Source organism: Elephas maximus, chromosome 6, assembly GCF_024166365.1.
Source record: "Elephas maximus indicus isolate mEleMax1 chromosome 6, mEleMax1 primary haplotype, whole genome shotgun sequence".
NCBI classification, from domain to species: domain Eukaryota; kingdom Metazoa; phylum Chordata; class Mammalia; order Proboscidea; family Elephantidae; genus Elephas; species Elephas maximus.
Genome location: NC_064824.1, coordinates 88529187 through 88586222, shown reverse-complemented (window position 1 = coordinate 88586222; position 57036 = coordinate 88529187). Strand labels below are relative to the sequence as shown.

The following is a 57036-nucleotide window of genomic DNA, read 5'->3' as shown; positions in this document are numbered from 1 at the left end:
CATTCCCCTGAATTCTGTGACCGCAAGCTGTAGGTTTCCCTCCTCCTCTCTGGCCACTTCCATTTGTACACTCCACTTAAGTTTTAGTTTTCCTTGAGTTTTGTTCTAGGCTTTCTGTGTCTTCTAGCTCTGTTTTTTTCTATGAATGCTCTCATCTACTCCCTTGACTCCCATCACAGAATATTTGAAGATGCCCTGAAATCCCTCTCTCTGGGGTAGCTTCTCTAAACTGAAGATCCATATGGTCAGATATCCAGTGGGATGTTTCACAGGTACCCCAAGCTCACTAAATCCACATCAAGGCTTCATTATTTCCTACCCCTCCCCAACTCACTCTTCCTTCTGAGTTCCCAAACTGCCATCCACCCAGTAGTGCAAGACCTTTATAGTCTATGCTCCGTTTACCTTTATTCCCATACACATCACCTCATATACATGAGAAAGCTGGACAATGAATAAGGAAGACCAAAGAAGAATTGATGCCTTTGAATCATTGTCTTAGGCTGGTTTCTCTAGAGAAGGAAAACCAGTAAAGTATATAAATATATACAGAAAGAGAGAGATTTATATCAAGGAAAATCTTACGAACTTGTGAAGGCCGTAACATCACAAGTTGATGGGTCAGGATAGAGGCTTCTCCTGATTCGCATAGCTGCAGGGGCTGCTGAACCCAAGATCAGTGGGTCAAAGAGCAGGGCTTTTACTCTCAGGCTGCAAAGATGATCGAATCCCAAGGTCAGTAGACAAGACTGCAGGTAAGCTGCTAGTCAAAGTCCCAAGAATCGGAGGTCAGATGAACAGGAAACAGCTGCAGGATTCAGCTGGAACAAAAGCCCCCAGCCCTGCCAGAATCTCTGCTTATATTCAGTGCAGGCCACATCCCCAAGGAAACTCCCTTTCAGCTGAAAGGGGTGATCACATTTCATATCTCAGCAGGGAAGTGATCACAACATTATACAACTGATGAAACACTGAAAATCATGGCCCAGCCAAGCTGACATGCTATCTTAACCATCACAATTATGGTGTTGACAAAGAATATTGAATATACCATGGACTGCCAATAGAACAAACAAGCCTGTCTTGGAAGAAGTACAGCCAGAATGCACTTAGAAGCAAGGATGGTGAGACTCTGTCTCACATACTTTAAACATGTTATCAGGAGAGATCAGTCCTTAGAGAAGGACATCATGCTTGGTAAAGAAGAGGGTCAGGGAAAAAGAGCAAGACCCTCAATGATACAGATTGACACAGTGGCTGCAACTGTGGGCTCAAGCAACAATTGTGAGGATGGTGCAGGACTGGACAGTGTTTCATTCTGTTATGCATAGGGTCTCTATGAGTCAGAACCAACTTGATGGCACCTAACAACATAACAACAAGCAGCTTAAAACAACACAAAGTTATTACCTTACAGTTTTGGATGTCAAAAATCCATAACAGTTTTACTAAGCTAAAATCAAGGGTTGCATATCTTCTGGAGACTCTAAAGGAGGATCCATTTCCTTCCCTTTTCCAGCTTCTAGAGGCTGCCCACATTCCTTGGCTCATGTCCCCTTTCTCCATCTTCAAAGCACAGCACTCCAACCTCTGCTTCAGTCATCACATTGCTTTCTCTGACTGATCCTTCTGCCCCCTTGTTATAAGAACCCTTGTGATTATTTTTCTGGGATATTCCAGAAAAATCTCTTCATCTCAAGAACCTAATCACATCCGGAAAAGTTCTTTTGCTATATAAGGTAATATATTCAGAGGTTTTTATGGATTAGGACATGGGCATCTTTAGGAAGGCATTATTCTGCCTACTGCACCCAGTCAAAAGCCAAGCCCTCTTGAGTCCACCTTTTGAAATATCTCTGGTATTTGCCTCCTTTTCATCCCTGTGCTATCCTAATCCGTGCAGCTGTTATCTCTCCTCTCCCTTATGACAATCGTTTCTCTGGCTTTTGCCTTAGTGTGTTTCCCCATTCAGTCAATTTTCCATATTGTAACCAAAGTAATCTTTAAAAACATCTGACCATTTAATTTCTTTGCGGTCCCACAGGATTGTACAACACCAGCAGACACCATTCAAATTGTATTTCTTTGCACAACTCCAAAGTGGCACTATTCATTGTATTGTACCTCATGGATGTGCTACCAGCTGATCTTGCGCAATTGGTTATAATCTATCCATGGCCCCCTTTGCTGTAACAAAGAGATTAAAAAATCCAGTAGCTACATAAGACTGGAAATTTCTTTATTTCTCATATAACAGTCCAAAAATAGATAGTCCAAGACTGATGAGGCTCCACCATCCATATAACACACGGATTCCATTTGTGGTCTAGGGTGGCTGCTGAACTCTCACCATATCCCAGAACATGGAATAGGGAGAGGACAAGTTCAGTCCTTTAAAGACAAGGCCCAGAATTGGCACACGTCACATCCATTCACATCCTGATGGCTGAAACTTAATCACATGGCCACACCTGAGTGCAAAGGAGGGAAACATAATCTTTAGCTCAGCAGCTGTATATCCAGTTAAATTTCATTACTACAAAAGGAAGAGAGAATGGACTTTGACAGTTGTGATTGTCAAGGTTGTGTGTCAACTTGGCTGGGCCATGATTCTCAGTGGTTTGGCAGTTATAATGTAGTCTGGCAGTCATATAATGACGTTATCACTTCCTTGATGAGATCTGATATAATGTGATCATGTCCACGATGAGATCTGCTGTGAGTGGCAAATCGGTTGAAAGAGGGTTTCCTTGGGGCTGTGGCCTGCATTCAATATAGGTGAATTTTCTGGCAAGGCTCACAGACTTTGCTCACTGTGGATCCTACAGCTGGCTCCTGTTCATCTGACCTCTGGCTCTTGGGACTTGAGCTAGCAGCTTACCTGTCGATCTTGGGATTTTTTGGCCTCCACAGCTTGTAAGCAAAAGGTCTACTGCCTGACCTGCCAATCTTGAGTTCAGCAGCCCCTGTAGTTATGTGAGTCAGGAGAAGCCCCCAGCCTGACCCACAGACTTGGGACTTTCCAGCCTCTAAAATTGCGTGAGCCATTTCCTTGATGTAAATCTATCTACCTATCTATGCACTTCACTGCTTTTGCTTCCCTAGAGAACCTAGTCTAAAACAGGAGTCAACTAGCAGTCTTCCACAGTGGGAAAAACAAAGCACTGTGCAAGAGAAAAATGGAAGAACATTATTTAGATTGGAGGATAGGGAAGGCCTCTTGGAGGCAGTAACATTAAACTGAGAACTGAAGCATAAGTAGGAGATGGCTAAGCAAAGAATCCTGAAAAGACCCTTCCCCACAGAAGGAACAGCCTTGAAGTGGGAAAAAGCTAGACTCTTATAACTAGAGCACAATGAGTGGTGAGCTAAGAAGAAATGTCAAAAGATGAGGTTGAAGAAGTAGGCAGGAGCCAAGTCAGGCGGAGACCTGTGGGTCATATCGAGCCTGTTTCATTTTAACCTAAACTCATTGAAATGCATTGAAAGATGCATTAACATATCTGATTTGTGCTTTTAAAAGATCGCTGTGGCTGCAGTGTAGAGAATGACATAGGGAGGGCAAAAGTGGAAGTGAGGCTCAGTTAGAAGGTAACCAGCAGTGAGGAGAAATATGAACAGTGGCTTGGACCAGAGTGGTAGCAGTGGGGATGGAGAGAAGTAGACGGATTTGAGAGGTACTTTTTTGGATGTGTATCAGCACAACATGGTGATATACTGGGTGTGGGAGGCGAGGGAAAGGGATGTGTTAAGAATGACTCACCAGTTTCTGGCTCTAGCAACTGGGTGGATGGTGATAACCTTCACAGAAAGGAAGACTGTGGGAGGAGCAGGTGTGGATGGAAGAAAGCAGGAGTTCACATTTGGCACAATAAGTTTGAGCTGTTTGTGAGACTTGCAGGTGGAGCTGTGAAGTTGGCATTTATAAATTTTAGTCCAAAGCTCAAAAGAAAGGGATGGACTTTGCAGTCATCAGCATTGAGGTGCTATTTACAAAAGAGGATCACCTATGGAGAGAATACATTGAGATAGCCCTGGAAACACCCAACATTTAAAAGATAGTATAGGAGGAGGAATTGAGAAGAATCAGTCATAAAATTAGGGGAAAACTCAAGGGTGTGGTGTCCCTGGAGCCTAGAGGAGAGTTTTTCATGCAGGAGGAAGTGGTTAACACTCTACTCCTCCTCTCTTTGCCTAACTCCTTTCCCTCCTTCAGATCCCAGATAAAACGCGATATCCTTCAGGGAGCCTTCCCTGACCCCCTAACTAGGTTTGTTGCCCTTCGGTTGTTCCATGTAACATGTGCCTTCTCTATCAAACACTATTGTTATGACTTGTTTGGTTTCCAGGATAGATCATGAGCTCCTTGAAAGGCAAGGAACATTTTTGTCTTGCTCAACATTGTAGTAGCTAGCATACAGGGTAGTCTGCTGTAACAGCCAATGCACAGTAGTTTAAATGAGATAAAATTACGTTTCTTCCCCATGTAAAAGTTAAACAAATAGATGGCTCAGTGGTTTTGGGGACCAGGAGACTTGTGCACTTTTGATTTTGTTGCACCATCATTTTCAACATAAGACTTCCATCTCGCAATCCAACATAGCTGCTCCAACTCTTACTGTTATGTTCACATTCCAGCCATTAGGAAAGAAAAAGGGGCGGGGGGGGGGTTTAAGGCAAATTCCTTCTTTTTAAGGACATGACCAGAAGTTGTACATATTATGTTTAAATTCTAGTGGCAGAACTTGGCAGCATGGTCACATCTAGCTGCAAGGAAGACTGAGAAATATAGCCTTTAACTGAGTAGCTATGTGACAGATAAAAATTCCAGTACTATGAAAGAAAGGGATAGCAGATACTGGATACAACTAGCAGCCCTGACATACCACTCAAACTGTATCAAGAGTTTGGTTGTTGGAATATGCTGTTATGAGCATGGAGAAAAATGTGGAAGGAAAAGACCAAGTTTTTGACTATGATTACCTCAGGTGGGAGGAAGTGGAAGGGGGCTGGAGTGAAAGTTGATAAATATTTGTTGAATAAATGGATGAAAGTAAGTGGATGAATTTAATGGTGACAACAGTAATGAAGTTGTTTTCTTTTAGCTCCTCCTGTCATCCTCCTTTCCTCAGCATTGGCTTCAGGGAGAAGGTGGGACTTATGTTGGACCTTAAAAGGTAGAAGGAAAGAAGGCTTACTTATTAAAAATCTTTTATTCTGACAGCTTTTGGTAAATTCTTTTCAGTTTTCCAGGTGTATGATCATATTAACCTACAAATAGTGATTTGTAGGTTACTTTTCAATATTTGTATATATTTCTTTTTTAAAAAAATTTTACTTACATTGACAAAACAATCATAAATGTTTGTGGGGATCAATAGCTGACCCTCTTTTCTTATTAATTTCTTTCCTGTAAGTCCCTCTAGTGCTTTACCATTGAGTATGAGGATGGGTGTTGCTTTGAGGTAGATGTCTTGTTCATCCAGTGCTGCTGTAGCAGAAATACCACAAGTAGATAGCTTCAACAAACAGAAGTTTATTTTCTCACAGTCTAGGAGGCTAGAAGTCTGAATTCAGGATGCCAGCTCCAGGGGAAGGCTTTCTCTGTCTGTTAGCTCTGGGGGAAGGTCCTTGTTATCAATCTTTCCTGGTCAAGGAGCTTCTCAGTGAGGGGACCCCAGATCCAAAGGAAGTGCTATTCTCCTGGCTCGGTAGTATGAGATCCCCTTGTCTCTCTGCTCTTTCCTCGTTTTTATGTCTCAAAAGAGATTGATTTAAGAAGCAACCTAATCTTGTAGACTGAGTCCTGCTTCATTAGCATAACTGCCTCTAATCCTGTCTCATTAACATCATAGAGGTAGGATTTACAACATATAGGAAAATCACATCAGATGACAAAATGGTGGACCATCACACAATACTGGGAGTCATGGCCTAGCCAAGTTGACACACATTTTGGGGTGACACAATTCAATCCATAGCAGTAGATATTCTTATTATGTTAATAAAGTACCCTTCTATTTGTAGTTTAAGAAGAGTTGTTAAATTAATATTTTTAATATAATTTACTTCCTGCCTAAGATTCCATTCCCAATCCAGTTCTGCATCAGATGGCATTTATTGTCTTCTATTTATGGCCATCTTAAATGACAATAAATTTATTGTATGTAGTACAAAGAATTAAGCCCTGGAGATATAAGGAAATATAAAATTGGGTTCCTTCCATCAAGAGTCTTGCAGTTTAGTTGCAGAGACAGGCTATAAATAGATCATTTATAATAGAAAGTGGCATAAACTATGAACTGTATACAGATTAACTGTTCAGAAATATCACTTTCATCATGTTCCTATCCTCCTAAGAAAAACTCAGTAGATCTTTAGGGCCTAAAGCATAGAGTCCAAAAGCCTTAACCATCTTCAATCACACACCAAGTCCTGCCACTTTTATTTCTTTAGTGTATCTCTAATACGTTTTCTCTCATCCATCCCTAGCCATACTACTGTAACTCAGGTTCGAATGCAACAGTCTCTATAATGGCTTCCATGTCTCCAATCTTGCGTGCCTATCTAGTTCAAACCACAGCACTTAAAATATATCTCAGTTAATGTGTGTGTTTTTTTAATATACTTATTTTTTAGTTGTTAAACTTTTTATTGGAGCTTAAAAACATACAGAAAAAGCACTGAACAGGTGAATGAACAAATTGTGGTGTATTCATACAATGGAATACTACTCAGCAATAAAAATGAACAAACTACTGACACTGAGTGAATATACAAACATACATGCATGAATATCAAAATAATTACCCTGAAAAAAAGAAGCCAGACCCCTCCCCCCAAAACAGTACAGTATAATTCCATTTACAAATTTCCGGAAAATACAAACGACTCTGTAGGAACATAAAACAGATGAGTGATTGCCTAGGGATAGGAAGGGAAAAGAGGGAAGGAAAATTGTAAGAGGGGTTGAGGGAATTTTGCGGGGAGGCAGGTGCTAGAAATGTTCATTACCTTGATTGTGGCGATGGTTTCCGGGGTGATTTTAAAAAACTTATCAGATTGTACACTTTAAAAGTGTGTACTTTATAGTATCTCAATTACAACTCAATAAAACCTGGGGTGGAGAGGGATGGGCTGTGGCTCATGCTGTATGTTAGCAAAACACCCCTGCTTTCCCTGTCACTTGTCATGGCTTGAATTGTGCTCCCCAAAAATGTGTGTATCAGTTTGGCTGGGCCATGATTCCCAGTGTTGTGTGATTGTCCACCATTTTGTCTCTGATGTGATAAGGGGATGGGCAGCAGTTGTGTTAGTGAGGCAAGACTCAGTCTATGGGATTGGATTGTGTTTTGAGCCAGTTTCTTTTGGGATATAAAAGAGATTGCCTTTTCTTGTCTTTTTATAAGTGAGGTCATACAATATTTGTCCTTTTGTGATTGGTTAATTTCACTCAGCATAATGTCTTCAAGCTCCATCCATACTGTAGCATTTCTCCTACTGGCTGAGTAATATTCCATTGTATGTATGTACCACGTTTTATCTATTCATCTGCTGATGGGGAATAACCTTTTGGCTATAGTGAATAGTGTTGCAGTAAACATTGATATAAAAGTCTTGTTTTGAGTCTCTGCTTTCAAGTCTTTCAGGTACGTAGATAGAAATGGAATTGCTGGGTGATATGGTAGCTCCATTTTTAGTTTTTCCACACTGTTTCACATGATGGCGGTACCATTTTGCCTTCCCACCAGGAATGGATAAGGGTTCCAATTTCCCCACATTCTCACCAACATTTGTTATTATTATTATTTTTTATCTTAACCATCCTCCAAAAACTAAACCCATTGCCATCAAGCCCATTCCGACTCAGAGCAACCCTATAGGATAGAGTAGAACTGCCCGATAGGGTTTCCAAGGAGTGGCTAATGGATTCAAACTTCCAACCTTTTGGTTAGCAGCCAAGCTCTTAACCACTGCACCACCAGGACAGTCACCCTAGTGGGAATTAAATGGTATCCTATTGTGGTTTTGATTTGTATTTCTCTAATGGTTTATGATGCTAAGTATCTTTTCATGTGTTTGGTGACCATTTCAATGTTCTCTTTGGTGAAATGTCTATTCAAGTCCTTTGCTCATTTTATGGTTGGGTTGTTTATCTTTTTATTTTTAAGTCGTTGAAGTTTTATATATATTTTGGTTGTTAGATTCTTGTCGGATATTTGATTTCCAAAGATATTCTCCCAGTCAGTAGCTTATCTATTCACTTTTTTGGTAATGTCTTTTGACTAACAAATGTTTATAATATTTTTGAGGTCCCATTTATTCATTTTGTCTTTTGCTGTTTGTGCTTTTGTTATTGTGGTTGCTAATATTATGTGTCAACTTGGCTAGGCCATGATTCTCAGTATGATGTAATTATCCTCCACTTGTGATATAATGTTATCACCTTCTTGGTGTGTTCTGATGTGATCAGCTAATCAGTTGTAAGGGGAGTTTCCCTGGGGAAGTGGCCTGCACCCAATAAATACAGGGACATTATGGCAAAGCTCACTTACTTGCTCTGGATCCTGTTTCTGGCTTGTCATCATCTGACCTCCGGTTCTTGGAACTTGAGCCAGTGGCTTGTTCTCTGATCTGACAGCTTTGAAATTTGACGGCTTCCACAGCCCTGTGAGCCAGCAGCCTCTCTGACCAGCTGATTCTGGCTTCATCAGCCTCTGCAAACACGAGTCAGGAAAAGCCTCCAGCCAACGCCTGACCCACAGACCTTAGGTCTTGCCAGTCCTTGAGATAAATCTCTCTCTATATATATACATGCACTTTACTAGTTTTGCTTCTCTAGAGAACGCAGCCTGACACAGTTATCATATTAGATAATCCATTGTTGAAAGCTAGGCCTGATAGTGTTGTCTTTGCTTATTCTTCTAAGAATTTCATAGTTTTAGCTTGCGCATTTAGGCCCTTAATCCATTTTGAATTTTTTTTTTTTTTTGGTATGGTGTGAGACATGGATCCTGTTTCTTGTGCATGTGGAAGTCCAGTTTTCCCAGCACCATTTATTGAAGAGACTCTCCTTTCCCTATCGAATGGACTTAGCACCCTTGTCAAAAATCAGTTGACCATAGATGTGTGGGTTTATTTATGGACTCTCAGTTCTATTCCATTGGTCTATGTTTCTGTTGTTATACCGGTTCAAGGCTGTTTTGATTACTGTAGCTGTGTAGTATATTTTAAAGTAAGGAAGTATGAGCCATCCTACTTTGTTCTCTTTCAACATTGTTTTAGCTATTAAGTTCCTCTTGCCATTCCATATAAAGTTGAGAATTGGTTTCTCCATTTCTGTAAAGAAGACTCTTGGAATTTTGATCAGGATTGTGTTCAATCTATAGATTGCTTTGAAGTATTGACAATCTTAACAATATTAAGTCCTCCAATCCATGAATGCAGAACATCTTCCCATTTATTTACATCTTCTCCAATCTCTTTCAGCAGTGTTTTATAGTTTTCATTGTATAAGTCCTTTACATCCCTGATTAGATTTATTCCTAGGCATTTTTATTTTCTTAGAAGGTGCTATTGTACATCTAGGGCCTTAAAAGCCCATGGGCGGCTGTCTAAGATACTCCACTGGTCTTAACCCTTCAGGAGAATGGAGAAAACTGAAGATACAAGGGAAAGATTAGTCCAAAGGACTAATGAACCACAACTACCACAGCCTCCACCAGACTGAGTCCAGAACAACTAGATGGTACCCGGCTATCATCACTGACTGCTCTGATAGTGATCACAAGAGAGGGTCCCAGACAGAGCTGGAGAAAAATGTAGAATAAAATTTTAACTCACAAAAAAAGACCAGACTTACTGGCCTGACAGAAACTGGAGAAGCCCTAAATGTATGGCCCCTGGACAACTTTTTAACTCAGTAATGATGTCATTCCTGAGGTTCACCCTTCAACCAAAGATTAGACAGGCCCATAAAACAAAAACAGACTAAAGGAGCATACCAGCCCAGTGGCAAGGACTAGAAGGAAGGAGGGGGCAGGAAAGCTGGTAATAGGGAACCCAGGTTTGAGAAGGGAGATTGTTGACATGTCATGGGGTTGTTAACCAATGTCATAAAACAATATGTTTACTAACTGTTAAATAAGAAACTAGTTTGCTCTGTAAACCTTCATTTAAAGTACAATTTAAAAAAAGGAAGAAGATGCTATTATAAATGAAATTGTTCCCCTAACTTCTCTTTTAAAATTTTCATTGCTGGTGTATAGAAACTCAACTGATTTTTGTTTGTTGATCTTGTACCTTGCATGAAATTACTGTTTATTTTTATAATAGACTCTCATTATTAAAGGTAATCTGTGCATGTAAAAAAGCCAGAAAAATAGACCTTCTTAAACTCATCCTCAAAACTCCACTGAAGTATCCTTCCAGAAGTTCTAGCCAATGCAATAAGAAAATAAAATATGGGCTATACATGTCGGAAAGCAAGAGACAAAACTGTAGTCTTTTTACACCTAGAAAATTCAGGAGAATCAAACCAAGGAATTATTAGAATTAATAATGGGGTTTATTAATATGGAAGATATAAAACTCATATACAGAAATATTTTCCAAATATGAAAAACAAAACTAAACACCATAGAAGGGGGGTGGGTGGGGGAGATACCATTTAGGATAAGAAGAAAAATCCTCACTATCCTAGTTACTTCCTCTGAACATTTTCCAGTTCTTCTGTGTCCTTCTCGAAGTATCGTCTAGAGAATCAACTAAAATGCATTCATCATGGTCATGTCTTTCTGGAGACATAATTATGTCATCATTTCCTATTGATTTAATGTAATGCTGTAGTTGCTAGTTCATTCAGCAAATCAACTGAAAACAATACTCTGCATGCCAAAAGCCGCAGCCTGATCCATTGTACCATTTGCTTGTCTGGGCATATACTATTGAGTTAATTTACACAAAAAAATTCTTAATACTAGACATTTTTCTGTATGATGACAGACTCATTTAATTCAGGAGGAGCTGTGTAGGTGAAACAGTGTAATCGTGAATTTAAATTAAAAAAATTGCTCACTCATTCACTTATAAAAATACTCAGAATTCGATACTTTTACTGAATAGTATTGTAAAGTATTTTCCAAAATAGAAATATGAAACAATTAAAATGTTTTATATTAGTTAAAATCAAATAGTGCTTATTATTAAAAACTTCTGACTGTTCTCTATGGGACCGTGAGCCCCAAGGGCCCTGAGTCGCCTCATCAGGGGCTCAATATTACTGACACTTTCTAGGTCTCAGAGTCTCATACAAAATAAATGAACTGGGAGTTGGTTCTCTTTAAAGTCTTTTTAGCTAATTTTTTTTTTTTCAATTCTCTATCATCTGTATGTGTCAAGGAATTATCAGGGTTTTCATTAAAAAAAATTACGAAGTAAATAATGTTTCCCTATAAACCCAAAAGCTCTGTGGGATAAACATACATTTTTGCATTGCTATCATTGAAAATTTGATTGTAATATTACTACTCTTCCATTTATCTTATATTAAAGGTTACTGTGACATGGCACAGAGACAATGTAAAAGGAACCATAATTCTGTCTGTCTTCACCTAGCTGGATTGAAAGTTGACTCTACTAAATTTAAAATTAGTAAAATAAAATACCAATGAAGTTTACATCTGTAATACCAGTTCATCGTTTTTATCACTGATAATAAATAAGAAACGAAATGTCAATAATTGAGCAATTATTTAGTTAATATTTATTAGGCACTCACTGTTCTGGTACAACCCTCAGTGAAATAGAGTGGTGGTATGGAGCACAGAAAGAGGGGGCCATGAAATTAAGGAGCTTGCAGTCTCAGCAGAGAAATAAATGTAATTAAAGCATATTTCAGGAATGTATGTTATTTGGGGAAAAGTATATATCTGTTTTCAACCAATCTCCCTTAAAACTTTCTTCCATAATATCACATAGAATTCTCACTTGATGGTAACTATATATGGAAGACTAGCAACAGTGACTTAGCATTCATATTAAAAATTTGGGGACATATCATTCATTCAATCAATATTTAAGTGCCTACTTTGTGACTCACACTGTTCTAGGTGCTGGAAATACAGCAACATATAAAATAGATAAGGTCCCTACTCTCATCAACTTTATATTCTAGAGGAATAACATTAAAATTTAGGATATATATAACATGTAGCCCAAAGATTAATTTTTCTCTTAAAGAAATACTGTATCAAATTTTATTTTTGCTGTTTTTTTTGCTTGTTGTAGAAAAAAAAGGAACAATACAGAAGAATAATACAGAAATGCAGATTCTTTTGTAATCATTGACATCATTACTGTAAATAATTAATATATATATTTACAGGCTTTAAAAATATTTTTTAAATTAAAAAACTGAATCATTCTTCTGTAAACTGCTTTTTTTATTAAATTTTTTTTTACTGTGTCTTAGGTGAAAGTTTATAGTACAAATTAGTTTTTTATTCAAAAATTTTACACACAAATTGTTTTGTGACATGAGTTACAATCCCTGCAATGTGTCAGCACTCTCCCTCTTTCCCTATAAACTGCTTTTTTCATTTAGCAACATATTATACCATGAGTATCTTTCATATCAATACTTCTAGATCTAACTCTTCCTTTTTATTGGCTGTATAATGTCTTAGTTATCTAATACTGCTATAACAGAAATACCACAAGTGGATGGCTTTAACAAAGAGAAATTTTTTCTCTCACAGTTCAGGAGGCTAGAAGTCCAAATTCAGTGCACTGGCTTCAGGGGAAGGCCATTGTCATCAATCTTCCCCTGTTCTAGGAGCTTCTCAGCACAGGGACCTCAGGTCCAAAGGATGTGCTATTCTCACTCGTTTCTTGGTGGCATGAGGTCCCCATGTCTCTCTGCTCGCTTCCCTCTTTATATCTCAAAAGAGATTGACTTAAGACAAAACCTAATCTTGTAGATTGAGTCCTGCCTCATTAACATCATAGAGGCAGGATTTACAGCACATAAGAAAATCACATAAGATAACAAAATGGTGGACGATCACAGAATACTGAGAATCATGGCCTAGCCAAGTTGGTAAATAACTTTGGAGGACATAATTCAATCCGTAACATATAATATACCATTACATATAGATACAATTTATTGTAACCTTTTTTCTTTTAATGATCATTGAAGTTATTTCCAATTTTTTCCTTATGATTAGTGCTTTAATGTCTTATTTAAGAAATCTTGGTCTACCCCAAGATATTTTCAAATTCACATTGTGGGGTCTAGATTCAGAAAGAGAGAGTGAGAGAGTGCCTCAGCTCTCATTTGTCTCACTGGACTGGGGAGACGGAAACTGAAGTTTAGGAACTTCAGGGCAGGCAGAATCTGAGGGCTCAAGATCCAAGAGAAAAGAGCAACATAGAACAGTGAGCCCAGCCCTCTGCATGAAATTTCCATTCACAACACTTTCAATGCCAATGCTATATATGCTCAATATATGACACAATGGCTGCAACACCAGCCTCAAACATAGCAAAGATTGTGAGGAAGGAGCAGGACCAGGCAACGTTTTGTTGTTATATGTAAGGTTGCTATGTGTTGGAACCAACTTGATGGCACCTAACAATAACATATGCTCCAGGTAATTGGCTGAGAAATGCAGCAGAAAGCAGCAAGCTGCTGTTGTTAGGTGCCATCAAGTCAATCCCAACTCATAGCAACTCTGTGTACAACAGAATGAAACACTGCCTGGTCCCATGCCATCCTCACAATCATCGTTATGCTTGAGTCCATTTTCGCAACCACTATGTCAATCCATCTTGTTGACGGTCTTTCTCTTTTCCATTGACCCTCTTCTTTACCAAGCATGACGTCCTTCTTCAGGGATTGGTCCCTCCTGATAAAATGACCAAAGTACTTGATACAAAACCTCACCACCCTCACTTCCATGGAGCACTCTGGCTGTACTTCTTTCAAGACAGGTTTGTTTGTTCTTTGGGCAGTATAGTCAATTTTCTTTGCCAACACCATAATTCCAAGGCCTCGATTCTTATTCTGTCTTCCTTATTCGTTGTCTAGCTTTCATGCATATGAGACGATTGAAACACCATGGATTGGGTCAGGTGCACCTTAGTCTTTAAAGTGACATCTTTGCTTTTTAACACTTTAAAGAGGTCTATTGTAGCAGATTTGCATAAAGCAATGTGTAGTTTGATTTCTTGATTGATGCTTCCATGGCTGCTGATTGTAGATCCAAGTAAAATGAAGTCCTTGACAACTTCAATAATTTCTCTGTTTATCATGATGTAGCCTGTTGATACAGTTGTGAGGACTTTTGTTTTCATTATGTTGAGGTGTAATCCGTACTGAATGCTGCGGTTCTTTGATTTTCATCAGTAACTGCTTCAAGTCCTCTTCACTTTGAACAAGCAAGCTTGTGTCATCTGCACAGTGAAGGTTGTTAATGAGTCTTCCTCTAATCCAGCTGACTCCTTGTGGATCTCTGAAGTTGGATGGCTCAAGGTGGGGTGAGGGTCTTTATACCCAGCTTCAGGAAAGAGATATGATCTTGAGCCAGGCAGCTTCTTTAGTGGAGGCATTTCCCAAAGAGAATCAAGAGCTAAGGGTTGTGTGCTGGTAGCCCTATACAGCATCTAGGTGAAGAAGAACTTCATTACTGAAGGGGGATCTTGATGAAGCATCCCAGCATCCCATTACTTCTGCTTGTCTTTGAATCATATAAATGGTATCATACAGTATGTGCTCTTTTATGCGCTGCTTGTTTCATTCAATAGTATGTGAGATTTATCCATATTCTTTTATTTTAGATTTCAGTCTTGGAAAATCTGTGGGGCAGTTCTACCCTCTCCTATAGTGTCGCTATGAGTCAGAATCCACTTGATGGCAAGAGAAGTGATGTTGAGCCCCTGTCATATAGTTATTGGTCATTTGGATATCCTTTTTTGTTAAGAGCCATTTGGCCATTTTTAAATTGGGCTTTCTCTCTTTTTTCTTATTGATTTCTTAGAGTTCTTTATATCTTCTGGATACAAATCCTTTGTTGGATATATATTACAAATATTTTCTCCCACTCCGTGGCTCTCATTTTCATTCACTTATGCATAAAAGGAGGAAGAAAGACCTGGAAGTCTACTTCTGAAAAGAGTTAGCGAGTGAAAACCTTATGAATAGCAGCTGAACATTGTCTGATATAGTGTGGGAAGATGAGTCCCTCAGGTTGTAAGGAACTCAAAAAACAACTGGGGAAGAACTGCTTCCTCAAAGTAGAGTTGACTTTAATGACGTGGATAGAGTCAAGCTTTCGTGATCTTCATTTGCTGAGGTGGCACAACTCAACACAAGGAGAAACAGCTGCAAATATCCATTCATAATCAGAACATGAAATGTATGAAATATGAATCTAGGAAAATTGGAAATTGTCAAAAATGAAAGGGAACGCATAAACACTGATAACCTAGGCATTAGCAAGCTGAAATGGACTGGTATCAGCCATTTTGAATCAGACAATCATATGATCTACTATGCTGAGAATGACAATTTGAAGAGGAATGGTATTGTATTCATTGTCAAAAAGAACATTTCAAGATCTATCCTGAAGTACAATGCTGTCAGTGGTAGGATAATATCCATACACCTACAAGGAAGACCAGTTAATACGACTATTATTCAAATTTACACACCAACTACTATGGCCAAAGATGAAGAATTGAAGATTTTTACCAACTTCCACAGTCTGAAATTGATGAAACATGGATTCAGGATGGATTGATAATCACTGGTGATTGGAACATGAAAGTTGGACACAAAGAAGGACAATTGGTATTTGGGAAATGTGGCCTTGGTGGTAGAAACAGTGTCAGAGATTGCATGCTAGGATTTTGCGAGACCAACAACTTCTTCACTGCAAATACCTTTTTTCAACAACATAAACAGCAACTTTACTTCTGGACCTCACCAGATGGAATACTTACGAATCAAATTGACTACATCCATGGAAAGGGATGATAGAAAAGCTCAATATCATCAGTCAGAACAAGGCCAGGGGCCAACTGCAGAACAGACCATCAATTGCTCATATGCAAGTTCAGGTTAAAAGTGAAGAAAATCAGAACAATTCCACAAGAGCCAAAGTACAACCTTGAGTATATCCCACGTGAATTTAGAGACCATCTCAAGAATAGATTTGACACGTTGAACACAAATAACCAAAGACCAGATGAATTGTGGAATGACATCATACACGAAAAAAGCAAGAGGTAATTAAAAAGACAGGAAAAAAAGAAAAGACCAAAATGGATGTCAGAAGAGACTCCGAAACTTGCTCTTGAATGTCAACTAGCTAAGCAAATGGAAGAAACGATGAAGTAAAAGAGCCGAACAGAAGATTTCAAAGAGCTGCTTGAGAAGACAAAGAAAAGTATTATAATGAAATGTGCAAAGATCTGGAGTTAGAAAACCAAAAGGGAAGAACAGCTAGGCATTTCTCAAGCTGAAAGAACTGAAGAAAAAAATCAAGCCTCGAGTTGCAATATTGAAGGATTCTATAGGGAAAATATTAAATGACACAGAAAGCATCAAAAGAAGATGGAAGGAATATACAGTCACTATTTTTATACTATTTCAGGAGGTAGCATATGATCAGGGACTGATGGTACTGAAGGAAGAGGTCCAAGCTGCACCGAAGGCAATGGGGAAAAACAAGGTTCCAAGAACTGACAGAATACCAATTAAGTTGTTTCAACAAATGGATGCAGCTCTGGAATGCTCACTCTTCTATGTCAAGAAATTTGGAAGACAGCTACCTGGCCAACTGACTGGAAGAGATCCATATTTATGCCTATTTCTAAGAAAGGTGATACAACCGAATGCGGAAATTATCAAACGGTATCATTAATATCACATACAAGTAAAATTTTGCTGAAGATCATTCAAAAGTGGCTGTAGTGGTGCATCAACAGGGAGCTGCTAGAAATTCAAGCTGGATTCAGAAGAGGATGTGGAACCAGGGCTATCATCGCTAATGACAGTTGGGTCGTGGCTGAAAGCAGAGAATACCGGAAAGATGTTTACCTGAGTTTTGTTGACTATGAAAAGGCATACAACTGTGTGGATCATAACAAATTATGGATAACATTGTGATGAATGACAATTCCAGAACATGTAATTGTACTCATGTGTAACCTGTACATAGATCAAGAGGCAGTTGTTTGAACAAAGTAAGGGGATACCGCCTGGTTTAAGGAAACCCTGGTGGCATAGTGGTTAAGTGCTAAAGCTGTTAACCAAGAGGTCAGCAGTTCGAATCTGCCAGGCGCTCCTTGGAAGCTCTATGGGGCAGTTCTACTCTGTCCTATAGCATCACTACGAGTTGGAATCGATGCAACGGCAGTGAGTATGGTTTTGGTTTTTTGAGGCCTGGTTTAAAGTCAGGAAAGGTGTGTGTCAGGGTTATATGCTTTCACCATACCTATTCAATCTGTATGCTGAGCAAATAATCTGAGAAGCTGGGCTATATGAAGAAGAATGCTGCATCAGGATTGGTGGAAGACTCATTAACAACCTCTGTTATACAGACAACACAACTTTATTTGCTGAAAGTGAAGAGAACTTGAAGCATTTACTGAGGAAGATCAAAGACCACACCCTCCCATATGGATTACACCTCAACATGAAGTAAACAAAAATCCTCACAACTGGAACAATAAGCAACATCATGATAAATGGAGAAAATATTGAAGTTGTCAAGGATTTTATTTTACTTGGATCCACAATCTATACCCATGGAAGCAGCAGTCAAGAAATCAAAAGATGCATTGCATTGGGCAAATCTGCTCCAAAAGACCTCTTAAAAGTGTTAAAAAGCAAAGATATCACCTTGAAGACTAAGGTGTGCCTGATCCAAGCCATGGTGTTTTCAATCACCTCATGCGCGTGCAGAAGCTGGGCGATGTATGAGGAAGGCCGAAAAAGGACTAACACTTTTGAATTACAGTGTTGGTGAAGAATATTGAATATACCATAGACTGCCAAAAGAACAAACAAATCTGTCTTGGAAGAAGCACAACCAGAATGCTCCTTAGAAACAAGGATGGCAAGACTACATCTCACATACTTTGGACATGTTATTAGGAGGGACCAGTCCCTGGAGAAGGCCATCATGCTTGGTAAAGTAGTGGGTCAGCCAAAAAGAAGACCCTCAATGAGATGGATTGACACAGTGTCTGCAACAGTGAACTCAAGCATAACAATGATCATGAGGATAGCGCAGGACCAGGCAGTGTTCTGTTCTGTTGTACATAGTGTCGCTATGAGTCAGAACTGACTCCATGGCACATAACAACAATGCAAAAAAGAACAACTCTAGGGAAATTGACTAAAACGTTAAAAGTAATTGTTTGGATGTTGAGTTTTCCTCCTTTTTTTACTTCTCTATTTTTTATATTTTCTAGTTGTTTAAGGAGTATTTAAGGGTAAGAAAATTTTAAAAACGATGAAAGGATAAAGTCGTTTAAGGAGGATGGTTTCTTTTTAAATGATGATGCCATTGAAAAGTAACCTTTTGGAAGAGGTTAACCAAGGCAAGATCTTTGCCACAATTTGCCGCTCATGTTGCAGTACTTGAGCAAATCTGCTAGAGACACCTGGTGGACAACGTTGATAAGTTTACAGCAAATATTTGAATGTCCTGAAAGTACTTGAGATGTTACAGTATGAAGGCATAAAGTTTATTTACCAGGTGAGAAATATATGTAATGTAAAACACACTCTGGTTCCCTAATCATCTCAGTTTTTAAACAACTAAGAACTTTCTATTTTCAGTTGGGGTAAACCTAGCTTACCAGAGGGCTGTGTTTGGGCCTGGCTAGCAAATACAACAAAAATTCAGATAAAACAAGAGACAGTGAGGTTAGAAGTAGAAATGGTACTAATTCAGGGCTAGCTACATAATCTGCAGGAACCAGTACAAAATAGATATGTGGGGCCCCTTGTTCAAAAAGAAGGAAAAATTACCATTAAAAATTAGTGATACTAAAATAAAGCTTTTTTCCTCTCTTTTATTGTCTCTCTCTCAACTTTTCACTGTTTTTATTTTCTATCCAGTGTCATTCTAAGTAAACAAAAATTAAAATTAAAAGCATATGTAAAGATATGTTCATCTTTATATTGTGCAAAAGCCAGTTGTCTTAGTCTGGGTTCCTTAGAGGAGCAAAACCAGTGAAACATATAAATAAATACAGACAGAGATTTACTTCAACGAAATGGCTCAAACAATTGTGGGGTAGCAAGTCTCAAATCTGTGGGCCTGGTGGTAGGCTGGATGCCTTTGCTGGCTCATGGAGTTACAGGGACTGGAAAATTTTAAATCTGTAGGTCAGGCAGCAGTTTAGAGACTTCTGCAAGCTTATGTCCCAAGAACCAGAGATCAGGTGTCAAGAACAGTGCAGGGTTAAGAGAGAGAGTAAGCTTTGCCAGAACATCCATTTATATATTGGAGGCAGTCCACAACCCCAAGGAAACTCCCCTTTCAGCTGGTTGGCTGCTCACATCAGATCACAAAACAGAAAGTGATTACATTATATTATATTATGGAAGAGCACCTGGTCCAGTGTCTGCCAAAACAGTGAAAATAATAGTCTAGCCGAGTTGATGCCTAACATTAGCCATTATACCAGTTTTAAATATAAGAACATTTAACTCTATATGGAATCATCAAAATTGCACAATTCATTTTTGTAGCTCATACAGGCATATGTATTTCTTTCCTACTAGAACAGCAGAAACACTGCATGAAATTAATTCAACTACTTTTATTTCTCTTCTTGACACGTACACGTTCAACCAACACTCTACCTTTGGCTTACAGGTAAGGAAGGGCTGAAAAGGCTCTATGGGTGGCCCGATCTTTCCTTTCCATTCCATCTCATCATTTTCAGCCTATGTGATTGCTAGTACAGGAAAATAACAAGAAAGGATATGAGAAGTTCCCATGGTTGTTCATGTTTCTTAGAATGTCATTGCCTTCATTTTGCATATGAAGTAAGTTCTGGTTTGAACTAAAACCATGCCCTTTTGGGAATGTCAGTGCCCCTGGTTACTGAGTCATAGAGGTAACACGCTTACCTGGTAGTTGCTTTGAGTCTCATTGAACTTCCATGAATCACTAGTCCACTGGAATTCTGTATTCATGGGGTACTGTGAGCACTACATGCAAACTGGGTGGTAAGGAAAGTAGGTGGAAGTGAATATTGTATATATTGCCTTTGCTCAGGCTCGTGTTCCATTGTCCCATCAACCTAACTTACAAAGCACAAGTTCAAAGATAAAATTTTTAAGACTTTCAATATGGCAGTGGTTGTTGTGTGCCGTAGATTCTGACTCATAGTGACCCCATGTGACAGAGCAGAACCGCCCTATGGAGTTTTCTAGGCTGTAATCATGGAAGGAGAGGATGGCTAGGTCTTTCTCTTGTGGGGCTGCTGGGAGAGTTCAAACTGCCAACCTATTGGTTAGCAGCCGAACCCTTAACCATTGCACCACTAGGGCTCCTAAGATGTCAACAACAGAGCATTAAAGCTCAGTTTAAACATAGTGCCCCTCTGAGTGTGACTGTAGAAGTCACAAGCTCATGAAGCTGGCCCAGGACTAGTTTGCTTGTTTTTTTGTTTGTTTGTTTGTTTGTTTTTTAATGGGTAAAGGAAGGATGCTCTGAATCCTGCATGATTAAGGCACGTTTAGAATCAGGAGCACTGAAAATACAACCTAGAAAAGAATTCATATTTAAAATTAATTGTAGGCATTTTGTTGCAGAGTCAAAATTTTGGCTAGCCTGAGTATCAGATAGAAATAAATAAAAACATCTTGAAAAAGATGTCAGTGATAAAAATAGCTACACTCTCTGCATCAGTTTCAAAGATATACTTATGCACGTGTGTTGTCGTTGTGTGCCGTTGAGTTGGTTCTGACTCATTACAACCCTAGAGGACAGAGTAGAATTAAGCCTATAGGGCTTACTTGAGTCCCTGTCATTCTAAGGGAACATTTGCAGTTGCTTAGGCTTGCTTCGTGAACGTTTTCAACCTAACTACCAAGCCAGATAAAATTCTTAACTATGGATGTCAAGGGTTACAACTTACTGCTTCTATTCCATCTTTTTACATTTCGCACTTACAGGCAGGAAAAAAAGAAAAAGAAAAAACTGGGGGAAAAGAAGAAAACTGTAAAAAACTTTTGTTTGCTTCATTCTCCTCTGGAGAAAACAGCAAATACGTGTCATGGAATGGGCAGTGTGAGCAGATGCCTTAAGTGGAATGGCTAAGCAAGGTATATAAAACAGAGACGTGACACAGGTTTTTCCGCATTCTAAGCACTCAACAGAAAGAAACCGAAAGTGTGGCCTGACAAGATGGGCAGTAGACTTCTAGGCCAGTTGCCAGGGCCAAGAATCCCACAGATTTCTGTAGGTATCAGGAGAGGATTAACTGTACTTGTGTTTGTCTTATACTTCCATCTATGCTTTTGCTTCCAGGAAGTTCCCTTTGTTTTCCATCTTGATAAATGCATGTATTTATGGCACTTTTAATTCTTTGGGGGATGAGGTAGAAAAGTGCACAAATGAATGTGGCTAAGGGTTGAGTAATCATGAGACTTTAGTGATAAGACTAAGAGTTGTATGATCAGTTGCTATTGAGTACTAATTCTTGTCCAGTTTCTGAAACCAATTCATCTTTCCAGTCAACAAACATTTAACACGTACTATGTGTCCAGAAAGGAGCCCTGGTGGTGTGGTGGTTAAGCACTCAGCTGCTAACCAGAGGGTCTGCAGTCTGAACCCCACCAGCTGCCCCGCGGGAGAAAAATATGGCAGTCTGCTTCCGTAAAGATTTACTGCCTTGGAAACCCTATGGGGCAATTCTACTCTGTCCTATAGGGTCACTATGAGTTGGAATAGACTCAGCGGCACCCAACAACGTGTGCCTAGGCACTATTCTAGGCAATGGAGATACATCATTGAACAAAATATATGAAAATCCCTGCCTTTGTGGAACTAACATTCTAGAGTTGGGAGACACACAAATTATATCTTGTATTAGAAGGCAATAGGGACTACGAAGGAAAGAAACAGGGAAGAAGATAATAAGTGTTGGACTGGAATGGGGGAATGTGAGTTGCTATAGTGGTAAGTGAAGATCTTACTGATACAGTGACATTTGAGAAGTCTTGATGGAGATGAGGGAGAAAACCATGCAGATATATGGAGAAGAGCTTTCCAGTCAGAACTAAGAGCAAGTGCAAAGATCCTGAGGAGAGAATATGCTTGGCAAGTTCAGGGCACAGCGAGGAAGGAAGTGTGGCTGGAACAAAGTGAGCAAGGGAGAGAATAAGAGCAGAGGACCTCCAAGAAATAAAGAGTGGGGGAATGGGAAGAGTGTACAGTAAGCCTTGTAGGTTATGTAATAATGTTGGTTTTTACTCTGAATGAACTGAGGAGCCCTTGGAGGGTTTTGAGCAGAAGAGACATGATACCTGACATGTTTTAGAAGGATCACTTTGGCTTCTTTGTTGAGAATAGACAGTATGGAAGGGAGTGTCTTAGTCATCTAGTGCTGCTGTAACAGAAATACCACAAGTGGATGGCTTTAACAAAGAAAAGTTTATTCTCTCATAGTCCAGTAGGCTACAAATCCAGGTTCAGGGCATCAGCTCCAGGAGAAGACTCTCTCTCTGTTGCCTTTGGAGGAAGGTCCTTGTCGTCAATCTTTCCTTGGTCTGGGAGCATCTCTGCACAGAAGCCCTGGGTCCAAAGGACGTGCTCTGCTCCTGGTGCTTCTTTCTTGGTGGTATGAGGCCCCCAACTCTCTGCTTGCTTCCTCTTTTCCTTTTATCTCTTGTAAGATAAAAAGTGGTGCAGACCACACCCCAGGGAAACTCCCTTTACATTGGAGCAGGGAGGTGACCTGAGCAAGAGTGTTGCATCCCACCCTAATCCTTTTAACCACAGGCAGAGACTATGATTTATAACACATAGGAAAATCACAAAATGGAGGACAACCACACATGGCCTACCCAAGTTAATACACACATTTTGGTGGGACATAATTCAACCCATGACAGGGAGTTAGGAGTTTATTGCAATAATCCAGGTGAAAGATAAATAGGGCCTGGAACAGGGTGCAGGGCAGCAGAACGATAAGGAATGGTTGAATCCTGGATATATTTTGAAGGCGGACTGGCTGTGTTTTTGATTTGAATTTTGAGGGAATTGCATCAATGTTGACTTGGAATCCCAGAGAGTGCTCTTATTGATGTGCAGCTGAAGCTATCTTTTTACTGTCCTCCATTTAATTGACCTGGAAGATTAAAGTCTCTATCTATTCCCCTGTAACACACACTGACTGATGCATAAGACATTGGATATTTATGGTGCCAAGAGGCTACTCTCTACAACACCTGTCCATCACTACCCTCAGCTCTTGTTCCCATCAGTTGAGTTGTATGTTTACTAAGAATTGCTGATTTCTTTCTAAAACCCTTTATTTCATTTGTACTTTTTGTAATTAAATGGTTTAATTAGATATAATGCAGAATAATGGAACATGGGTTTCAAAAAAAAAAAAGAATTGAAGGTGTTGGAAAGCATTGATAAAGGTGAGTCTTAGAAAATGGGGAAAATTTATAAAATCCAGAATGATTATGCTCTCAGATTGCTTTGTAAATATTTTAAAGTTTCTCTTCCCCTTTAAAGAACTCAGAACTAGAAATCATGCTCACATTGGTGTGGTTTATACAAGAAAAACAATGTAGACCTCCTATCAGCAGTCACATGCTTAAACAGGCCCTAGCTTTCCAACAAGACCGACAGTGAATGTATGTAATAAATGTTCAAAAGATATTTGCATAATTTTTTGATTCCCAGTTCATCCAGCTTTTATTTTTCAATTAACCAACTAGCTGTTCAGATCACATTGAAGATGACTATTTTTGTTGTATTTTATTATTAATTTGCATAGTCTAAAATGTTCATACTGATAAATACTTTTTCTTGAACCATATTCTATTTCTCCATTCTGGCACTGTATGAGGGAATAAGGCTAGGTTCTGTGTTTTCATTTCTAATTTTTTTGTGTGAAGAATGAATCACTTGACTTAAAATCAACCTCTAAAATTAGACTGTAAACGATAACAATATGTAGCTTGAGGGCTCACAATCAATCACAGAACACAGTACCAAAAAATTGCCCTGGATTCCGACTCATGGCGACCATGTAGGACAGAGTAAAACCACCCCATAGGGTTTCCAAGGAGCGGCTGGTGGATTCAAGCTGTGGACCTTCTGGTGAGCAGCCGAGCTCTTAACAACTGGGTCACCAGGGCTCTACAGAACACAATACAGATCTTAAGAAACGATAACCATGTCACTAAATGAATTGGTGAATCTGCAGCATGCACCAAATACTACTAAAAAAGTATAATTATTTTGCAGTGGTAGAAATCAGGGATTCAAATCACTTTGTTCCACTTCCAATCCCTGCTGAGCATTTGCATTTCCAACAATTCCTAGGTGAGGCTAATGTTGCTGGTTAGGGAGCAATTCTGAGAACCACTAGTAGAGCAGTGGGTCTCCAAATTTAGTACACAGAAGAATCACCTGAGGATCTTGTTAAACTGTGAATTCTGATTCAGCATATGGGGTGGGGGGGTGGAAATGCAAATTCTCTGCAGGGGTTCAACCTATTTGAAGCCCTGGAAGAAATAGAGAGGATGCTGCAGAAATATCTTTTGGCCCCCAGGGGGCGCAGGGCAGACGGACGTCAGAGCTGAGAGTTTGATCCCTTCTAAAAAGGAGCCCTGGTGGTGCAGTGGTTAAAGCAATCGACTGTTAACTGAAAGTTGTTGCTTCCATAGAGGTTTACAGCCTTGGAAACCCTATGGGGTTGCTATGAGTCAGAATCAACTTGACAGCAGTGTGTTTTGGGGTTTAGCTGCACTTAAAACCCTAATGGAGCAGTTGTACCTGCACACACGGGGTCGCTGTGAATCTGAATTGACTTAACAGCAACTAGCAACAACTGTACTACCAGGGCCTGCTGAGAATGCAAAAAGTGGTCCCCTATATGTCCACTAGGGGGTGCAAATGGTTAATGCACTTAGCTGCTAACCAAAAGGTTGGCAGTTCAAGTCTACCCAAAGCCCCTTGGAAGAAAGGCCTGGCAATATACTTCCGAAAAATCAGCCACTGAAAACCCCACAGAGCATGTTCTATTCTGACACATGTGGGGTTGCCAGGAGTCAGAATCGACTCAATGACAACTGGTCTTGTATGTCCACCTCAGAGAACGTTCAATATGGGATGCTAGTAGTAAAACCTACCTCTGTGTTTTGATGAAGTGTAGTAAATATGTAAAAACTGCAGGCCCATTCTGCCTCATCTATAGGAGTGGGCGGGTGGGTGGGTGTGTGGGTGTGTGTGTGTGTGTGCGCTTGTGGTGCCCAAAATGCTCCAGGCTTTAATTCATGATGAGGAGACATAACAATACTGTTGAAAGCACATGAACTTGGCTAAGTCTTGCAAATTCACAGTTCTAAATATTCTGCCACAGAGGCTAAAACTGCAGATTTTTCTTTCAAGACAGGAAACAAAACCTAGGCACTACCCAATCCTGCGTTCTTCCTAATATTTCAGTAACATTTCACCTTTCAATTAGGTGTTCACAGCAGTTTTACTAATTGAGCAGGGTTTTCTCTTTCTTCAATATTTTATTGAAGTGTTTCAAGCAAAACTAATAATTCTATGCAGATTTCACACATGAACTCAATTCCTGTATGAATGTCATTCATTTATTGACATTAAAATTATTCTAACACATAATGGAAAAACGCTCCTCAAAAGAGGAAGACAGCGATATGGGAGATATTTTCACAGTTCGGTTTAAATGTATACGGAGGTCAGACTTTATCTATGTATTTGTATCTGCAGGTACAAGGTTTTGGATGAGGAGGCTCAGGAACATCTCCAGCTGCCTCCTTGATCTGTATGCAATTAGTCCTCCCTTGTTGGCCCACTGATCAACTCCAGAAGCACCTTCATTTGGCACATGGTATACCAACTGTGGCAAATTGAGCCCCTTTTCTGGATTTCTTTCTAAGCATTCCTTTAGATCTACCATTCCCCCACCCATTGACCTCAGTATGGCGTGAGCAGCACAGGAGTCCCACTTGAATGTGGTATCTTCTGAAAAGATATAAATGTCCACAAGGCCTTGCACAACACAAAGACTCTTGTAACCAGCTCCAGCTGCCCGAAATACGCTACCTCCACATACACGAAACAATGCAGCTTTGATAGTTTCCTTTTCACTTGTACTAATGACAGCTGAAAAACCGTGGGCTTCTGCTTCAGAGCTGGTGTTTTCAGTCAGTTGGCTTGATGTTTCGGTGCCATTTCTTTCGGGAATGTGGAGCTGAAGTGAATGGATATTGGTCTCCATGTAAGAAAGGCCCCAGTAGCACTGTCCTTTCCACCTGTGGAAGAGTTGTTTTAGTTTGTAGGTTATCACATTTGTTTTTTCATTACACATGTTGGTTTCAAACTTATTGATATCAAATATATATACATTTATATATATAATATACATGATATATATCATCATAATGTAATGAGTCTTAACAGTCTTAAGACTAGAAATGGATATCGAATAGCTAACTCATTTCTGAAAGCTACTAATCTGCATGCAGCTGCCTGTGTTGTCACAGACTAGAAATCCTTTCAATTTTATGACATTATCACATCAATCTAGGACAACAGTAAAATATTTGTGGGATTTGGGGCCTCCAGGAACACTGCAAACTGCTGTTGCCACTTTCGGCATTTAAAGTTTAACAGGGAAAAAGATGAACAGATAAAGAATTTTTCTTTTCAACCTGCAAATACTTTACCATCTCTTTAACAAGTTTTTCTTCATTTGGTAACTTTCTTTCTCTTATTCACTGGTTCCACTCTGGCTTCTAACACCAAGAAAGATGGACTCGTAATACTATTTTTGGCAATAAGAACAACAGCATGTATCATTTATCAATGCTTAACTTAATATGTATGTTGGGTAGCTTACTCCATTTACAGATGAGGTAACTGAGGCTTTAAGACGGTAAATAATGTGGCCAAGATCACCCCAGCTAGTCAGCCATAGCATCTGGATTCAAACCAGGCAGTCTGACTCTGGGATCTCTGCCATTAACTATTTCATCAGCCACCTCCGTTTCTAGTCATTAGTACGTCTGCATCCAGTCCCAATTCTTTGTACTTTTTCAATAACCTTTTAAAGATGACAAACACATTTTTTGGCTTGGAAGGAAAGAGGGGTGGCAGAAGAAAATGAAAGTTCCAAAGGTACAGTTTTTGACTATAAAAGAACAAACACTTCTTAGTCACTTGAAGTGCCTGAAGATTCAGTAGAAATATATGGTCCTACACAAATAGAAAAATGAGACCTATTTCAATAAAAACCAAAACCACAGAGGAAAGCTGCTTGTTTCCACTTGGCCTTGCCATGCCCTGGAGCTAACCCCAAAGCACGAGCCATGGATCAGAGGCAACTGGAGTCCTGGTTGTTCTCTTTGTTCTGTGCAGGAGTCCAGGGAAAGGGCGGGGGAGGGAGGAGGCAGAAAAGAAAAATGATGCTGACAGCATTATAGCAAGAGATAACCCACAGTCAGATTCTAATCCTGGGCATACCTACCAATCTTTTCATTGGAAAATTTTCACATTTCTGGTTTGAACTTTATTTTAAAATTGTACAAAGGTTCAACTGGCTATATAGTGATAGCATCTGTCTTGTTCCAGATGTGTTAGAAGACAATGTTACCACCACTCTATTAAGCTGGTTTTAAATGGATTCTAGAAAACAGAGAACAGGATTGCTATATCCCAAATGCAAAACCATAATTTCTGCAAGACAGTATTTCTTTCAAAAGTTTCTATCGGCATGCACCTGGCCCCAAATAAATTGATCCCAAATCCAGAACTGAAAATAGAAAGAACTTTAATTCAAACATGCAAACTTTCAGTAGGAACAACCCCACATATCGAGTTATGTGAATGTCATGTAGAGTGATAATCCTGACAATAAACTAAGCTAGTAAATTTTAAAAACCTTAAAATGCCAAAAATGTTAATCTTTTACCTGAGGGTGTTTGGGTCTTGTGACACAAAAGGTTGATTAACGACTCCCATCAGGGGCGTCCCTGTCTGTATGTCATAGACACCAATTAAAATAGTGACGCACTGAAGCCCGCAGGAGAAAATTCCTTGGTTGGGTTTGATGTCAGCAGAGCCTTTTATATACTGATAAGTTGAATCTAAAAAAAAAATGAAGCAAAGTTGTTCAGATTCAGGAAAAGATTATTTAGAAGATAATATTGAATATATCTACTAGTGATAATATTGAATATACTCTACTAATTTGGCAACCAATCAAGTTTTATCTCTAGCTGTCACTTGTCATGAACTGTTTTATTTGGCCTCTCATACTTTACTTTTAAGTTGCTTTGTGTTTTGTTTTCCCAACTAAATGGGAGCTCTCGACCAGAGGAGACACATCTATAGTTCCTGTGGCACCTAGCATAGCACACTGCATATAATAAGCATGCAAATATTCGTAACATGTCAAAAGCATTTAAAAGCTAATAAATCAGGGTAATGGATGGGATTCCTTACAGCTGTTATAATCAGAGGATTAGTCCAAGGGGAATGGAATAGCTTCCTCCCAGGAATCTGTCAAGTGTGGAATTACCCTTTTTTGTTTTCTTTTGTTTTGGTCCTTCAAGTTAGAAGATGGAAAGGGACAATGCTGGTGGCATAAAAGGATTCTAGAAATGAATGTTGCTCCTGTGAAAAAGAAGCTGAGGAGCTGGGTTTACCCTTAAGATGTATACATAGCAGCAGCTGCCTGCCATCATCATTTTTAAGGATATGCAGACTTAAGAGCCAAAAAGCTGATAAAAGAATCCACGTAGCGTGGACCCAAGAAATGGAAAATCCTTGTTACTCAGAAATCATAATTGATTTTTACCCTAAAATATTTGGGGGATGGGTCTTAATTTCCATATATAATCCATTGGTTGAGTGTTATGTAATTCTCTGCTGACTAACCCATTTCTATAAAATTGTGTTAATATGCTTGTAGGATGGGGACATCAGGGTTGTTTTTGTTTGTTTTTGCCTGCTCAGCATAATGCATGGTCCCAGTTGTGCTGGGTAGAATATACCAGTGAGGTAGAAAAGAACAAAAGAGAGAACTTTTAAAATTAATACCTACGACTTTGTGTTAACAGCATCATTAAGGTAAGGCCTACGCCTTTAAAGCAATGAATTAGAGATTATGATTCTACCACAATGACAAAAAAAAAAAAAGTGGTGAGGTTTAAACAGAGCTCACAAACTCATTGCTCATGAGTCATATTTAGCTGTGTTTTGCTTAGCCTGCGCAGTGCTTTTGTTTGTTTAATCCAATTAGTTGTCAATGGTTAAAAATAGAGATATTTCACTTAAAAACCTAGATTTTCATTTGTCTTTAAGAATCTGAAGATCTGGCCTGCAACCCCATATGGCAACAACCCGCAGAGTGCCCTTTAGATGGTGTGTATGCTGAAGTGGCCATAGCTTCTATCACTGCATTCTTCGCTCATTTATTTACCAGTGTGGCCCTGAAGGCATTTGAGCTTGAAACCCCTGTACTGAAAAATTTTTCAAAGATTTTACAAAGATGTATGTCTGCGTGTGTATGTACATGTATGTATATGTGTATATACACAAATACACACATATACATGTTATACATATATCTATAATACAACATATAACACACACCTCTCAACTTTTCTTTCATCATTCTAAAACCTTAAAACAATTTTTAAAAAATTTTAGGAGAGCTAAACTACACTCAATGATTTTTATTTTTCTAAGCAAAAAAAAAAAAAAAATGCTGCGAACAAATAAATAAAAGCAAATACACTCTCCTATACTTACCTATGGGATCCACCCATATTCCCAAAATGTCCTGTGGAATATCGACCCTTATCGAATCCAGAGCTGGGTCAGTAAAGGAGACATCCTGATGAACAACCTTGGCTAATGCTTCAGATGCCAACTTGTTACCATTAAGAACTTTGCTAAGAAGCTCCACTGTTTCTGCCTCTGCTGAACACAGTCTCAAGATAATCTTTTCCCCTGGAGTAAAGACAAACTAAAAGCCATTACATTTCAAGAGTTTCAGTGGAGAAAGAACGAGAGAGAGAGAGAAAGAGGGGATGGGGAGCAAAAGTTGAACACTTAGATTGCGTGAGGGAAATCCGTAAACCTGGCGGACTGCCAGGATCACCTGGTGGGCTGCATGAAGTCACAGATGGCAGTGGCGACTCGAGCGCTTAATCAGAATAGCTAGGGATGGGCTCCAGGAATCAAAGGACTTTCTCCCCAGAAAAGTATCCACAGGGGCACATGCACACAATTTTGTGTCCAGTGTAAAGGGACTTGTGGACCAGTTAAGAATCCCTGAATCCTTGATCTTTAATCTTTTTTTTTCTTTTGACTTACAATACACTCAGGTCACCCTGCTTATGTCTGAATGTATTATTGACAAGAATGCAGATCTTATCAGCACACTAAAATGCTTCTACCTCCTCCTCATCTGATACTGCTTTATCCTCAGGAAAGTGATATAAGATGAAGTATGATGTTGTTAGCCGCCATTGAGCCACCCCCTGACTCATGGCAATCCCACACACAGCAGAATAAAACGTTGCCTCGTCCTGCACCACCCCCATGATTGATTGCGGATTGGATTTTTGTGATCCATTGGGTTTTCATTGGCTGATTTTCAGAGGCAGATTGCCAGACCTTTTTTCCTAGTTCGTTTTAGTGTGGAAGCTCTGCTGAAACCTGTTAACCATCATCACGTCTTTAAATGCAGTAAAACTACTAATCTAAATGGCATATAAGTAGCTCTCTTCAGTAAAACTCACTGAAAATTGGGATGTAACAAAAGAAGCTTCTCTAAATGAAACCAGAAGTTACCAAGTCCAGGTATTTTACCTACCACTTTAAACATGCTCCTTATATCTTTGGTTAATCTGGTTTCCAACCCCCAAAAGAAGCATGAGGGAAAAGCCTGGTAAAAACAGGCAAACTAATAGCAACAAAAAGTATCTACAATGGAGAAAATTCTATTAAAAAAAAAAATCAAGTAAACATGGCACATTGGGGTTTTTTTAGGTGTGCAGATAAATACTCCAAGTACTGTCACTATTCTAAGGACTGGCAGCACCCATGTTACCTGGGAGCTTGTTAGAACTTCAGAATCTCAGGCCCCACCCAAGACCTCTTGAATTTTAACAATATCTCCAGGTAATTCATATGGTCATTAAAATTTAAGAAGTACAAAGTGAAACAATGATTATAATGATGATTCTGAATCAGCAAGAAACAATTAGATTAAATTAAATTAGACTGTTAAAGTTGGGGAATAATAATGCTAATAATGGCCACTGAGCATCAACTCTGGGCTCAGTAAGTCATAGGATCGTTCAAAACAGCAAATCATATCCTATCACTCCTTTGCTTAAAATTCTCCAATGGATTCCCATCACACTTAGAGAGAAATCCAGGATCCTTCCCACCACTTGTGGGCTGTCTGTGAACTGTGCTTACCTCATCCCAGGGCTTTGAACCTGTTTGTTCAGGTTTGAACCCCAGCCGAGAATTTGCATTTCTATCAAGTTCCCAGGTGATGCTAATATGTTGGTCAGGAGCCAATTCTGAGAACCCCTAGCAAAGCAGTGGTTCTCAAAATTCATTTTACATAAGAGTCACTTGGGGGTCTTGTTAAAATGTAGATTCTGATTCAGGATACCTGGGGGTGGAAATGCAGTTCAAAGCCCTGCCTCATCCACCGTTCTCCAGGTCTCTGTTTCTCCAACATGGCTAAGCCCATTCCCTCCTTGAAGCTTCAGCTCTCAAAAAAAAAAAGTATGTAGAATGCATTTCTGCCCCTATCATGCTAGATAAAAATAACTGAGGTTAAAATAAACTGTTTATGCAGTAGCCAAATGTAGGATTTTAAACAGGATTTCTTATGAATCAATCACAGGAGTCTTGTCTTGTTTTTAAACTTAAGTTTAAATGGGATTTCTCTCTCTTCTGACTGTGGTAGAACTAATTACATTTTAATACACAGCCCATGAAGGAGACTTAAAATCTTTCAGAGTTAACCCAGAAGATAGTTTTTCTTTTTTCTATTAATGTGCTTCTAGATGTTTGTTTAATTATTTATCAAGTGATCAGCCACTACTTAAATTTCTGGAAACCCTGGTGGCAATGGTTAAGTGCTACAGCTGTTAACCAAAAGGTCAGCACTTTGAATCCACCAGGTGCTCCTTGGGAACTCTATGGGGCAGTTCTACTTTGTCCTATGGGTTGCTATGAGTCGGAATCAACTCGATGACAATAGTTTTTTTTTTTTTTTTAACTTAAATTTCTGGAGCCCTCGTGGCACAGTGGTTAAAGTGTTCGGCTGCTAACCGAAAAAGGTGGGTGGCTCAAACCCACCAGCTGTTCCACAGGATAAAGACGTGGCAGTCTGCTTCTGTAAAGGTTTACAGCCTTGGAAACTCTATGGGGGGCAGTTCTACTCTGTCCTACAGGGTTGCTATGCATCAGAATCAACTGGACAGTAATGGGTTTTGTTTGGTTTATTTTAATTTTCTACCATTAAACAAACAAAACACCAAACAGGCTAAAAACAATGTGTTTCTCTCAAAAGAATCTGATAGGGATTTTGATATTTTTATCTATACCACAGGGCAGCATGGAGATCTATCAAAGGCGAATCTGGCCCACAGGAAACTAATTAAATAAGACCTAAAGCTTGATGCTAAAAGGAACCTTTCAGTTAGTCCAACTCCTTTTACAGAGACTCTGAGATCCACAGAAGTGATGAGGTCATTTGCTTAAGTTCACATGGTACTTCAGAATCAGGGCCTCTCCTCTACATTTTTAGCCAAGGTCCATGGACTCCCCAGGGGGTCTACGAATGGGTTTAAACCTAGGGCCTGAAATTGTCTGTACAATTGTGTAGATGTGCATTTTTCTGAGGCCATCTTTTCCTTCCATCAGATCCCCACAGGGCCATGCAACCTTCCCAGAGATTAAGACACAAATTATTAAAATGCTACAGATTTATATCTATCTTAAATAAATACATGTGGATCTTCTAAATTATTCTAAGGTACCACATCTCTGTAACTTAAATGCCATGATATTCTGAGGTAAAGATTCAATGAAATTTAACATTTAAATATATTATATTGTTTACACTGAAAAGCTACCACACATCCATTTATTTGTAAGTTGGAGATTAGAATACCATATGATAATTAAGTTACGAAAACACATTAAGATTCTTATACTTACCCAAATCATTGGTAAACTCATTGGATTCTTCTCCAGAAATTTTTTTCCCCAAGCCTGGAAACTGAATGATTCAAAGCATGATAGAAAGAATTCAATTCTGAATGGCTTTTCATTTCATATTTCAAAACTAAATAGCACAATTAGATCTATAATTCAAAAATGTAAATCAATCGCAGTGTAGAAAATAAAGTCAGCCTGGTTCAGTGCTTAGTTTTCTAATATTATCCTGCCCCACCACCCCTCTAGAAAGTTCAAATTATGGTAGTTGTTCTGGTTTTCTTTCCAATTTCATAAGTACTTCTATAAACTTCATCCTTCTACTGAAGGATCACAGTAAATTAGAGTGTTTGAAATTAAGAAAGTTTAACTGTTGCTCTTCAAAACCAGTAGCTTATATGAGTTAATACTGTTGATGAAACCCATTGCTGTTGAGTTGATTCTGGCTCATAGTGACCCTATAGAGCAGAGGGTTTCAAAGGAGCACCTGGTGGATTTGAGCTGCCGACCTTTGGGTTAGCAGCCAAACACTTATCCACTGTGCCACCAGGGCTCCAATACTGTTGACCGAGTACCCCAAATTATTACTTTTTATGAAAAGGATGAAAGAAATTGGATGACATGAGATTTTGTTTACACCTTCAGGTGTGTTTTAGGCACCTGTTGGAGGTGTCATTAGCCTTCAGACTAGGAGAATGTAGTGACAGAAAAAAAGAAGAAAAATAATTTATTGACCAAGTAATTAATGTATCAATAGAGTGACTAAATGGAGTCAAGTAAGAATCTTTTCTCTCTATAATCAGAAAGCTTTCATATACATTTTGCTTCTGATCTCTGTATAGTAAACATAGTTTTTCTGAAAATGTGCTAAATTATGATACACATGATGTTCTCAGGGAAAAAAAGCAAGGAAATGCTTCAAATGTTTGAACTCAGTCATTCTTTGATGGCCAATAGCTTTAACAGTGCCCACAAACACCTGTTATTTTTTTCTCTTTTGCACAACGCTACAAATGAACAAAGGCTGGAAACTAGCCTCTTCATCTAAGTTTGAAGCGCAGTCTCCCCGGACCACTCAAAAACTGTTTCTGAGGCTACAGAATATAAGAGTCATGAAACAAAGATATCTTACACAGCAAAAACTATCATTTTTTTACTTATCAGCGTTGCATACACCTCCTGAATGAACAATTGCCTGAACGTGTTAGAATGCTTTGGGGCAAACATTAGCTCATAAGTTAATGTTGACACATTTCTAATCCAGTTGCTCAACCATCCCTTGGATCCAACTATCTTGATCAGCAACAAACAAAAATAAACTTGTTTCATTTAGTTTACTAGAGCCAGATATTACAGGGTATGAAAAAGAATAAAGTTTGTAGAAATTTCAAGGGGGTCATTTATTCTCTCCTCCTGTCTGTGGTCAAGATTCCACTTAAATCATTGTAAAATGATCCCTGATTTTTTGAGAATTTCATAGAAACAATTGCAATATTTTATAATGGTTTATGTCATGAAGTTCTATCCTCCCCAAACCTAAAGTATGTAATTATTAGATTATAAAAGGCAATACAGTACTGCAAAGAACACAGACTCTGAAGCCAGTGTACCTGTATTCTAAAGCTGGCCCTGCCCTTCACTTGCTGTGTAACCCTGGAAAAGTTAGTTAACCTCTCGGAGCCTCACTTTTCTCGTCTGCTACACTGAAACACTAGTTCTTACCTCATCAAATTGTTGCACCGGTTAAATAAATCGATATATGTAAAGCCCTTAGAGCACTGCCTGGCACACGGTAAGCACTTCTAAGTGTCTGCTAGAGTTATTATTATTGCTACTTATGAACAGTTTCTTTTCCCCAGTCAGCTCAAGATACCCAGAATCACAGTCACTGTTAGTCATAAACAATGTTTTTCCACTAGAATAAAGGGAGACGGAAAGTCTCCAGGACTCTATAAGCCTGCAATCAAGGCAACCATTAGATAAATGACTAAGTCAGAAAGTGGGACTTAATACACCAAGTAAAACAAACAACACAAGTTACAAAACAGTATGCTATCATTTCTGCTGAAATAAATTATGTATTTAATAAATCACACATACACATCAAAGGAAAGCATTCCAACAATAGTTTAGAGTTATGAGGTTTCTTATTTTTGCTTATTTTAGAAAGAACATATATTATTTATTTTTAAAAATTCATTAATAAGTGAAAGGTCTATCTAAATGAAATATTTATCTCTAAGTGTTAGAATTGTGAGTGATTTTTCTTATTTGTTTTTCTGTATTTTTAAATTTTTCTGCAATGGACACTTTATTAATGTAATAAAAACAAGGGAGGGGAAAGCCAAGATGTTTATTTTAATCCAAGGTGCTAGTATCCTGAGAGGGCGGGGGCGGAAGCAAACAGCATGCTATTCTATAATGAGAAAAAACTACAGGGGCAAACATTTTGCAATTGCCTTGGCTGTCACCTCTCTTACCTTGTTCTCCAAATTCTGTTTTATAACTTCCTGTACCAGTACATCAGCCAGGGTCTTGAAATCGACGGCGAACTTCTTGTTCTTTTCTCCCTCTTTCTTTTCTTCTATCAGCAGCTGGAAGAGAGCTTCCTGCTGCCTGCATGCCCGGGCGATGTTGGCAGCTTTCTCGGAGACACAGAGCAGCTCCCGGAGAATATCTGACATTTCTGAACGCTGCTTTCAGCTGCAGCTGCCGGTGGAATCCGTACCCACCCTCTGGGCTGTCAGCTGGCAGAGTACAAGAATGTGAAAGAGAAAGCAGTTCAGAGAGTGATGTCGGATGCCTCCGGCAAAATAACAACCCATCTGGCAGTCAACCTGGTTAGCATGGCTAAACAGCTAGTATATATCATATTCACACGGTCAATGTGGAAGTAAGGTTGTAGATATAATCCAAAACGTGAGGCTTATTTTTTTTTTATCTTAAAAAAATATTTTAAGCCTCAAAAGGTCCATTACACAAAGAGTGGAATTCTTAGCAAAAGAAAATCTTCAAACGAGAACCTATGTTATAACTCCCTAGGCAGACAGAGGGACACACAGCACAATGTTAAAAGAAAAGCCAAATTCATGTAATGACCTTAGAGTGATTACATAGGTTTTTATTGAAGTAGTGCTCTTTCTTTCACCCTATGGGAGTGGAGGGGAGGAGACATGGAAGAGGATTTATTCTATCAGTTCCGGGGCAACTTTCTAGAAGTACTAAGCACCACACCGGCAAAAGCTGTTTACTGCAAAAGACTCTGGGGCCACTCTTGGGCTGCACAGACGAAGCAGATCTGCCAGTCATGCTTTTTTTCCCCCCAGTGAAAAAGAGTCTCCTTCGTGCTGCTCTTCTACCAAACTAAAAGTTTAAATAATAAAATGAAGTAAAATACGCAACTTGTGGGGACTTGAAAAGTTCTGGCTTCTAAAAGTGTTTTGCATATACCTACTGGGTCTATCTTGCAGTTTAGAGGGAAACAATTCTCATTTTTTTAATAGCAGCTACCATTTACTGAAAATTTAAAAAATTTCTATCTCATGATTGTAAGAATTACTGTCAGGATTTATCCACCCTGCTTTACTGTCAAGGAAACTGAAGCTTAGAGAGGTTAAGTAACTTCTTCAGGGTTACACAAGACTAAACGGAAGGGCTTGGAATTGGTCTTGCATAGAAGCCTGTGCCCTTTATTATTACAATAAACAATTTTCTTCATTTAAAATGTTACCTTATAGAGTCTAGGAGACTGGGGATTAGCACAACTCTGAAAATGTCAATACAATTGAGTTAATCATGAGTTGTCATAGTTGATGTGTCTTAAACTTTAAGTGTGCTAAAAAATATGTTGCCTTCTTACTAAGATTATGTGAAAACACATGTCTAAATTCAGTCCTAATAAAAGAAAATTTATTAAAAAACAATGAGACATTCTCTTTCACTACTAAATAGCAACACTGTTTTTAAACTTAACCTTCATTCTTGGAGAGTATGTGGTAGAATAGGGACTCACACTCTGCCAGGAAGCACCCAAATACATTTCCAGACAGCAATTTGACAAATATGTATCAAGATCTCTATAGATGTCCCTACTTTTTCAAAAAGTAACTCCAGGCTTTCCTTAATTTGTGTTAGAGCTGAGTTCAAATATTCCTGTACAAGGAGAATTAATGTTATTTAGAGTAGCAAAAAGTTGAAAGTAAATGGATGTCAGAAGAGACTCTGAAACTTACTTTTGACTGTAGAATAGCTGAAGCGAATGGAAGAAATGATGAGGTGAAAGAGCTGAACAGAAGATTTCAAAGGGAGCTCAGGAAGATTAAGTGTTATAATGACACATGCAAAGACCGGGAGTTAGAAAACCAAAAGGGAAGAACATGCTCAGCATGTCTCAAGCTGAAAGAATTGAAGAAAAAATTCTAGCCTTAAGTTGCAATACTGAAGGATTCTATGGGCAAAATATTGAATGACACAGAAAGCATCAAAAGAAGATGGTACAGAGTCACTGTACCAAAAAGAATTAGTCGGCTCTCAACCATTTCAGGAGGTAGCATATGATCAAGAACTGATGGTTATTAAAGGAAGAAGTCCAAGCTGCACTGAAGGCACCGGCGAAAAGCAAGGCTCCAGGAATTGATGGAATACCAATTGAGATGTTTCAACAAAAGGATGCAGCACTGGAAGTGCTCACTCATCTATGCCAAGAAATTTGGAAGACAGCAACTGGCCAACAGACTGGAAGAGGCTGATATTTGTGCCCATTCCAAAGAAAGGTAATCCAACAGAATGCAGAAATTATGGAACAATATTATTAATACCACACAAAAGTAGAATTTTGCTGAAGATCATTCAAAAGTGGTTGCAGCAGTACATCGGCAGGGAACTTTCAGAAGTTCAAGCCAGACTCAGAAGAGGACACGGAATGAGGGCTATCATTGCTGATGTCAGACAGATCTTGGCTGAAAGCAGAGAATACCAGAATGATGTTTATCTGTGTTTTTACTGACTATGCAAAGGCGTTTGACTGTGTGGATCATAACAAATTATGGGTAACATTGTGAAAAAAGGAAATCCCAGAACACTTACTTGTGTTCATGAGGAGCCTGTACATAGATCAAGAGGCACTTGTTTGAAGAGGACAAGGGGATACTTCATGGTATAAAGTTGGGAAAGGTGTGCATTAGGGTTGGACCCATTCACCATATTTATTCAATCCGTATGCTGAGCAAAAATGATCGAAGAAACTGGACTATATGAAGAAGAATGCAGCATCTGGATTGGAGGAGGACTCATTAACGACCTGCGTTATGCAGATGACACAGCCTTGGTTGCTAAAAGTGAAGAGGACTTGAAGCACTTACTGATGAAGATCAAAAACTACAGTCTTCAGTACGGAGAGTACCGCAACATAAAGAAAACAAAAATCCTCACAACTGGACAAATAAGTAGCATCATGATAAACAGAGAAAATATTGAAGTTGTCAAGGATTTTGCTTTACTTGGATCCACAATCAATGCCCATGGAAGCAGCAGTTAAGAAATCAAATGACATGTTGCATCGGGCAAATCTGCTGCAAAAGACCTCGTAAAAGTGTTAAGAAAGCAAAGATGTCACTTTGAGGACTAAGGTACATCTGACCTGGGCCAAGGTATTTTCAATCGTCTCATATGCATGTGAAAGCTGGACAATGAATAAGGAAGACTGAAGAATTGATGCCTCTGAATTATGGTGTTGGCAAAGAATATTTAATATACCATGGACTGCCAGAAGAATGAACAAATGTCTTGGAAGAAGTACAGCCAGAATGCTCCTTAGAAGCGAGGATGGTGAGACTTTGTCTCATGGACTTTGGACATGTTATCAGGAGGGACCAGTCCCCGGAAAAAGACATCATGTTTAGTAAAGTAGGAGTTCAGTGAAAAAGAGGAAGACCCTCAATGAGATGGACTGACCCAGCCATGTGGCTGCACCAATGTGCTCAAAAATAACAATGTGAGGACAGCACAGGACCAGGCAGTGTTTTGTACTGTTGTACATGGAGTCGCTATGAGTTGGAACTGACTGGACAGCACCTAAGAGAAACAATAATAGTAGCAAAAATTGAAAGTAAGCTTAAATAAACATTGATAAAACATAAGATAGAATACTATTCCGTCATTTAAATCATGTTTAAATGTTTTGAAGAATCTTTAATATGGAAATAAGTTAACGTTATAATGTTATGTGGGAAAGTAGATGCATAATGTGATATATATAAACCAAACCAAACCCCTTGCCATCAAGTCAATTCCAACTCATAGCGACGCTATAGAACCAAGTAGAACTGCCCCATAGGGTTTCCAAAGGACGGCTGGTGGATTTGAACTGCCCACCTTCTGGTTAGCAGCTGAGCTCTTAACCACCGCACCACCAGGGCTCCATGACACACACACACACAGTGTACATATATATATATATATATATATACACTGTGTGTGTGTGTGTATATATACATATATAGAGAAGGATTAAGGTTATTAAGTACATTAAGGTTTTAATGTGATTACAGAGGGGTAGAATTGTGGATGAGGTATCTTTTCCTTATACTTTTTCAAATCTTGTACTATAAATATATAATATATATAAAATAAATTATAAAAATATCCTGGGGCAATTAAGCCTGAAGGGACAATACTTCTCAACTGCTAGAGGCAACTGTCCATACAAAGTGGGACTATAGTTATAACAAAAACTGTCAGGTGGTAGTAGGATGGAGTTAAAACTTGAAAAACAAAATCAGCTACCTATCTAAATGCCTTTTCTATCAAAAATAAATGATATGTTGGGAGATTCACTGTATATATTTACTGTACAAGGTTCTCAATACAGAACTTCAGTGTACATCGATGTCTTTCAATCAGAAGCCCGTGGAGCTTCCCTGTCCAGAGCCTTTATTCGGCCTCATTAAGCAGGCATGATTGATAGAATTTTGTCCCGCCCCTTTCCCAGGTCAGCCTCTACCTGAGTCACCTCATTAGTGTAAACCTTCAGGTGTGGCCTGGAGGCCTCATCAAAGACACTTCAGTCATTGGGGTAAGTCCAAGGTTTTAGAGGTACTCTCCCAGGAACCAAAGACAAAGACCAAATTCTTTGGGTAAAGTTAAATTCTTTACCCCACAGAACTCCATTTGATCTGTATTTCTCAAAGTGTGTTCTGAAAACTACCTGGGTCGGAATTACTCAAGGAGCCTATCACAAAGAGGCGGACTTCTGGGCTCCACCTGAACTTAGTTCATCAAAATCTCTGGGGGTAGGGCCCAGGAATCTGGATTTTAAGCAGCCTCCTGGGTGATCCTCTAAACACTGAAATCTAATAGCTACTGCTCTCAAAGCTGCTTTTTTTTTTTTTTTTTTTTTTAATCACTGTGCTTGTGATTTCAGGGATGCTGCTACCTGGTGGCAGGTATCTTGGTGGAACCATGTAGGCGCAGCGATTTTGTTATCAGTTATCCATGTGCAGAGAGAGGCCAAAGTTAAAATAAAAGCTAACATGTATCAGATATTTATTACATGCTAGGCATTCTTCTAAGCACTTTACATATATTAACTCATTTAATCCTCACACAACCCTTTACATATATTAACTCATTTAATCCTCATACAACTATTATCTCTGTTTTACTGGCGAAGAAACTGAGGCACAGGGAAAAAAAAAAAAAACACTCCTTGCTATCAATTCTGACTCACAGCGACCCTATGGGACAGAGTAGAACTGCCCCATAGGGTTTCCGAGGAGTGGCTGGTAGATTTGAACTGCTGACCTTTTGGTTAGCAGCTGAACACTTAACCACTGTGCCACCTGGGTTCTGAGGCACAGGGCAGTTAAGTAATTTGCCAAAAATCACACAACTAGGAAGTGAGTGGTAGGGACAAGATTCAAGCCCAGGTAAGCTGGCACTGAAGCCCACACTCTTAACCAGTATTGTAGTCAATGAATTTTTTTCATAAAATGTTAGCTGTTAAATAAGGAAGGAAATTAGCAGCTATAGCATAAATAATTATAAGCACATTATTAATATAACTTACATTATAAAGTAAAAAGTAAATAAACACACACCTAGCTGACAGCTTCACTAATCTGGCCATTACAAGTCACTATTTAAATGACACTTGACTTTCCCTTCTACTCTCAGAAAAAAATGTTTTTGCTCAGCTGATACTCAACCTCATCAAACACACTACTGGGTGGAAAAAACTCTTCTATCATGTTCCGGTGATGTCTTCGTTAAACGATTATCATCTGTGGTTGGGCTCAAACCCAAACCAAACCCGTTGCCACCCAGTCAATTCCAACTCATAGCACCCTACAGGATAGAGTAGAACTGCCCCATAGGGTTTCCAAGGAGCACCTGGTAGAACTGCTGATCTTTTGCTTAGCAGCCGAGCTCTTAACCACCGCACCACCAGGGTTCAACTCATGCCAAATACCTAATTCCTTTCCTGAAAGAGTTGTTGTTAATTACCCTTGAGTCGACTCATGGGCAACCGTATGTATGCAGAGTAGAACTGTTCCATGGGGTTTTCAAGGCTGTGACCTTTTGGAAGCAGATCACCAGGCCTGTCTTTTGAGGCACCTTGCTAATCTTTGCAAAACTGACACAATCCATTCCTTAGTCTTCTGTTTTCTGGCCAAACAGTAAAAATGGGATGAGGTTCTTCCCTCCCCTCCCTCTTCCCATTACGTAATCAATAAATTTAATTCTATGAGGCAAACTTTCCAACTAGAAGCTTCTCCCTTCAACAGTCAAACCATGAAGGATGCAGAGAACACTGAAATAACCTTTCATAAGCCTTGCTTTTTTACAACATATTTGAAGTCACATTTGACCAAACAAGCCTAAAGAAGTTACATAATATGTTCCCCAATATCTCAGGCCGAATGTATATCTGTAAATTAGCAGAAGATTGTGTCATAATGCCACATAGAATTAAAGTCTCTTTTATGTGGCTTTCATACCCAGATGGAGAAATACTGAAAATACTTCTCAGAAAAAAAAAAAAAAAAACAGGCTTTTAAGACTTTTCCTGGAAACTCAAACCTCTCTACAAAGACAAAACTCTACTTTGTGAACATTCTGTTGTCTCATGAGAAAACCAGTGGTTTGAAAATCATATCGGAAGAATTTATACATATTTCAGATGTGATAAACAGTATAGTGGGAAAGACACACACTTTGGAAACAGGGTAGACTTGGGTTCAAAACCTGGCTCTGCCACTAACTAGCTGTGTGGCATCAGGTAATTTACTTATCCTCTTTGAGCTTCTCTCCTCATCTATAATATGATGCTAATACTTAGGTTGCAAGAATGTTATGAAGATCAAACAAGATGTTTCTGGAAAAGTACCCAGCACAGAGGCTTGTTGATAGCCTAGTTGATAAAAATTGCCAGATATTACTATTAACCACCACCTGTCAGTTTGTCATACTATGGTGGCTTGCTTGTTGCTATGATGCTAGATGCTATGCCACCGATGTTTCAAATAACAGTAGGATCACTCATGGTGGACAGGGTTCAGTGGAGCTTCTAGGCTAAGACAGACTAGGAAAAAGGCCTGGTGATCTGCTTCTGAAAACTGTTATTGTTATTACGTGACATCAAGTTTGTTCCCACTAATAGTGACCCCATGTACAACAGAACAAAACACTACCCAGTTTTGCATCATCCTCACAATCATTGCTGTGTTTGAGCCCACTGTTGCAGTCATGGTGTCAGTCCATCTTATTGAGGGTCTTCCTCTTTTTCACTACCCTCTACTTTACCAAGCATGATATCCTTCGCCAGGTACTGGTCCCTCCTGATAATATGTCCCAAGTACGTGAGATGAAGTCTTGCTATCTTTGTTTTTAAAGAGTATTCTGGCTGTACCTCTTCTGAGACAGATTTGTTTGTTCTTCTGGCAGTCCATGGTATATTCAATATTCTTCACTAACACTATAATTTAAAGGTATCAATTCTTCTTCAGTCTTCCCTACACATTGTCCAGCTTTTGCATGCATATGAGGCAACTGAAAACACCGTGGCTTGGATCAGGTACACCTTAGTCCTCAAAGTAACATCTTTGCTTTTTAATACTTTTATGAGGACTTTTGCAGCAGATTTGCCCAATGCGATACATCTTTTGATTTCTTGGCTGCTGTTTCCACAGGCATTGACTGTCGATTCAAGTAAAATGAAATCCTTGACAACTTCAGTCTTTTCTCGGTTTATCATGATGTTGCTTATTGGTCCAGTTGCGAGGATTTTTTTGTTTTTCTTTTTTTTGTGTTGAGGTATAGTCCTTTCATCTTCATCAGTAAGTGCTTCAAGTCCTCTTTGCTTTCAGCAAACAAGGTTGTGTTATCTGCATATCGCAGCTTGTTAATGAGCCTCCAATTCTGATGCCATGTTCTTCATATAGTACAGTTTCTTGGATTATTTACCCAATATACACATTGGATACATCTGAAAATTAGCCATTGAAAACCTTATGGATAACCACAGAACACTTAGAACATCATGCTTGGTAGAGAGTCAGTGGAAAAGAGGGAGACCCTCAATGAAATGGATTGACACAGTGGCTAAAACAATGGGCTCAAACAGCTCAGGCTGTGAGGATGGCACAGGACCAGGCAATGTTTCATTCTGTTATACATAAGATTTCTGAGTTGGAGCCAACTTGACGGCACCTAACAACAACGTTACTATTAAATATAACTTCATAGAAACCACATGTCCTTACTTGAGAAATAAGAGGCTGGCAACTTTACGTGGGTCACTGAAACCTTTTCTGAAAATTTACTAGTCCATTAAATCCAGAAGCCCAGGAACCACTTGTAATTCTCTGAATGGCCCAGAATAAAGTTCATTTACGCAGGCCAGATCTGACTACTTCAGTTTCTGGGCGTCTGGGTGGAAACTTTGGTTCCTACACTGGCTTCACAGTAAACCATCTATGGGTGGCTTGGGAGAGCCGTTATTCTGTCAAAGGAGACATTTTGTCAGGGTATTTTGTGGAAATTCTAGGACCAAGGGAGTCCATTCTCGTGTGCAGGGTATCAGAAGCCAGCTGTGTCTTTCTGTTGTCAACAGCAATAGAAATGTGAGGACACAGACAAGGGCTCTCAGCCAAAACAGAATTGCTCTCCAGTGAATAGGTAAGTGAGTCAAAGCATTTCTGTTGACATTTCCTTCTTCCTGTTGATGACTCCTTATTGCTACAGAGCCCACATTTTTGCCCATTATATATCAACCCCACCCCACCCCCACCTTCATAGCCTGCATTCAGTCTTACACTCATCCTCTGAGGAACAGCAATCTGAAGGTATGGTATGGTGGCTCTGCCTGACAAGTACTGCTGTTGGGGGGAAAGGCCAGACTTCCTTGAAGTACCTGGGTGTTTTACAAGGTGTCTGTGCTGATCTCTCTCAAGAAGGAGCAGCTCATGCTGAGGGATCGACCAAGGCTCCATTTAGCTCACACGGCTGTTGTAGGGGAAACACAGACTTCATTCTCATTCCCTTTGTTTTATGTAGTAGTTTAAATATTGGAGAATGCTCTGGCAGAAGGCACAGGGGAAGAGAAGGAGGCCCACACAAAGTTGGGGGAGTAGCTCAATTTGTTCAACTCCTGGGGCAACCAGGGGTGGCTAGTGTGCACCTTACTAATGGTATCCTCCCCTGATATCCATATGGATGTTCACCTGCCCACCTGGCTACCTAGGCCCAAGGGAAAATATACTACGAATAGTACTAGTGATTTGAGATACTACTTTTACTTAATTGTCTTTCCAGTGTATAAACCTTGTTCATCTTTCAGATACCTGAAACATTTCTTGGAATCCATTAAGTATTACAGTACGGGACTGCCTGCATCTTTTTGGCATTATTTTGATCTGTGTGGTACTGCTATTGCCACTTCATACACCCTGATTGAGTTTAGCCTTTAAATAGCTGATTTCTCACTACTTGTCCATTTACACCGTAACCAAAAAAAAAAAAAAAAAACCAAACCCAGTGCCATCGAGTTGATTCCGACTCATAGCAACCCTATAAGTCAGAATCGACTCGATGGCACTGAGTTGCTCTGGACAAACTGTACTTTTGCATATGCTTTTTCCTCTGGTTAACATGCTCTTCCTCCTGTGTTCTCTACCAAATGCCTACTCACACTCTCAGAACAAGGGCAAGCAACCTGAAGAGCCACTGCATAAAAGAGGATATCCAAACAGCCAATAAACATATGGGAAGACATGCTACTTCATTAGTAATCAGAAAAATGCAACTTAAAACCAGAATAGGATACTACTACATACCCAGTGGAGTAACTAAAATTAAAAAGATTGGAAATTTCAAGTTTTGGTAGGACATGTAGCAATGAGAACTTGAAAAAAATAACAATAACATTTTTATTGTGCTTTTAGTGAAAGTTTAGACAGCAAATTAGGTTCCCATTTGACAATTTCTATACAAATTGTTCAGTGATATTAGTTACGTTTTTCACAATGCGTGGACATTCTCTTTAATTGCATTCTGGTTGTTCGGTTTCAGGACTGTAGTTTCCCTGCCCCCTTATCTTCTCATCTTTACTTTAGAGTAAATGTTGACTATTTGGCCTCAGATAGACGGTTTTTTAGTAGAGCACTGTACTTACAGGTAATTGCGTGCCACTCTGTTATTTTGAGAAAAGGTGAACTTGGGATAGTTTCGGTTCAATGTTTAAAGAGTATCTTAGGGCAATAGTCTCGGGGAGTCCTCTGGTCTCAACTGGTCCAGTAAGCCTTTTTTAAGAATTAGAGTTTCGTTCTACATTTTTCTCCCATTCTATCCAAGACCATCATTATGACCCTGGTCAGAACCGTCAGTAGTGGTAGCCAGGCACTATCTAGTTCTGGTCTCAGGGTAGATGAGGCCATGGCTCATGTAGGCTATTAGCCCTGAGCCTTGTTTCTTCTCTGAGACTTTGGTTTCCTTCTCATTTTTTTGCTCCTGATGAGTAGAGACCAGTAGTTTTATATTAGATGGCTGCTCACAAGCTTTTAAGACCCCAGACACTACTCACTTCACTAGGATGCAGAACATGGCACTTTGTGAACTATATTATGCCAATTGACAGAGTTGTCCCATGAGACTAAGGGCCTAAGCCTTCCAACTTAGAAAAATAATCTTGAAAGGTGTTTGGGGTTGTGTCTGAAAAGTATCTGTAACTGCATCTTCCAAGAATACACGGGCCTGCAGACATATATCTGTACTTACATGTACATATAGATACTTCTATCTGTGCACATATATGTATACACCCATACCTACCCATATACCTATATGCCTATACACATACACATGTGGCCATATACTTGTTTTTTGGTCATTGCTGGTGTGCAGTGGGAACTCTTACAGACTGCTGGCATGAGTCAAGATTGGTACAACCACTTTGGAAAACTATTTGTCACTAAAGTTAAATATAAGTCCCTAGCAATCCAGCAATTTCAACTGTAGATGTATACCTAACAGAAATTCATGCATGTATGCACCAAAAGACAGGTATGAGCAGCATTATTTTGTAATAACCAAGCATTCAAAATAATCCAAACAACCATCAATAATAAAATGGAATAAATCATAGCATATTCACACAACAAAATACTATACAGCAGTGAAAATGAATGAGCTGCTACAGGCGATAGCATGAATGCATCTCACAAAACATACAATTAAATGAAAGAAGTCAGACACAAAAGATACATACTGTGCAATTTAATTTATATGAAGTTTAAAAGGAGCCAAAACTAACTTACAGTGTTAGAAGTCGATGGTTACTTTTGAGAAAGAGGTGGTACCCGTGAGGGGGGAATAAGGCCTACTTTCAACTGAAAGGTTGGCAGTTGAGTCCACCCAGAGTCACCTTAGAAGAAAGGCCTGGCAATTTACTTTTGAAAAATCAATCATTGAAAACCCTATGGAGCACAGTTCTACTCTGATACACATGGGGTCTCAATGAGTTAGAATCGACTTGACAGCAACTGGTCGGTTTAACTGCTATTGTTCTTGACCTGAGTGATGGTTACATGGAGTGGGCTGACTTTGTGAAAATTCGTCAAGCTATATAAACTTAGGATTTGTGTACTTTTCTTAATGTATGTTTAATTCAACAGTCTTTTTTTTTAATGTGTATATGTGTGTGAGAGAGAGAATCAATTCAAGTGTTAGCTCCTCCAGGAGCCGTTATTGGCCCCCTTCCCTATCTTAGGCAACTGGACCATGGGAAAACAGAGGCGAGCAAAGTCTCTATCCTAGCTCTCCAACACACTGTATGTTGGCTTACTTGTCTATGCTCTGTCTGGCGTGAGATTTAAGCACGTGTAGCTTTTTCTGACTCTTAGCTTATACCTCAGAGGTGTTCAATAAATGTTGGCTGATGAATTATCTCTTAGCTTTGTAAAGACAGCTTCGTCCTTGTCATACTGTTTATTACACTTGGATTTTATCAGAATTACCCAGGTGCCTTTAGGTGCATGGGTCTGTATTTATTTATATAAAAGTCTACATATATCCTGTATTCATTTACAAAAATAAATCAAAGCTGTAGCTGGATGATTAGCAACTGAACCACATTTTTTGAGTGCAAAATCAGAATCTGTGTTTATACTTCATCTAGAGGTGACCTATCCCTGACTACATTAATTTAGATGATTAAGTTACCAAAAATAGTAAGTTTAATTTAGTTTTGTCAGAAAAGACATTAAACACAGAGACATGAATACCCACTTAACTGTGACCTTTCTCCCCCCCACACGTGGCATTTCTAAGCAGGTCATTCCTATCTCACCCTAGTTCTACTGAGGATACTAACGTACCACTTTAGCCCATATTTTTGCTCACGGATGGTGCTCAAAGCAATAGGTCACAAAATACTGTTCTCAAATACTATTCTAGTAGCTTATAAATGGGAGCTTGTGCTAAGGAAGTGCTTTCCAAATTAGTCAGATAGAGAATTAATTGGGATACTTTTTAAAAGTATAGATTTTTGGCTGGAAACTCTGATTCAGTAGATCTGGCTTGAGGGCAAGGCATGTTCTCCAGGTGATTTTTATCTGGAAATTTAAGGAAACATTATGTGCAATAGTCAACTCTGGCCCTTACTGGTTACTTAGGACCACAACAGGGAAACCCATCATTACTGTGTCTGAGAATGACAGTCTTCTTAGGGTAAGAGTCAGTTTTCTATTGCCTTTATTATAACAAAAATGAAATACTGGAGATGTGCAAGTTGATTTACATAACAAGTATTCTACATTAGCATAATACTTGAGTAAAGCACAGATTTTGAAGAATTTCCAGAACTCACTGGAAAATTATGAAAAATATTCCATTTAGAAATGCTTTAAAATTTGATAGTGACCCTTCTTACCCTTTTTTCCACAGTTAGGACCATTTTTATTAAATGAAACTTTATTCACATAGCTATTTTTCTATCTGCTGTTTTCTAACGATAGGCTTAAACTTTTGTATGCTAAGAGCTGTTTTTAGAATTGTAGTGTAGCAAATAAAACCTGAAATTGGATTGAATATAAAAAATACAAACAGATTCAGTATAACCATCTTAACTGTAGGAAAGAAGAAATAGCAGAAAAACATATAAGATGTATATCTTGTAGAAAGAATCTTATGCAGTGGAATATTACGTACAGTTTTGATAACTGTTAATCAGAATTTAAGAGTCATATTAATTCTCGAATCCATTTTGAACATTTCCTTTTAAGTGTAACATTTTTCAGTCATTAAAGGAAAATTTCCAGGTAAATTTATCTTTCCTTCTGAAATCTTATAATACTTACTGTAGGCACCAACTCATTTAACACTTGCCTTTTATTGTACATATGGGCTGCATTGGTGTGTGGTAGAAAAAGCCCTTGTTTAGGCCACAGGAGAGCTGGTTTTTAGGCTCTGTTATACCACTAACCTGGAAACCCTGGTGGCGTAGTGGTTAAGTGCTACGGCTGCTAACCAAAGGGTCGGCAGTTCAAATCTGCCAGGCGCTCCTTGGAAACTCTATGGGGCAATTCTACTCTGTCCTACAGGGTCACTATGAGTCGGAATCGACTTGACAGCACTTTTTTTTTTTTATATACCATTAACTGGAGCCCTGGTGGGACAGTGGTTAAGAGCTCGGCTGCTAACCAAAAAGTCGGCAGTTCAAATCTGCCAGCTGCTCTGTGGAAACCCTATGGGGTAGTTCTAATCTGTCCTATAGGGTTGCTATGAGCCGGTATCAACTCAGTGGCACCTAACAACAACATATTATTAACCAACCAGATGTGTAAGTTTGACCAATTGACTTCAGCTCTCAAGGACTTGTTTTCCTTATTTTTATAAAAATAAAAAAGGAAAGAAAAAGGGCAGAGAGGCTGGATAAGATGACTCTATGGTCTGTTCCAGTTCAAAACTTCCTGTTTTTTTTTTTTTTAATCTATTTTCTATATAAAAGAGGTTAGGGGTGTGCATGAAAATTACGTTGAAAGAAGAGCACTAGACTATCTGTCTTGAAGTTGATTTTGCAAACACTGGTTTTTTAATACTTAGATTTTAATACGTAGCAGTTTTTAATCACTTAGATACAGAGGTTTGGATATGGGTGGAGGGGTTAATGGACGTTATCAGGAAGGAGCAAAGCTTCCCACTGAAGCCACTCCTTGGGATACCATGATTCTCTCTCCAACAGACTATAAGTTTCTTGAGAGTGGAATACACATTTTTTTTCCATCTCCCCATGACAGGCAGTAGGAGTTCTATAAGTTATTTGACGGATTTTCATTCCATTAGAGATAAACATATTTAAAAGGATTTTCTTGCACCAAAATTAATCTGTAAAGGATTACTCATTTTGCAAATTTAGGGTTATAATGTTAGAAAACATGATGTAGGTCTAAAACTATATTCAAAAACATTCCTTACAGAGCTCTCTGCAAGATGCTTATTAATACTTATTTCTGGAATAATAAATAATAGTTGCTAGTTGCCACTGAGTCAGTTCCTACTCATGGTGACCCCATGTATGCAAAGTTGAACTGTGTTTCTTAGCGTTTTCAAGGCTGTGACCTTTTAGAAGCACATTGCCAGGCCTGTCTTCCAAGGAGACTCTGGATGGGTTCGAACAACCAACCATTTGGCTACTAGTTGAGTGCTTACCCATTTGTGCCTCCCAGGACTCCTAATAAATAAATTACACAACCTAAAATATATTCCCTGAATGTTACAGTAAAAATCAGAGGTCATAAAATGTATCATTTTGTCAGATCAGGTTTAGCAACAAATTTTAGCATTCTATTTATTCCACTTTTTAGGATCAAATGTTGATTTTTAACATATATTTATAAAAAAAAAAAGTGATACAAAATACTGGATGTAATATCTGCCTTCAAAGGAACATGAACTGATAAAGGAGTATTTATCTATAGTACCTTTTACCTGAAAAGTTCAAAGTACTAAAAGGCTAGGAATGGCTCATTAAAGCTACACCGATATAAAAATACTAAATGCTCTGGTATTCTTGTTGAGCCTGAAACCACAGATAAATGTTCCAGCTGGTTAGTATTTATCTATGTGATCTTATTACCTATATTTTCCCCCATTCTTTGCTATTCATGAGGCTTAAAGTCGGGCATATCTTTAAAACAGACCTTATTATTCCCAGATCAAACTGGGATTATATGTGATTCTCGCAAATTCCCAGGAATTAACTACAGAGGTTTTCTAGCATTTGGAAGATCAAATCCTCATTTAAAAAGCTATTGGTAATGAAAACTATAGCATAGCTTTAACTAAGTTAGGTCTTCCGTATGCAATATCAAAATAGCTTTCTTCAGTCATTTGAAGGCACAGTGGTTAAGAGCTACGGCTGCTAACCAAAAAAGTCAGCAGTTCGACTCCATCAGCTGCTCCCTCGAAACCCCATGAGGCAGTTCTACTCTGTCCTATACAGTTGCTATGCATCGGTTTAGTTTTGGTAGTAATTATAACTCATGTTAACATCAAGGGAAACCTATCACTGTCACTCTGTGCAGAAAAGGGCAAGTTTACTTGTTGGATTCCCAGCCAATGCATCTAATGCATCTAATGACATTGACACATCTAACATCTGTCAATGGAGGCCTGCACCTTGCTATGATGCCGAACAGGTTTCAGTAGAGTTTCCAGACTAAGATAGATGAGGAAGCCCTGGCGATCTACTTCCAAAATTAGCCAGTGAAAACCCTGTGGATCACAGTGGTCCGATCCGCAACTGATCATGGGGATGGGGCAGGACTGCAGCACTTAGTTTCGTTGACCTTGGGGTCACCATGAGTTGGGGGACACTAGACAGCAACTAGCAACGAGTATCTATTGGCAAAGTTAACAAGTATTTAATTTACAACTGGGTAATCAGTTTAGGAGATTTCTAACAGTCACGTGATTAAAAAGAAAAATAAGCAAGCAAACGAAAATCAAAAAGGGAAGGGATAGGGAAGAGAAATATACTCCGATACTTTCCGTTGTGGTAATTCATCTTAACAAATTCTTTTACACATGCTTAGTACTCCATTTTGTTCACTTGTTTTATCTATATAATTGACCATGTTTTATGCCCAAGTAAAGTTGTTTTTTCTTTTCTGGATAGGGTTGGAGAGTCATTTTAATAAAAGCTACAAATAAGTTATTCAAATTTGCATACTTGCTTCCCTACATTTAATCAGGAACATGGAAGAGGCAACAAAGATTTATAATCTGTCATATGAAGGAGAAATTATCAGGCACAATGTTTTGCCGTGGATCACTACCTGTCACAGTAAGCTGCTTTAAAAATCCATTAATAAAATGCTCTATAACATTAAAAAACAGTTGTCGTCAAGTCGACCCCAACTCACAGTGACCCTATGTGTGTAAGAGTAGAACTGTGCTCCATAGGGTTTTCAATGGCTAATTTTTTGGAAGTAGATTGCCAGGGCTTTCTTCCAAGGTATCTCTGGGTGAACTCAAACCTCCAGTCTTACGGTTAGCAGAGTGTGTTACCTGTCTGCGCCACCTGGGTATCAAAGAACTTGAATTAACACTGCATACCACATAAAAGAAACTAAACATGTAAAAACACATTTGCTAAGTTCAACCATCAGAAGGCTTGACTACTAAAGGACATAAAAGTTTCAGATTTCCTAAACAGGTAACATCATCATGTTAGTAATATCATTTAAGAACATTTTATGTACAGGAATCCTAATAGATTATGTCGGCTATTTATTCCAGCAATAGTTATTCCCCACCTGTTTCCCAAACATGCCTATTTTTTTAGTCTGCCCTCCATGTTTTTTTCTTTTTTAGTAGTTTTGTCTATTTTAAGTATCTTATTTCCCTTAGATCTTCTGACTCCGGAAGCCCCACACTGCAACTTTGGAATCTTTTTAAACCACTATTATCCCACACTTGCCTACCACTTTTTACAATCAGACAGGTTTGGTAAACACTACACTAATCATGGGAGGTGGGAACAAAGGGCTGTCAACTCAGCTTTATTTCTAAACTCTAAACCAAGCAAAAACATCTGCATAGGCAATTTTATTTGTTTCATTACAAATTAAAAGTATTTTAACAAGACATTTAAAAGGACTCACAACTAGAAAAAGTTCTCCTACATATCATCCTCACCTCTAATGAACAGAGTTTTGCTTTTAGTCACTTTATATGACATACTTATCCTTCAGGCAATTTATCTACAGAATGAAACAGAGTAAGACATTTTCTAATTGTTATTAAAGACAGAAATAAATGAGGAATCACAAAAAACATGCATTACACTGATAACTTTTATTTCACAAGCCATACATGGTAAATGAGAAACTACGTTTTCATTTCTTCAGATCTATCACAAATATAGCTATAATTTAAATTTGTAAGAAGACATTTCACATTAAATGGCATGAATCTAACTAAGCAAGCTGTAGTCTAGTACAAAAGCTTGAAATGATTGCTTATTCTAAGCAAAAAGTAAAGTGTAACTATGCATCTTATGCAATCCTCTTCATGGTGAACTAACTTCAAAAAAAAAAAGTAGTGTAAAAATCCACAAAATCTTAAAAATAAAGTAGATGCTAAATAAAAATACAAATAGCTGTGTCCAAAAAATTCACACTTTCATTGCCTTTATTTTTTCTTTTATTCCCTATTTTAAGGTAAAAATGAGGTCATGTAGATAATTTATCAGTCAATAGTAGTTCAGTGAATTGTTTTCATCATTAGACCATTATCAGCCTGAGCAGCAGGGCTGATTCCTTATTAAATCTTTGTTTTTAAACCTAAAAACCATGCAAAAATGGACCAAAAATGTTTTATTCAACATGCGGGATGCACTTAAGTGGTCTTTCCACACAGCCTTCAAGTGAACTTTTGAAGTTCCCTTGAAGTGAACATCACTCACACAGTGGACAACACTCTGCTTATTCAATGCCTTAAAATTAGCTTTAAAACTAGAACTCCCCAAAGTATACACCTTGATTGTTTATAAGTGTTTTCCCTGGATGTATTAATTTAGGGATTTTCTTCCATGCTCTTTGTATATAACTACACATGACTAGGTCAAGCTCATATTAATTTTTTTTCCCCCACCTATTACTCTGGCCACACCAACTAATTATTCATGTCTCACAAAACTGCATTTCAAAATGCAGGGAAGTAAAGACTTCTAAATATAGTCCCATCATGTTTATTTTATACGCCTCTAGTAGATCACTAGCTGCAGCCAGCAGTTTATGGACTCTTAGAAGCATCTCTCAAAGCAAACCCCGCAGCCAAGGGGCGCTGACAGCTACGCCACATACCTGTTGAACCTGGGCCACCGCTCTCGACAACTGTCAGCTTCTTCGACCAGGAAATGCTATTGATAGATCAAAAAAAAAAAAAAAAAAAAAAAAGTTGTTTCCGAATCTTTTCTTCCCACCTCCAATTTCTATCGGGACGCTTCTGCAGAGCCGCGGGAACCCAGGACCCGCGAGCTCCTCCGCCCGGCTGGTTGTAGCAGCGATGCCGAGCCTGGCAGGGCCGGCAGGGGTGGCAGCCTCGCTGCAGCGGACAGAGGTCACCCCAGGCCGGGGCGGAGAGCACGGAGCCCTGCCGGCCTAGATTCACTCACCTACCCTCGGGAGGGGCTATGGGGCGCGTGCTGCTCACAAGCCCAGGCCCCAGTTCTAAAGAGGAGCCGGGCGGTGGCGGGGTGGGGGTGGGGGAGCGCGTAAGGAGGAAAACGTATTACCTAAGCCGGGGATGCGGGGGCGCGGAGCGGAGAACTGGCTGCAGCCTTTCCCTTAAGAAACGGAAGAGGCGGAGGAGGAGAGAGGGAGGAGGGGGAGGGAAATGCGGAGGCTGAGGTGGCCGCGGCGCTGGAGGCTAGGAAGGGAGCGCCGGGCGTCTGGTCGCCGGCTCAGCCTGAAGACGAGAGGCGGGAGGACGCGGCGGTCACCGGAGGGAAGGCGCAGCTGAGCGCGACGCACCGCTCCTCGCTGGGCCCTGGATCGCAGACCTCAGCATCCGCCAGGCCACCGCCCCCTTGTGTCCCCTGGGCCGCGGCGTGGAAGCGCACGGTGGCTTCTCGAGCTCCCCGGGCTGCCGAGTGTACCCCACGCCCGCTGGAGCCCGGCGCCTGCGACGTCACAAGTGGGGCTGGTGATTCAGAGGGGAGTGCCAGGAAGAAAAGGGCTCCAGGGTCACCTAATCCGCTGTTTTTGTTCTTGTAAAAAAAAAAAAAAAAAAAAAAATCGCGTTTTAAAGTCTTCCTCCTCCGTTCTTCCGGACTCTTGGGGGATTAAGAGTTTGATGGACGGGTTGACCCCTGGGAAGATGGACTTGCTCCCAGTGGCAATGGGTCCCATTGTTATAATAGATTGTCAAATATGCTGGGTGTTCTTCAAACCATAGCAGTGTCGCTGGGCACTTGTCTTACAGTGTGTGAGTCTAGGGCCACTTTGACAGCCCAGGTAGGGAATTCCTCTCTCCTCAACTCTTTAAGCTTTGGTGCTCAAAGATGGTTTTGAATGGTAGGTGGGGATAGGGATGGATGGGGAGGGAGTGGAAATAAAAAAGGACAACATAAAGCTTTTGAGTAGAAGGCGCCAGTATGCTGAATGCTGTTACCGATTGCACTGGACCGTCTAAAGCAGAGCTTCCCACCTGCTTTCACTTCCTGGCGCAGATAGGAAATGATAATGTCTGCAAGATCCAACACTGGAGACAAATAGAAAAAGCTGCTTGGGTAGGAGGTGACTGGGCCCTTCCACCTGGAGGACTGAGAAGACCAAGAGGTCTGCTTATCTGTAACTCATTCCATGGCACGTAACCCAAAATCTCTCTTTTAAGTTTCTAACTGGCAGGTTTTCTTATCTACGTTTTCCCCAAACTACCCAAGACTGACTCCCTGAGTTGTCAGAGTTGTCAACATCTGGTCCTCAGAACAGTGAGGGACCACCAAGAGGCAGCAGCCTGGGGCAGTAGTCATGAGTTGTCATGCTCCCAGAGAATACCACTTAGAACCGCTTTTCCCAAGTGAACTCATCTTTCTGCTTCCAGTCTGTTCTTGTGGTCCCTAACTTGAAACTCAACTTCTCTTCCAGGTTCCCATTCACCAATAAAGCCTGTTGATTCTACCTTCTCTGAGATTCATCTTTTAAGTCCATCCCCTTTTTCCCATTCCCGTTGCTACTGATTATTATTAGTCCCAAATTGTGCCTATGATGACAAAATGAAGAAATAGTTTAAATATGATATTTAGAAGTTAGGAGGAAAATACCAGAAAAAAATCATTAAAAGCTGAAAGAATTTGCCTCTAGGGAGCAGGAATTTGGGGAGGGGAAGGGTGGAGCAGAGGATTACTCTTTTTGTGAACTTTGTACTATCATTAGAATCCAGTTCATTTTCCACTTTGCTACACTAGGGATCATCCTAAACCATACATCTTAATGGGATTTTTGCTTGCTTAGAAGCCTTCATTGGCTCCTGATCTCTGGTAGCATAAAGAGCAAACTCCTGAGCATGGCTTTCAAGGCCCATTTTTATCCCTCTGCCTCTCAGTCCTGATCCTCACATTTTACACCACATCTGACGACACCACATTTGCTCTCCTAAATGTACCAACCAGTTTCATACCTTTGTGCCTTTATACATGTCATTGCTTTTGCCTGAAGTATCCTGTCACTGCTGTAATGATAGGTCATGGCTCTGTGCTAAGTATTTTATGTGTTTTATAGCAGTTAGTTCTCACATCAACCCTATGGTAGGTACTACTATTATCTCCATTTCGTAAAGAAGAAAACAGACTTAGGTTAATTAATTTACTCAAATATGTAGTAGGTGGTGAAGCCAAAGTCGAACCCAGCAATCTGACTGCAGGACTCATGTTATTCTAAACATGAAATAAAGGTGGAAATTACAAAGGAAAAGTGACAGATTTGACTATAGAATTTTTAACTTCTCTCATCAAAAAAGAACCCAGAGAATAAAAAGACAAAAA

At 39.3% G+C, this 57036-nt stretch overlaps 1 protein-coding gene across 5 annotated transcripts; it reads right to left on the bottom strand.

The window, feature by feature from the left end:
• Positions 1-25856: 25856 nt before the first annotated feature.
• Positions 25857-55168, bottom strand: INPP1 (inositol polyphosphate-1-phosphatase). 5 transcript variants are annotated; one of them, XM_049887689.1, is made up of 7 exons: positions 54787-55168; positions 54356-54411; positions 35975-36241; positions 33498-33558; positions 30057-30257; positions 28213-28387; positions 25857-26554 (listed from the first exon to the last, which is right to left on the bottom strand). In XM_049887689.1, the coding sequence occupies exons 3-7, from the start codon at positions 36176-36178 to the stop codon at positions 25990-25992; spliced, it is 1206 nt and encodes a 401-aa protein (XP_049743646.1). In that variant the 5' UTR covers positions 36179-36241; positions 54356-54411; positions 54787-55168; the 3' UTR covers positions 25857-25989. The 5 variants fall into 5 exon arrangements, with proteins under 5 accessions (XP_049743646.1, XP_049743649.1, XP_049743647.1 ...); XM_049887692.1 differs by having other exon boundaries at positions 55025-55168; XM_049887690.1 differs by lacking the exon at positions 54787-55168 and adding an exon at positions 54667-54744.
• Between the last annotated feature and the right edge of the window lie 1868 nt (positions 55169-57036).

Coding starts and splice junctions, on each gene's coding strand:
- INPP1 (XM_049887689.1), bottom strand. CDS start 36,178: ATGTCAGATATTCTCCGGGAGCTGCTCTGTGTCTCCGAGAAAGCTGCC. Junction 28,388..30,056: donor AATATGGGTGGATCCCATAG/GTAAGTATAGGA, acceptor TTTTTTTTTTAG/ATTCAACTTATCAGTATATA. Junction 26,555..28,212: donor CAAGACCCAAACACCCTCAG/GTAAAAGATTAA, acceptor ACTCTTCCACAG/GTGGAAAGGACAGTGCTACT.